This window comes from Sapajus apella, unplaced genomic scaffold (genome assembly GCF_009761245.1).
Source record: "Sapajus apella isolate SASKATOON/1434 unplaced genomic scaffold, GSC_monkey_1.0 scaffold98, whole genome shotgun sequence".
Classification (NCBI taxonomy): domain Eukaryota; kingdom Metazoa; phylum Chordata; class Mammalia; order Primates; family Cebidae; genus Sapajus; species Sapajus apella.
Window position 1 is genome coordinate 6,059,957 of NW_022437038.1, and position 72,089 is coordinate 6,132,045.

The following is a 72,089-nucleotide window of genomic DNA, read 5'->3' on the forward strand; positions in this document are numbered from 1 at the left end:
TCATTCCTTTTTATTCCTTTTTTTCCTCTATTCTTCTCTATCTTATTTTAGAAAGACAGCCATGGAAGTGGGGCCCACAGACCAAAGCTGCTCATACCCTTGAATTCAGCCTTCTCCTAGAGGTATGTATGAACCTCTCACCTTCCTGGGTATCCTGGGTCTGGAATATGTAAAGCTCCTAGGTTTCTGTGCATGTCTGAGCAGATGCTCTGCTGAGACTCCACACAGCTCTAGGTGTTAAACCCAAGGCTGTGGTTGCGTGGGCTCACAAGGGGATCTCCTGGTCCAAGGGTTGCAAAGATCTATAGAAGTGTGGCTTCCCAGGGTCATACATTCACTTACTGCTTCCTTTGGCTCCATGTCACTCCCAGGTGGGCCATTGCCACACCCTGCTTTTCCTTATTCTCCATGGGTCAAGTTGTTTTCCTGATCAGTCCCAATGGGAACAACTGGATATTTCAGTGAAGGTACTATATTCACTCTCCCTTATAGTACTCCATGAGTGCCATGCACCACAGCTGCTTCTACTTGGTTATTTTAACCAACCAGCGCTAGTAATTTTTTTATGTTAATTTTGTATCCTGCAATTTTACTAAATTTGCTTATCACTTGTAAGTTTTCTTGTGGCATCTTTAGGTTTCTCCAAGTATAACATTATGTTATCTGGAAATAAGAATAATTTGACTTTTTGCTTTCCAATACGGATGCCTTTTATATCTTTCTCTTGTCTGATTGCTCTATCTAGGGCTTCTAGTATTATGCTGAATAACAGTGGGGACAGTGGGCATCCTTGTCCTGTTCTCAATCTTAGAGGAAAATTTTTCAGTTTTTCCCTATTCAGTATGCTACTAACTGTGGGTCTGTCATATATGACTTTTATTATGTTGAGGTATGTTCCTTCTATCCCTAGGTTATTTCATGTTTTTATCATGAAGGCATGTTGAATTTTATCAAATGCTTTTCCAGCATCAATCAAAATGATCATATGGTTTCTATCCTTCATTCTGTTGAATGATATGATCTATTACATTGATTGAGTATGTTGAACCAAACTTGCATCCCTAGGATAAATCCAGCTTGGTCATGATGAATGATCTTTCTAATGTATTCCTGAATTTGGTTTGCTAGGATTTTGTTAAGGATTTTTGCATGAATATTCATTAGAGATATTGGCCTATGGTTTTCTTTTTATCATGTATCTTTCTCAGGTTTTGTTATGAGGGTAATACTAACCTCATAGAAGGAGTTTGGAAGTGTCCCCTTTCTTTACTATTTTTTGGCATAGTTTGAGTAGGATTGGTATTAGTAGAATTCAGCAGCTAAACCATCAGGTCCCAGGATTTCCTTTGATGGAAGACTTTTTAATATGGCTTCAATCTCATTACTTGTTATCCGCCTGTTCAGGTCTTGGATTTCTTCCTGTTTCAATCTAAGCAGGTTGTATGTATCCCACAATTTGTCAATTTCTTCCTGATTCTCCCATTAATATGCATATATAGTTCCTCATAGCAGCCAGTAATGATCCTTAGAATTTCTTCAGTATCAGTTTAATGCCTCCTTTTTCATTTCTGATTTTATTTATTTGGATCTTCTCTCTTTGTTCCTTACTCTGGCTAAAGGTCTGTCATTTTTGTTTTACTTTTCAAGAAAGCAACTATTTGTTTCTTTTTTTTTTTTGTATTGTTTTCTTCATTTCAGTTTCACTTATTTATACTCTGATCTTTTTAATTATATTTTTTATTACACTTTAAGTTCTAGGATACATGTGCAGAATGTGTTGGTTTGTTACATATGTATACATATGCCATGGTGGTTTGCTGCACCCATCAACCTGTCATCTAGGTTTTAAACCCCACATACATTATTTGCCCTAATGTTCTCCCTTCCCTTGCCCCCAACCCCCTGACAGGCCCTGTGTGTGATGTTCTCCTCCTGGTGTCCATGTGTTCTCATTGTTTAGCTCTCACTTATGAGTGTATGAGTGAGTACATGAGGTGTTTGGTTTTCTGTTCCTCTGTTAGTTTCTTGAAAATGATCGTTTCCAGCTTTATCCATATCCCTACAAAGAACATGAACTCATTATTTTTATGGCTACATAGTATACCAAGGTGTATATATGCCACGTTTTTTTAATCCAGTCTATCAATGATAGGCATTTGGGCTGGTTCCAAGTCTTTGCTATTGTGAATAGTACTGTAATAAGAAAATGAGTACATGTGTCTTTATAGTAGAATGATTTATAATCCTTTAGATATATATCCAGTAATGGGATTCCTGGGTCAAATGGTATTTTAGTTCTAGGTCCTTGAGGCATTGCCACACTGTCTTCCACAATGGTTAAACTACTTTACTCTCCCACCAACACTGTAAAAGTGATTCTATTTCTCCACATCCTCTCCAGCATCTGTTGTTTCCTGACATTTTAATAAGCACCATTCTAACTGGCATGAGATGGTATCTCATTGTGGTTTTGATTTGAATTTCTGTGATAACCAGTGAGGATGAGTTTGTTTTCTTATGTTTGTTGGTTGCATAAATGTCTTCTTTTGAGAAGTGTCTGTTCATATCCTTTACCCACTTTTTGATGGGGTTGCTTTTTTTTCTTGTATATTTGTTTCAGTTCCTTGTAGATTCTGGATATTAGCCCTTTGTCAGATGGATAGATTGCAAAAATTTTCTCCCATTCTGTAGGTTGCCGGTTCACTCTGATAATAGTTCCTTTTCCCATGCAGAAGCTCTTTAGTATAATTAGATCCCATTTGTCAATTTTGCCTTTTGTTGCAATTGCTTTTGGTATCTTAGTCATGAAGTCTTTGCCTATGCCTATGTCCTGAACGGTATTGCCTAGGTTTTCTTCTAGGGTTTTCATGATTTTAGGTTTAGATTTAAGTCTTCAATCCATCTTGAGTTAATTTTTGCATAAGGTGTAAGGAAGGGGTCTAGTTTCTGTTTTCTGCATATGGCTAGCCAGTTTTGCCAGCAGCATGTATTAAATAGGGAATCCTTCCCCCATTGCTTTTTTCAGATTTGTCAAACATCAAAGGGTTGTAGATGTGTGGTGTTATTTCTGAGGCCTCAGTTCTGTTCCATTTGTCTACATATATGATTTGGTACCAGTACCACGCTCTTTTGTACTGTAGCCTTGTAGTACAGTTTGAAGTCAGGTAACATAATGCCTCCAGCTTTGTTCTTTTTGCTTAAGATTGTCTTGGCTATACGGTCTCTTTTTTAGTTCCATATGAAATTTAGTTTCTTCTGGTTCCATGAAGAAAGTCAATGGTAGCTTGATAGGAATAGCATTGAATCTATAAATTACTTTGGGTAGTATGGCCATTTTCACAATATTGATTCTTTCTATCCATGAGCATGGAATGTTTTTCCCATTTGTTTTGTGTCCTCTCCTATTTTCTTGAGCAGTGGTTTGTAGTACTCCTTGAAGAGGTACTTCATACCCCTTTCAAGTTGTATTCCTAGGTAATTTATTCTCTTTGTAGCAATTGTGAATGAGAGTTCACTCATGATTTGGCTGTGTGTCTATTATTGGTGTATAGGAATGCTTGTGATTTTTTCACATTGATTTTGCATCCTGAGGCTTTGCTGAAGTTGCTTATCAGCTTATGGAGTTTTGGGGCTAAGACTATGGGGTTTTCTAAACATACAGTCATGTCATCTGCAAACAGGGACAATTTGACTTCCTTTCTTCCTATTTGAATACACTTTATTTCTTTCCCTTGCCTTATTGCCCTGGCCAAAACTTCTAATACTGTGTTGAATAGGAGTGGTGAGAGAGGGCATCCTTGTCTTGTGCTGGTTTTCAAAGGGAATGCTTCCAGCTTTTGCCCATTCAGTATGATATTGGCTGCATATTTGTCATAAATAGCTCTTATTATTTTGAGATATGTTCCATCAATTCCTAGTTTATTGAGAGGTTTTAGCATGAAGCAATGTTGAATTTTATCAAAGGCCTTTTCTGCATCTATTGAGATAATCATGTGATTTTGGTCACTGGTTCTCTTTATGTGATAGATTATGTTTATTGATTTGCATATGTTGAACCAGCCTGGCATCCCAGGGACGATGCTGACTTCATCATGGTGGATAAGCTTTTTGATGTGCTGCTGGATTCAGTTTCCCAGTATTTTATCAAGGATTTTTGCATCAATGTTCATCAGGGATATTGGCCTGAAATTTTGTTGTTGTTGTTGTGTCTATGCCAGGTTTTGGTATCAGGATGATGCTGGCCTCATAAAATGAATTAGCAAGGAATCCCTCTTTTTCTATTGTTTGGAATAATTTCAGAAGGAATGGTACCAGCTCCTTTTTGTACCTCTGGTAGAATTCAGCTGCGAATCTGTCTGGTCCTGGATTTTTTTGGTTGGTAGGCTATTAATTACTTCCTGAATTTTGAAACTTGTTATTGGTCTATTCAGGGTTTTGATTTCTTCCTGGATTAGTCTTGAGAGGGCGTATGTGTCCAGGAATTGATCCATTTCTTCTAGATGTTCTAGTTTATTTTAGTAGAGCTATTTATAGTATTCTCCAATGGTAGTTTGTATTTCTGTGGGATCAGTGGTAATTATACCCCCTTCATCATTTTTTATTGTGTCTATTTGATTCTTGTCTCTTTTCTTCTTTATTAGTCTAGCTAGTGGTCTATCTACTTTATTAATCTTTTCAAAACCCATCTCCTGGATGTGTTAATTTTTTGAAGGTGTCTCTATCACCTTTAGTTCTGCTCTGATCTTAGTTATTTATTGACTTCTGCTGGCTTTTAAATTTGTTTGCTCTTGCTTCTCTAGTTCTTTTAACTATGATGTTAGGGTGTTGATTTTAGATATTTTCTGCCTCCTGATGTGGGCATTAAGTGCTATAAATTTCCCTCTAAACACTGCTTTAGCTGTGTCCCAGAGATTCTGGTACATCGTCTCCTTGTTCTCATTGGTTTTAAAGAACTTGTTTATTTCTGCTTTAATTTTGTTATTTACCCAGTAGTCATTAAAAATTAGGTTGTTCAGTTTCCATGTAGTTGTGTGGTGATGAGTGAGCTTCTCTGTATTTCTGATTTGATTGCACTGTGATCAAAGAGACTATTTGTTATTTCCATCCTTTTGCATTTTCTTGAGGAGTGTTTTATTTCCAATTATGTGGTCAATTTTAGAATAATTGCTATGTGGCACTGAGAATAATGTATATTCTGTTGATTTGGTGTGGATAGTTATGTAGATGTCTATTAGGTCTACTTGGTCAAGAGCTGAGTTCAAGTCTTGAATATCCTTATTAATTTTCTGTCTTGTTGATCTGCCTAATATTGAAGTGGGTCATTAAAGTCTCCCAGTATTCTGTGGGAGTATAAGTTTCTTTGTAGGTCTGTAAGAACTTGCTTTATGAATCTGGGTGCTCCTGTATTAGATGCATATATATTTAGGATAGTCATCTCTTCTTGTTGCATTGATCCCTTTACCATTATGTAATGCCCTTCTTTGTCTCTTTTGATCTTTGTTGGTTTAAAGTCTATTTTACCAGAGACTAGGATTGTAACCCCTGCTTTTTTTTCTTTCCATTTGCTTGAAAAATATTCCTCTATCCCTTTATTTTGAGCCTGTGTGTATTTTTGCATGTGACATGGATCTGCTGAATACAGCGCACCAGTGGGTCTTGACTCTTTATCCAATTTGCCAGTCTGTGTCTTTTAATTGGAATATTTAGCCCTTTTACATTTAATGTTAATATTGTTACGTGTGACTTTGATTCTGTCATAATGGTGTTAGCTGGTTATTTTGCACATTCGTTGATGCAGTTTCTTCATAATGTTATTGGTCTTTATAGTTTGGTATGTTTTTGCAGTGGCTGGTACCAGTTTTTCCTTTCCATATTTAGGACTTCCTTCAGGAGTTCTTGTAAGGCAGGCCTGGTGGTGACAAAACCCATCAGCATTTGCTAGTCTGGAAAGGATTTTATTTCTCCTTTGCTTATGAAGCTTAGTTTGCCTGGATATGAAATTCTGGTTTAAAATTCTTTAAGAATGTTGAATATTGGCCCCCACTCTCATCTGGTTTGTAGGGTTTCTGCAGAGAGATCCATTGTTAGTCTTAGGGGCTTTGCTTTGTAAGTAACCTGGCCTTTCTCTCTGGCTGCCCTTAAAATCATTTTCTTTGTTTCAACCCTGGAGAATCTGATGATTATATGTCTTGGGGTTGCTCTTCTCAAGGAGTAACTTAGTGGTATTCTCTGTATTTCCTGAATTTGAATATTGGCCTGCCTTGCTAGGTTGGGGGAGTTCTCCTGGATAATATACTGAAGTGTGTTTTCCAACTTGGTTCCATTCTCCCCATCACTTTCAGGTACACTAATCAATCATAGGTTTGGTCTTTCCACATAGTCCCATATTTCTTGGAGGTTTCTTTCATTCCTTTTCATTCTTTTTTCTCTTATCTCGTCTTCATCCTTTATTTGATTAAGTTGATCCTCAATCTCTGATATCCATTCTTCCACTTGATTGATTTGGCTGTTGATACATGTGCATGCTTCACAAAGTTTTTGTGCTGTACTTTTCAGCTCCATCAGATCATTTATGTTCTTCTCTAGACTGGTTATTCTAGTTACCAGTTCCTGTAACCTTTTATCAAGGTTCTTAGCTACCTTGTATTGGGTTAGACATGCTCCTTTAGCTCAGAGGAGTTTGTTATTACCCACATTCTGAAGCCTACTTCTGTCATTTAATCAACCTCATTCTCCATTCAGTTTTGTGCCCTTGTTGGAGAGAAGTTGCAATCATTTGGAGAAGAAGAGGCATTCTGGTTTTTTTTTTGAATTTTCAGCATTCTTGCACAGGTTTTGGATAAAATTCTCCCCAAAATTATCTCTTGCTAAAATTCTCCCCAATATCTGGGAGAATTTTCTGTATTACCTGGCAGAAATTCTTGTTCTCTTGTTGAGAACTTTCTCCCAGAACATACTTTCTCCCAAACATACAGAGTCTCTCTCTCTATTCTGAGCCACCTAACACTGGAGGTGGAGTAACACAAACATCCCTGTGGTCACCACCATATGATTGTGCTGGATCAGACTTGAAGCCAGCACAATGCTTGGTCTTGCCCACGGCCTGCTGTAACCACTCCCTGGCTAGTGCTTATGTTTTCTCAAGACCCTGAGGCCCTCAAACCAGCATATGACAAAGCCAGACAGTCCTGTGTCCTTCCATTCAGGGCAGCAAGTTCTCCAGGGCCCTGGTTGGGCCCAGAAGTGGCATATGCAAGTCAGGGACTAGAGTAAAAAAAACCTTAGAAGTCTACTTGTTATTCTATTGTATTGCAGCTTTGCTGGCACTCAATTCACAATGCAGTCCTTCCTGATTTTTCCTCCCCTTTCTTTTTTTTTTTTTTTTTTTATTATACTTTACATTCTGGTACATGTGCAGATCTTGCAGGATTGTTACATAGGTATACACATCCCATGGTGGTTTGCTGCCTCCATCCCCCCTTCACCTACATTTGGTATTTCTCCTGTCATCCCTCCTCAACCTCCTCACCCCCTGCTATCGCTCCCCTAGCCCCCCACTCCCCAACAGACCCCAGTGTGTGATGTTCCCGTCCCTGTGTCCATGTGTTCTTGTTCAACACCCGCCTATGAGTGAGAACGTGTGGTGTTTGGTTTTCTGTTCTTGAATCCGTTTGCTGAGAATGATGGTTTCCAGATTCATCCATGTCCCTGCAAAGGACATGAACACATCCTTTTTTATGGCTGCATAGTATTCCATGATGTATATGTGCCACATTTTCTTTATCCAGTCTATCCTTGATGAGCATTTCGATTGGTTCCAAGTCTTTGTTATTGTAAACAGTGCCACAATGAACATACATGTGCATGTGTCTTTATAATAGAATGATTTATAATCCTTTGGGTATATACCCAGTAATGGGATTGCTGGGTCAAATGGTATTTCTATTTCTAGACCCTTGAGGAATCATCAAACTGTCTTCCATAATGGTTGAACTAATTTACACTCCCACCAACAGTGTAAAAGCGTTCCTATTTCTCCACATCCTCTCCAGCATCTGTTGTCTCCAGATTTTTTAATAATCACTATTCTAACTAGTGTGAGATGGTATCTCAATGTGGTTTTTATTTGCATTTCTCTAATGACCAGTGATGATGAGCATTTTTTCCTATGTTTGCTGGCCACATAAATGCCTTTTTTTGAAAACTGCCTGTCCATATCCTTCACCCACTAAAAAATGATTTGACTCTAGGATAGCATTTCTGGACCTGGTCTGGACCAGAGGGGAGCCAAATTCTCTGAAGGATGAGTCCCAGGCCAGACAGCATTCACCACAAACTGACTTAAAAAATCTTGGGCCTTAAGGTAACAGCAGTGTTAGTTTGGCAGTACTCCTTATGGCCCGCGGTGATGGCTACAGAATGAGAATATCCCATCATCTCAGCCCAAAATCTCCTTAAGATGATAAGCAACTTCAGCAAAGCCTCAGGATATAAAATCAATGTGAAAAAATTACAAGCATTCCTATACACCAATAACAGAGAGCCAAATCATGAGTGAACTCCCATTCACAATTGCTACAAAGAGAATAAAATACCCAGGAATACAACTAACAAAGGACTTGAAGGACCTCTTCAAGGAGAACTACAAACCACTGCTCAAGGAAAAAAGAGAGGATACAAACAGATGGAGAAACATTCCATGCTCATGGTTAGGAAGAATTGATATCGTGAAAATGGCCATACTGCCCAAAGTAATTTGTAGAATCAGTGCTATCCCCATCAAGCCACCATTGACCTTCTTTACAGAATTGGAAAAAAACACCTTAAACTTCATATGGAACCAAAAAGAACCCTCATAGCTAAGACAATTCTAAGCAAAAAGAACAAATCTGGAGGTATCATGCTACCTGACTTCAAAATATACTATATGGCTACAGTAATCTAAACATCATGGTCCTAGTACCAAAACAGAGATATAGACCAATGGAACAGAACAGAGGCCTTGGAAGTAATGCCACATACCTACAACCATCTGATCTTTGACAAACCTGACAAAAACAAGCAATGGGGAAATGATTCCCTGTTTAATAAATGGCATTGGGAAACTGGATAGCCATGTGCAGGAAGCTGAAACTGGACTTCTTTCTTACACCTTATACAAAAATTAACTCCAGATGGATTAAAGATTTAAACATAAGACCTAACACCATAAGAACTATAGAAGAAAACTTAGGCAATACCATTCAGGACATAGGTATAGGCAAGGACTTCATGACTAAAACACCAAAAGCAATGGCAAAAAAAGCCAAAATAGACAAATGGGATCTAATTAACCTTAAGAGCTTCTGCACAGCAAAAGAAACTATCATTAGAGTGAACCAGCAACCAACAAAATGGGAAAAAAACTTTTGCAATCTACCCATCTGACAAAGGGCTAATATCCAAAATCTACAAAGAACTAAAACAAATTTACAAGAAAAAACAACCCCATCTTTGTGCAAGACAAAGTCCCCTTTACTTTACCTTCTGCTTTTCTCAAATAGGAGTTTTGTTTTGTCCCACAGCCACCACAGCTAGCAATGTGCTGAGTCTCATCTGAAGCCAGTAAGTCTCTCAGATGCTCTCAGTATAGTACCTGAGTATCACTGCTGATTATTCAGGGCCCAAGGGCCTCCTTAGTTAGCAGGTGATGAATATTGCCAGGACTGAGTGTTTTCCTTCAAGGCAGCAGGTTCCCTTCTTTTTCCAAGAAACATCTGGGAGCTATGGTCTGAAATGGGGGCATCTTGACTCTGACTGGTGCCCTATCTTGCTGTGGCTGAGCTGGTATCCAGGATTCATGACAAAGTCTTCCCCACTGAGACTGTTTGGTTGTATCCCCACCCAAATCTCAACTTGAATTGTTTCTCCCAGAATTCCCACCTGTTGTGATTAGGACCCAGGGGGAGGTAATTGAATTATGGGGGCTGATCTTTCCCATGCTATTTTCGTGATAGTGTATAAGTCTCATGAGATTGGATGGGTTTATTAGGGGTTTCTGCTTTCACTTCTTCCTCATTTTTCTCTTGCCACTGCCTTGTAAGACTTGCCTTTCACCTCCTACCATAATTCTGAGGCTTCCCCAGACATGTGGAACTGTAAGTCCAGTTAAACCTCTTTTTCTTCCCAGTCACAAGTATGTCTTTATCAGCAGCATGAAAACGGACTAATATACCCACTCTTCCTTCTCTTCCTTCTCCTCTCCTCACATGGAGGAAAGAGATCTCTTTTGGGGCTTTGAGCTGTGTAGCCTGTGGTTAGGAGAGAAGTGATTTCAGCACCCCCTAGGTTACCCCACCTTGTGTCTCAGTATTTCACATGCCCCCCCCCCACCATCCACTATCTCTGGGCCTAGTTCAGCCCTAGGACTGGCCTACCAGTTGCAGTCCTTATGGCCTAGGCTGCCTTTCAAATTTGCTTGGAAACTGGGAGCACTTTGGCCCTTGGTGACAAGGTTTGCGGGCACTCAAGTTTGGAATGCTGTGATCAGTGACTCGCCTCTTGGTAGGGCTGGTTAAAGGTTCCCTCTATGGGTGGGTGTCTGCTGAGTTTGGTCTTGTTTTCCTTTCTGGTTTAAGAGGACAACACTGAGTTTAATGTCTGAGAGTTGCTGTGTTTTCACTCTCCCAGTGCCCAGAGGGGCTCCCTGAACCACGCAGCTATTCCTAGAGTTAGGGTGGGGTGGCATCAATAATTCATGACTCTTTTTTCTGTATCTTCAGTACATCTTTCAGTGATAGGGAGTTAAAACCAGTTACTCTAAGTGCTCAACTAGTTTTTGGTTCTTATAAAGGTGTTTGCATAGATAGTTGTTAACTTGGTGTCCTTATGGGGTGGTAGGCACCATCAGTGGAGCTTTCTATTCTGCCACCTTGCTTCACCTCCCTCTTGCATCATGTATTTATATGTAAAGCCTAAGAGTATGCAACTTCCTAAACAAACCATAGGAGAGAATTTTAGAGACTTTAAATTTGGCAAAGATTTCTTGAATGTAATATAAAAAGCACAAATTATAAAAGAAGAATGATAAATTGGACTTCACCTATATTAAAAGTATCTACTTTTCAACAGTCACTATCAAGAAAATGAAAAGGCATGCCACAGACTGTAGGAAAATATTTGCAAAACATATATGTTTTAAAGGACTTGTATGCCAAGTTTATAAGTAACTCTTACAATTTGATAAGAAAAAGACAACCCAATAAGAAAATGGACAAAAGATTTGAAAAAACGTGTCACAAAAAATATAAAATTGGCAAAAGAAGCACATGAAATTATGCTCAACATCATTAGTTATTAAAGATGTCCAAATTAAAATCACTGTAACATACCACTACACACCCACTAAAACAGCTAAACTATACCAAGTGTTGGTTTGGGGGTAGAGCAACTGGAAGTCTCAAATTGCTGTGCCATAAAATCATACAACTTTAGGAAATACACTGGTGATTTCTTATACTGTTAAGCATACACCTATCCTTTGATCCAGCCATTCTACTTCCAGCTACATAACCAAGAGCAATGAAAATGTATATACACACCAAAAATTGTGGACAAATGTTTGTAGCAAGATTAGTCACAGTAGCCAAAAAGTGGAAAGCCCACAAGTGCCCATTAACTGGTAAATAGATAAAGCATTATATTCCTACAATGGGATACTAATCAGCAATAAAAGGAATGGAGAGACAATCCAAGATGGCCATTTAGGAACAGCTCAGGATTGCAGCTCCCAGTGAAAGCGCAGAGGGTGAGTGGACGCCGCATTTTTATTGCCCACAGACTAGGCAATTCCCAGGGGGAGGAGCTCCATGGGTTGCCAGCATGGCTGTTTTGGCCAGCACGGCTGTGCCGGCCGGCGCCGCTGCTTTGCCCCACGCTGCTGCTTTGCCAGCGCCCCAGAGCAATGGTTCTCCGTACAAAATACACCAGTCTGGCTGCCCTTTTGGCTGGCGATTGGAGCCACAGGAAGTCACCCATTCGTCTGTTTAAAAAGGGGACCGTGCAGGGAACCAGGACAGTAGATTCCAGGGCAAAAACAGCGCCACAAATCTCAGTGCCGCTGTTTAAGCCAGCATGGTGAGTTGCTGGGAAAAACACAGACCCAGGCACCTCTTCAACTGGCAACTGGAACACCAACTTAAAAAAAAAAAAAAAAAGCTCCGAGGCAGGGAGCCAGGCGATCAGGCTCGGCTGGTCCCACCCCCACAAAAGAACAGCAATCAGAAACTATCTGGATTGAGAGTTTCACAGCAAGCGCAGCTGAACCCGGAAAGGTCCAGCTCTGTGGGGGAGGGTCGTCTGCCATTACTTAGGCAGCCCACCGCTACAGAGGTAGTCAGCCAATGCTGAGGCAGCCCGCCGTTGCCAAGGCAACCCGCCATTGCTGAGGCAGCTTGCCGTTGCCAAGGCAACCCGCAATTGCCGAGGCAGACCGCCGTAGCCAAGGCAACCCACCACTGCAGAGAGGCTCTGCCTTAACAGAGGCGGGCCACCATTGCCAAGGCAATTCTAACTACACCCATATAAACAGGACTGCAGGGAAGTTCACTCGGCAGCTGGGAGGAGCCCACAGCAGCTCAGCAAAGCCTCTACAGGCAGACAGTGACTAGGCTGCCTCCTTGCTGGGCAGGGCAGCTCTGAAGGAAAAAAAAAGAAGGCAGCAGCATAACGGAAACTCATAAAGCCCTAAATCCCTGGGACAGAGCACCTGGGAACAAAAAGCAGTTTATGAGTTCTGCTGCAGCAGACCTAAACGTACCTGCCCAGCAGCTCTGAATGAAAAATGGAGCTCACAGCTCAGCATTTGAGCTCCTATAAAGAAGAGACAGTCTCCTCAAGCAGCTACCTGACCCCTGTATATCCAAGGAGCCACCTCATAAAGGAGAGATCAGATTGACACTTGGCGGGTATCCTTCTGGGACAAAAATAGCAGAAGAAGAAAACTGGCAACAACCCTTATTGTTCAGCAGCTGCTGCAGGTGATCCCCAGGTAAGCAGGGCCTGGAGTGGACCTCAGCAGACCTACAGCAAAGGGACCAGACTGTCAGAAGGAAAACCAAGAAACAGAAATAACCTCATCATCAACAAACAGAATGTCCACTCAGAGACCCAATCTGAAAGCCAACAACTACAAAGACGACAGGTGGATAAATCCATAAAGATGGGAAGAAACCAGTGCAAAAAGGATGAAAACACCCGAAACCAGAACACCTCCCCTCCTACAAGGGATCACAACTCCTCACCAGCAAGGGAAGAAGGTTGGATGGAGAACGAGTGTGATGAAATGACAGAATCAGACTTCAGAAGGTGGGTAGTAAGAAACTTCTGTGAACTAAAAGAACATGTTCTAACCCAATGCAAAGAAACTAAGAACCTTGAAAAAAGATTTGACGAAATGCTAACTAGAATGGACAAAACAGAAAGGAATATAAATGAATTGATGGAGCTGAAAAACACAACACGAGAACTTTGTGAAGCATGCACAAGTATCAACAGCCGAATTGACCAAGCAGAAGAAAGGATATCAGAGGTTGAAGATCAACTCAATGAAATAAAACAGGCAGGCAAGAATAGAGAAAAAAAGGTAAAAAGGAATGAACAAAGTCTCCAAGAAATGTGGGACTATGTGAAAAGACCTAATCTACGTTTGATAGGTGTACCTGAATGCAACGAAGAGAATGAATCCAAGCTGGAAAATACTCTTCAGGATATTATCCAGGAAAACTTCCCCAACCTAGCAAGGCAGGCAAATATTCAAGTCCAGGAAATACAGAGAACACCACAAAGATATTCATCAAGAAGAGCAACCTCAAGGCACATAATCATCAGATTCACCAGGGATGAAGTGAAGGAGAAAATACTAAGGGCAGCCAGAGAGAAAGGTTGGGTTACCCACAAAGGGAAGCCCATCAGACTCACAGCAGATCTCTCAGCAGAAACCCTACAAGCCAGAAGAGAGGGGGGGCCAATATTCAACAACCTTAAAGAAAAGAACTTTCAACCCAGAATCTCTTATCCAGCCAAACTAAGCTTCATAAGTGAAGGAAAAATAAAATCCTTTGTGAACATGCAAGTATTCAGAGATTTCATCACCACCAGGCCAGGTTTACAAGAGCTACTGAAAGAGGCTCTACACATATAAAGGAACAAACAGTACCAGCCACTACAAAAACATGCCAAATGGTAAAGAGAATGAACACAATGAAGAATCTACATCAACTAATGGGCAAAACACCCAGCTAGCACCAAAATGGCAGTATCAAATTCACACATAACAATATTAACCCTAAATGTAAATGGACTAAATGCCCCAATCAAAAGACACAGACTGGCAAATTGGATAAAAAGAAAAAACCCATTGGTGTGCTGTATCCAGGAAACCCATCTCACATGCAAGGATACACAAAGGCTCAAAATAAAGGGATGGAGGAAGATTTACCAAGCAAATGGAGAGCAAAAAAAGCAGGATTTGCAATTCTCATCTCTGATAAATTAGACTTTAAAGCAACAAAGATCAAAAGAGAGAAAGAAGGACATTACATAATGGTAAAAGGATCAATGCAACAAGAAGAGCTAACGATCCTAAATAAATATGCACCCAATACAGGAGCACCCAGATACATAAGGCAAGTTCTTAATGACTTACAAAGAGACTTAGACTCCCACACAATAATAGTGGGAGACTTTAACACCCCATTGTCAATATTAGACAGATCAACCAGACAGAAAATTAACAAGGATATCCAGGACTTGAACTCAGACCTGACCCAAGCAAACCTAATACACATTTATAGAACCCTCCACCCCAAATCCACAGAATATACATTCTTCTCAGCACCACATCACACCTACTCTAAAACTGACCACATAATTGGGAGTAAATCAGTCCTCAGCAAATGCAAAAGAACGGAAATCATAACAAACAGTCTCTCAGATCACAGTGCAATCAAGTTAGAACTCAGAATTCAAAAACTAACCCAGAACCGCACAGCTTCATAAAAACTGAACAACTTGCTCTTGAATGTTGACTGGATAAACAACGAAATGAAGACAGAAATAAAGATGTTCTTTGAAACCAACGAGAATGAAAACACAACTTAACAGAATCTCTGGGACACATTTAAAGCAGTCTCTAGAGGAAAATATATAGCAATAAGTGCCCACATGAGAAGCATGGAGAGATCAAAAATTGACACCCTATCATCAAAACTGAAAGAGCTAGAGGAGCAAGATCAAAAAAACTCAAAGTCTAGCAGAAGACAAGAAATAGCTAAGATCAGAGCAGAACTGAAGGAGATAGAGATACAAAAAAACCTTCAAAAAATCCATAAATCCAGGAGCTGGTTTTTTGAAAAGATCAACAAAATAGACAGACCACTAGCCAGATTAATAAAAAAGAAAAGAGAGAATAACCAAATTCATGCAATAAAAAACGATAAAGGGGATATCACCATGGATTCCACAGAAATTCAAATCATCATCAGAGATTATTACAAACAACTCTATGCACATAAACTAGTAAACCTGGAAGAAACAGATAAATTCCTGGACACTTGCCTCCTCCAAGCCTAAACCAGGAAGAAGCCAAAACCCTGAACAGACCCATAACAAGGTCTGAAGTTGCGGCAGCAATTAAGAGCTTACCACCCAAAAAAAGCCCAGGTCCAGACGGGTTCACAGCCGAATTCTACCAGACATACAAAGAGGAGCTGGTACCATTCCTTCTGAAACTATTCCAAACAATACAAAAAGAGGGAATCCTTCCCAAATCATTTTATGAGACCAACATCATCCTGATTCCAAAACCCGGCAGAGACTCAACAAGAAAAGAAAACTTCAGGCCAATATCCATGATGAACATAGATGCAAAAATCTTCAGTAAAATACTGACAAGCCGATTGCAACAGCACATCAAAAAGCTTATCCACCATGATCAAGTAGGCTTCATCCCGGGGATGCAAGGCTGGTTCAATATACGCAAGTCTATAAACGTAATTCACCATATAAACAGAACCAAAGACAAAAACCACATGATTATCTCAACTGATGCAGAGGAGGCCTTTGACAAAATTCAACAGCCCTTTATGCTAAAAACCCTCAATAAGCTAGGTATGGATGGAACGTATCTCAAAATAATAAAAGCTATTTATGACAAACCAACAGCCAATATCATACTGAATGGGCAAAAACTGGAAGCATTCCCCTTGAAATCTGGCACTAGACAAGGATACCCTCTCTCACCACTCCTATTCAATATAGTACTAGAAGTTCTAGCCAGAGCAATCAGGCAAGAAAAAGAAATAAAGGGCATTCAAATAGGAAAGGAGGAAGTCAAATTGTCTCTATTTGCAGACGACATGATTGTATATCTAGAAGACCCCATCATCTCAGCCCCAAATCTCCTGAAACTGATAAGCAACTTCAGCAAAGTCTCAGGATACAAAATCAATGTGCAAAAATCACATGCATTCCTGTACATCAATAACAGACTTAAAGAGAGCCAAATCAAGAGCAAACTTCCATTCACAATTGCCACAAAGAGAATAAAATACCTAGGAATACAACTAACAAGGAACGTAAAGGACCTCTTCAAAGAGAACTACAAGCCACTGCTCAACGAAATAAGAGAGGACACAAACAGATGGAGAAACATTCCATGTTCATGGTTAGGAGGAATCAATATCGTGAAAACGGCCATACTGCCCAAAGTAATTTACAAATTCAATGCTATCCCCATAAAGCTACCAATGACCTTCTTCACAGAATTGGAAAAAACCACCTTAAACTTCATATGGAACCAAAAGAGAGCCCTCATAGCCAAGTCAATTCTAAGCAAAAAGAACAAAGGGGGAGGTATCACACTACCAGACTTCAAACTATACTACAAGGCTACAGTAATCAAAACAGTATGGTACTGGTACCAAAACAGAGATATAGACCGATGGAACAGAACAGAGGTCTCGGATGCAACGCAACATATCTACAACCATCTGATCTTTGACAAACCTGACAAAAACAAGCAATGGGAAAAGGATTCCCTGTTTAATAAATGGTGTTGGGAAAACTGGCTAGCCATGTGCAGAAAGCAGAAACTGGACCCCTTCCTGACACCTTACACTAAAATTAACTCCAGATGGATTAAAGACTTAAACATAAGACCTAACACCATAAAAACCCTAGAAGAAAATCTAGGCAAAACCATTCAGGACATAGGCGTAGGCAAGGACTTCATGACCAAAACACCAAAAGCATTGACAACAAAAGCCAAAATTGACGAATGGGACCTAATCAAACTCCACAGCTTCTGCACAGCAAAAGAAACAGTCATTAAAGTGAATCAGCAACCAACAGAATGGGAAAAAATTTTTGCAGTTTACCCATCTGACAAAGGGCTGATATCCAGAATTTACAAAGAACTAAAACAGATTTACAAGAAAAAAACTAACAAGCCCATTCAAAAGTGGGCAAAGGATATGAACAGATACTTTACAAAAGACGACATACATGAGGCCAACAAACATATGAAAAAATGCTCATCATCACTGGTCATCAGAGAAATGCAAATAAAAACTACATTGAGATACCATCTCACGCCAGTTAGAATGGCGATCATTAAAAAATCTGGAGACAACAGATGCTGGAGAGGATGTGGAGAAATAGGAACACTTTTACACTGTTGGTGGGAGTGTAAATTAGTTCAACCATTGTGGAAGACAGTGTGGTGATTCCTCAAGGACCTAGAAATAGAAATTCCATTTGACCCAGCAATCCCACTACTGGATATATATCCAAAGGATTATAAATCGTTCTACTATAAGGACACGTGCACACGAATGTTCATTGCAGTACTGTTTACAATAGCAAAGACCTGGAACCAACCCAAATGCCCATCAATGATAGACTGGATAGGGAAAATGTGGCATATATACACCATGGAATATTATGCAGCCATCAAAAATGATGAGTTTGTGTCCTCTTTAGGGACATGGATGAACCTGGAAACCATCATTCTCAGCAAACTGACAGAAGAGCAGAAGATCAAACACCACACGTTTTCACTCATAGGTGGGTGTTGAACAATGAGGACACATGGACACAGAGAGGGGAGCACTACACTCTGGGGTCAGTTAGGGAGAAATAGGGGAGGGATGGTGGGGGGTGGGGAGCTGGGGAGAGATAGCAAGGGGAGAGAAGCCAGAGGTAGGTGATGGGGAGGAAGGCAGCAAATCACACTGCCACATGTGTACCTATGCAACAATCTTGCATGTTCTTCACATGTACCCCAAAACCTAAAATGCAATAAAATAAATGGGAAAAAATTAAAAAAATAAAAAATAAATAAAAGGAATGAACTACTGATACATATATCAATAGATATGAGTGAATGATTGATATCTGATATGATTCTATTTATGTGCAATTCTAGAAAAGGATTGTCATGAATTTATAGTGACAAAAAGCAGTGGCCCATGGTGAGAGTTAGGAATTCACTGTAAAGTGGATTGATAGAAATTTTTGAGTTGATAGAAATGTCTACATTTTGATCGTGGTTGGAGTTACATGACTGTATACATTTATCAAAACTCACCAAAGTATACACTTAAGATTGATAAATTTTACTACTGTAAGGTATTACTCAATAAAGCTAATTAATGCAATTTAACCTAACTAATTCTTTATTCTTTCTAGCCATGGGAGGGGCACCACCTATTAGGACGTTATGGTATTTTAAGGACATATCTAGGTAAAAAGTGAGTATGATTATTTCAGCTTCTTGGAGCTTCTACCAGGGGTTTGAAGTATGTGTTATATTACCTAATTGGTTTTTCTTCACTATATACTTCAGTATCTACATCATCCCTGAATATTTAGAGGTAAATTCAATCAACTGTCCACCTCTTCTTACTTTGAAATTAAACTATGTGCCTTCCTTGTCACAATTTCTTAAAACACACACACACACACACACACACATACACACACACACACACACACACAGAAATTTGATATTTAAAATAACATTTGAAGTTAATGTTGCTGTACAAACTTCATAAAAATGTTCATACTGGGAAGACTATCAATTAATAAATGCAGAAGGAAAATTTTGGTTTCATGGTCTTTAGCTTTTTTCTGTAACTTATTCTGAAAGACTAATGGTATTTTACTTTTCGAATAGAGATGTAGGGACCCACAGTCTGTATTTTAGGGAAAGTTAGAAGACTTTTCTTATAGTAAGGATCCTGAGAGAGCTGAACCATAAATCTTCACTACCTTGTAATTATGCTTGTTATATGGAATCTCAGGCGTATCTTTGCAGTATGGAATCCAAATTTGATATTAAATTTTGACTGCAGAAGATAACATATCCTAGGAAATTGTCCAAAAATACAGAATTCCTGGAGCAATTCCCATATTCCTGGAAGTATTTTCAGTTTCCCTGAAGCCAACCATATAAGGCATATGAGGAAAATACGTTGATAACTGAAGGACAAAGTGACCTTTTGAATCCTCTCACTAAATCACATGAAAGATGGTCATGTATAGTGAAAATATCATAGGCTTGGAGAGCAACAATTCAACAACTTACTAACTATGCAACTTTGGCCTAGTAACGTAACCTTGTTAAGCCTCAGTCTCCTCATCTGTAAAAGAGAGATTATATATACATTATATATATATACACACACATATTCTAATATTAAACATATTCTAATATGTATATTACATATTATAGATATTAGATATAGTGTTAGAATATATGTATATTCTAATTTTAATAGTCACAATAGCTCTGCAAGATACATATATATAAATATACATAAAATATAAATGTCAAGATATATATATATATCTTGCTAAGCTATTGTGACTATTAAAGTTAGAATATGTATATATGTGTATGTATATCTAATGTCTACCATATCACAGATGCCTAAAATATACTAGTTATAATCATTATTATGGCTGCCATACTTGAGAATGTCATTTGCAAGACACTGTGGGGATAAAGGACTCACCCTTCTTTTTTTTCCAAGACAAAACTCATGTTGTTAATAAAAACTTACTTTGGACTCAAAAGTCCAATCAGAGCTTCAATTCTTTATTCCTTTTCTAGTTTCAATCTTCAGGCCTTCCTACCTTGTTTGATGTTCAAAATTAAATATCATGAAAAAGGCCCCAGTATACCTTTTGGTCATCACCTTAAAAACAAATATACAGCCATGAGATGTGGAATTCATCTTTGCAAGATTAAATAAAATTCAAATAAAACTACACTCTTCTTAGAGCTGAATATTTGGAAATTAGTCTGCTTAGCTATCCCTAGTGCTTCTCTGATGTCTCTTATAAATGTCTGCCAACAAGCTCCCACTCAAAAGTATAAATGGAAGACCAGAGTTCTAAAAAACAAAAATAAGTTGAACATAGGAAAAACAGCAACAACAAAATTCTTCATTTGAAAGAATTCACAGCAAAGACTCAGGGAAGTAGTGAGGGACAAGGCAGTGAGCAATAGAGGGAGTGGTTGTAGCCATCAATAGGATTTTGAAAATATAACTTTTTCTTTAAAATATAATCCTCCAAACCTGCTGCTATATTCTCAGAAGCAGATAATAAAACAGAATGAAAAGCAGGCTCTTATCTTAATACTGAATCCATATGCAAAGCAGTTAGTGGATGCACTGCAGCAGAATGAATTCTTCATTTTATCATTATTGTAGGCTTATTCTGCGATTTCTCTCTCAATGGGTGACTGCAATAAGCCTGAAGGTACAGTTCACTCTTCTGAAAGAGCTATTAGAGTCACTCCTAAATGCCTGCCTCAAAGCTACCATTTTTTAAAACTTGGTTTTCCTTCGTCTCCCAAGCAGCTGCAACCTATGCTTTTTACTGCTTAGAGAAAGAAGAAGAAAGCAAAAGACCAATAACTCAATAAAATCTCAAAGGAAGCTAGGTCGGTGATCTCAGCTGGGATCTGGAGTGGTGAATTAAATTTTCATTTTCCTTGAGGAACTTGGGATCCACTTATGAGGAATTCAGAATATGGCCAGATCTGACTGGGCAGGGCTTGATTCATATATTCCATAGAGGATTGAAGCAGGCCAGAGAGATGACAGAGTCATGGCTTTGTCACAGGCTGAAGGAAAAAGTAATAGCAAGGGAAAAGGCTAAGCCATACCATTATCCTTATTCTGACTCCTTCTCTGAAAAGTGGGTTTGACCAGTGCTGCAGGCTGTCAACAGAGAAGTTTATTCTTTGCTCTTATCTCTGTCAGGCTCACCCCAGAGGTAGAGTGCAGAGACTGAAGAGGAAGAGAGAAAGTTGAAATATAATTTTTAAACTTACTGACTCTGCTAATGCAGAAAGCAGAGATGTGCATAGCTAGCTACCTTCCAGGTTGGGCTGCTACCAACTCAAAATCTGTCACAAAGTGACCTGGAGGAAAAGACAAGATAGATGAGCTGAGAGAGTCCCTCAGCCCCCTCCTCCCATAAGCAGGCACTGATTACTAAGGACATTTCCATGAGCAGTGCAGAATTTTTTTTTCCTTGCACATGACCTTTAAAACTACCTGATAAGCTATTTGCACTGCCTACCCTAGAAGTTTCAATAGACAGAGAGAAGACGAACATTAACCTTAATGGCTAAATAACCCAATGTCACTCCAAAGGCCTTTCCCCTTGAGAGAAGCCTGTGCAGCAGCCAAACACTCACTCCTTTAAAAGTTCACAGAGAGGCTCCATTAAAATCAAAACTGCAGAGTTTCCAAACTTGGGTACTTTAAAAGACAACATGTTACCTCTGGTGATGGACCTTCTTTTAAAAAAAATTATAATTTGGCCAAATAATTGAAAGAAATTTTATTAAACCTTTCTAAAAATAAACTGGATACTCAAATGCTACAGTGGAAACTGAAGAAAGTTTTCAGCTTAATGCTGAGAACACTGATGGACATATAGTTCTCTATTCCAGAAAAGGGGAAAAAAGACCTGTATTAATAAGGGAAGCCATCGTAGTTCTTCCAGCCATTCCTCCATTCATTTATGGAGTGCTTACTCTCTACCAGGTACTATGCTATATCCTGGGAATGTGATGGTAAGCAAAATCAGATGTATGTACTCTCCATCACTGGACTCACTGTCTACAGGAGGATGCAGACTTTAATCCAGGAATCACACAAATGCAGAAAATATTGTGATGGTTCAAGTAAGTGAGAGGCTCTTGGTACTATGCTTACACCCTGATAGGTTTGGAGACAATGACTGCCCAGAAATTTCCATCTTCTTCAAAGAAAGAGAACACATACCTCCTTGTCCTGTAGAACAAAACATGACTATCCAGTCCCAGACACATTCACTTAGCCTCTAATAAGTCAAGTGTTATGAAACAGGTAGCAGTCTTATGAGTGATGTAGTCATGGTCTCTGTTTGGCCTCAGAGCCTAGATTAACGCTTTTCTCATTCATTTCTTTACTCAGTCCACAAGCATTTATTGAGTTTTTACTATGTGCTAGAAACTGAGTTAGACCATGTGTACAAAGATAAACAAGGCAAAGACCCTGCCATCAAGATACTCAGTGTACTGGGAAAGGCAGACACAGATAATTACAATCCAGCACAATAATTGCTCTACTATAGAGAAGTACAAAGTGTTATAAGAATTTCAAAGGAAAAAAAAAAGCTGCTTTTCTAATACTTTCTGGGGCCTAATCCATCAGCAAAATCCTCACTGCACAGAGCTAACAGGAAAACACTGGCAGATCATTTGTCGTGTCACTTGGCATTCCAGGAGCAGTCAGAAGCTCCTGCCCAACAAAGGTGGGCAGGCAGTTGAAAAGAAAGCAGTAGCATTAGCAAACATAGCACGCCATTCTAAACTCAATGCACAACTGAGTTTACTGCCTGGCAGCTTGTCCCTAATACCTCACTGCAGTGAGAGAAACAAGCCCCTCAACCCCACACTACTGCTAGGCAATTGTTAGGGATGGATTTGTGTATTAGAAGGAACTTCTCTAACACATCTCCCTCAAGTGCACTTACCTGCCACCCAGGGCCCTTCACAGCCTTTCCCATTTTTCCCCCTTTTGAAATAGTTGGAGACATAATTTATGTCAAGCAGCTGATGAGAGCTACTGCTTTACTTCAGTCTATCCTTCATCAAAACACTTTATCTGGGGATCTGAAAGTATGAAGGGGCAAGTGTTTTTAGAAAATAAAATAAAACAAATACCATATAAAGTATACACACCTTAAGTCTCTTTAAATCATCAGTTGCAGTGGAAGAAAGAAAATTCAAATAGCAATTAGCTGTTGAATTGACCATATTCCGTTTTGCAGTAAGTTAGCAGATCTTACAGCATGGCAGTCAGTCCCTTAACTCTTTCAGTTCATACCTGCAGCAATATGTTAAAGTTCCAAACTGCCTCAGAATCCTGAAGGAATAAAAGAAACGTACAGGTTCTTTTCAGGGAATCTCAAGCCTAAAGCCTGTCTTGCTGAAAGTCAAAGAACCAAGAGTTTCTAATGCTAAAACTACTTCCAATAGAAATCTAATCATTTGAGAAAAGTAACATTAATGTTTTCAGGCAATTCCTAAAGAGAATATACACTGGGAGAATCTAGCAACATAATGCATATTTTTTCCATCAGCACATGGTGTACATTCACATTTATATAGATGAGTTCATCACACATGACCATTATATGCCACACCTCTGTAATTCACATAAACAGTTCAGTATTCTGCATCTATATTTATTTTAAACATACAGTGACTCCTCACTGTGAGCCACATCCAATACTGATTGAGTTCCACTTAATTGTCACACATTTTTTTCCTCTACTCCATTTGCAGGATTAAATAGACCTATTTCAGCATGGTAAAAAGAACCAAAATATCCCCTTACTGCTTTTGCAAAGGTCACTCTCCTGCTTTGAGCATGGGTTATTTTTAATCAGAGGTTATATATCTTAAAGGCAAGGCATTTATTGAAACCTCCAGTTCATTTTTAAAAGTCTCTGGACATATTGAATAAATCACAGCTCAAAGATAAAATGTAGTGATACACTCTCTACCACCTTACATGCAAGGTCCCAGGGAGCCAGTTTCCAACTGTCCCTACCTCCAATGCAGATTATCTCTTCACTCGGCCAAGATCAAGATGATAGTGCTCACCTCAACATTCAGACTAGGAAACCTCAACACTTTGGGGGCCATGGTACTGGTTTTCAGTAAGGCATAGAACAAAAGGAGCTGAGCTTTATGGGTCATTTAAGATCTCCTAGAAGAAAACTTAGGCAACACCATCCAGGACATAGGCACAGGCAAGGATTTCATGACTAAAACACCAAAAGCAATGGCAACAAAAGCCAAAATAGACACATGGAATCTAATTAAACTTAAGAGTTTCTGCACAGCAAAAGAAACAAATCATTAGAGTGAACTAACAATGAACAGAATGGGAAAATATTTTTGCAATCTACCCATCTGACAAAGGGCTAATATCCAGAATCTACAAAGAACTAAAGCAGATTTACAAGCAAAAAAAAAGAAAAAAAAAAAAAAAACAAAGTAACCCATTCAAAAGTGGGTGAAGGATATGAACAGACACTTTTCAAAAGAAGACATATATGAGGCCAACAAACATGAAAAAATGTTCATCATCACTGGTCATTAGAGAAATGCAAATCAAAACCACATTGAGATATCATCTCACACCAGTTAGAATGATGATCATTAAAAAATCTAGAGACAACAGATGCTGGAGAGGATGTGGAGAGATAGGAACACTTTTACACTGTTGGCAGGAGTATAAATTAGTTCAACCATTATGGAAGACAGTGTGGCGATTCCTCAAGGATCTAGAAATAGAAATTCCATTTGACCCAGCAATCCCATCACTGGGTATATACCCAAAGGATTATAAATTGCTCTATCATAAAGACACATGCACACGTATGTTCATAGTGGCACTGTTTACAATAGCAAAGACCTGGAACCAACCCAAATGCCCATCGATGATAGACTGGACAAAGAAAATGTGGCACATATACACCATGGAATACTATGCAGCCATAAAAAATGACAAGTTCATATCCTTTATAGAGACATGGATGAATCTAGAAACCATCATTCTCAGCAATCTGACACAAAAACAGAAAACCAAACACCACATGTTTTCACTCATAGGTGGGTGATGAACAATGAGAACACTTGGGCACAGGGAAGAGAACAACACTCACTCAACTAGGTGGTGGGGGTGGAGAGGAGGGGAGGGATGATGGAGGGATGGGGAGGATTGGGAGGAATAACACTGGGAGAATGGCCTGATGTAGGAGACGGGGTGGAGGGGATGAAGGCAGTAAACCACCATGGCATATATGTACCTATGCAACAATTCTGCAGGATGCAAGATATGCACATGTACACCAGAACCCAAAATACAATTAAAAAAAAGAAAAAAGAAAAACATCTCCTGGAAGCTTTTCAGGAAGAGGAGCAAAGGGATAATATCCTGGCTTAAGTTCCAGGCTGAAGAATAAGGCAGAAGCTGGACTCTATGTTTCTTTAACTGCATAACTTCTATTGACTTGAGATGCCTCACTCTAAAATTGTCTTAGCTCCTGTTGCAATGGCTCTGTAACAATTATAGCTGGATTTCTTTGGTGGCTGAAATTAAGGAAGTCTTATGGATAAAATTCATATTTGCTGAGACTAACAAAAGGTAATGTATAAATAGCCACTTATGGATTTTATTCTTCTCAGGCCCTTTTTGATTTACAACATTGTTTATACTACTGTTTAAGGTTAAAGTTATGCCTTATACCTGGAAATTGTCTATAAATAGGCCAAATTTTGAATCAGATTGAATATTCAGAAAGTAAAATGACTGCCAGAATTTCCTTTTGTTTTAGTCTGAATGCCAAATAACAAATAGCTTTCTCCAGATCCTAAAAGCCAGCAAAATGAATCAACTTTTCCACATTCTGTCATACTTTGTATTTAATATGTTAATATGAGTTTGTTTCTTAGTTTTCAAAAAATTGCACTGGAAGGTTCGGTTTAAGAAGAAAGAGGCATAAGCTTGCATTCTCCCAAATGTAGTAGCCCCAATCATCACCTTTCCATCAGCAATGGACAGCATTCTGAGAAATAAAGTCTAATCATCACTTTATTAGACTTTATTAGGCAGTATTAAATATATTTGGCCTACCCACATAACATTCTACACAAATTTCAACACACTCTGCCATCTCATAATGACCGCTAATAAAGCCCTCTCATGAGATTGTCAACCTCTCTTAAGAATTAATGTTCTCCTCCTTCTTGAAGAAAGGGCAATAAAAATTAAATTGCAGCAAGCACAGTTTTGAACAGATGAGCTTAAGTTATGCACTATTATCATTATTAATGCAGTAACCACATCTGGCCTACTTTTTGGACATTCAAAACAGGGTGTTTTTTAAGATGACTTAAAAATGAAAATTGTAGTCTTAGCAAATTGTTTTTTTAAAATATTTAAGGATAGCTTTAAATTAAGGCATGTTTGACTCAAAATGCTCTTCTGGAATAGAGAGTGAAACTTCAAACTAGATGGCAATTTCAATAAGAAATTGATATAATTTTTTAGAGAAGCATTTTAAAGACCACCACAGAGGAGATGTCATCTCTAGATCATTTTCTTGACAACATTCTCAGTCTTCTTCACTAAGGCCAATCTTTGCTTGGTGAACAGGAATTTATGCTAGTATAACATTAAGCTATCATCACTGCTTAATATCATAATGTCTCAAAACCTTTCAGAAGTATTTTTGAGGCTTTTAAAATAGTCATCTAGTAACAGATGTTCCTCTTTGCCTAGAGTTATCAGAAACTACAAAAAGAGTCCAAGTCTTTGTTGTTAGTGTTTTATTTTTGCATTAAACAATGGTTGCCAGTACAGAAAGTATAGAAATAATGCCCCTCAGCTTAATTCATTCTTAATTGTTAAATCATTTACGAATTAAAAGAGAAGAAAACCTTATTGCTCTTTTTGGGTCTAAAAGTTAAGAAGAGGAAAAATTTTGGGTTAAATAACATAGTATATATATTTTATGTACCTGGCTGACATTATTGACTTTGTTTGTTAAAATTCATTTCACAGAATTAAAGCAATGCAAATTTTAAAGTGTTTGTGCTTATTTTTTTAAATAATGGTTTGTGTTTGTCACTAAAGAAAAATATTTATAACACTAAACCTTCTTATTTTAATTAAATAAAACAATGTGTATGTCCATTGTATTTGGTTTCAATTAGTTTGGTAAATAAAATAATTAGATAATCTTCAATTTACTTATGATGCTACAAATTTAGTCAGAGAAAGTATCACCTAAGTCCTTGCTTGAAAATGGATAGCATGAACCTTCTAAAAATAAAATGTTGTCAGGTATACATATTATTATTTTATGTTTATAAACATGCACAGTTCTCTCCAGAACTGTCATCTTTTGATCATGCCCAACTAAAATGTAAGTTTTTAGTTTAGTTTTGATTTCTCAATAAGGGACCAGGTCTTTGGTGATAACAATCCATGTCCCCAAATGCTTTCTCATTCCTCTTACTAAGAAATAGAGTCTGATGTTCCTCCCCTTGAACCTAAGTAGAACCTTGTGACTGCCTCAATAAATATAATGCCACAGAAGTGACTTCTAAAACTAGGCTTTTGCAGCTTTCTCACGGGACCTTATGCGGGGAGCCTTTAGCCACCCTGTAAGAAATCTAGCTATCCTTAAACCACCATGTGGAAAGACCACATGGAAAAGCTACACAGAAATAGAGGGACATGTCTGGGGTGCCCTGACTGCTCCTATGACCAGCTGTTTGAATCTTCCCAGAATAGCCCATGGCATAGAGTGAAGAAGTCTTTGAGATAACCCCAACTCCATTCACCATCTGTCTACAGTCACATCTCTGATAAAACCAGAGAACTGAGCAAAAACTCCCTAGCTGAATCCAAGCAATTTTTATATTTATGAACAAAATAAGTGACTGTTATTGTTGTAAACCACTATTTTGAGGATGGTTTGTTACACAGCTGGGACAATATTTGCACATTTTTCTATGCTTCCAGTGGTGATTAGTAAAATCTGAGTATTTGTAGGCAGCTAATTGGGTGATTATTAAACATTAAATAACTTCATCAACTATTCTTATATCAGACAAAACAAACTTTAAAACAACAGCAGTTAAAAGAGGCAAAGAGGGACATTATATAATAGTAAAAGACCTTGTCCAACAGGAAATATCGCAACCCAAAACATATATGCACCTACAACTGGAGCTCCCAAATTTTTAAAACAATTACTAATACACCTAAGAAATGAGATGGACAGCAACACAATAATAGTGGGAGACTTCAATACTCCGCTGACAGCACAAGACAGGTCATCAAGACAGAAAGTCAACAAAGAAGCAATAAAGTTAAATTATACTTTGGAACAAATGGACTTAACAGATGAAAATTGAAATTATATCAAGCATTCTTTCAGACCACAGTAAAATAAAACTGCAAATTAACTCCAGAATAAACCTTCAAAACCATGCAAATACATGGAAATTAAATAGCTTGCTCCTGAATGAGCATTGGGTCAAAAATGGAATCAAGATGGAAATTTAAAAATTGTTTGAACTGAATGACAATAATGACACCACCTAACAAAACCTCTGAAATACAGCAAAGGTGGTGCTAAGACGAAAATTCATAGACCCAAACGCCTACATCAAAAAGACTGGAGCACAAACTGACATCCTATGGTCACACCTCAAGGAATTAGAGAAACAAGAACAAACCAAACCCAAACACCACAGAAAAAAGGAAATAACCAAGATCAGAACAGAACTAAATGAAATTGATATAATAAAAAAAATACAAAAGACAAATGAAACAAAAAGTTGTTCCTTTGAAAAGATAAATAAAATTGATAGACCATTAGCAAGATTAACCAAGAAAAGAAGAGAGAAAATCTAAATAACCTCATTAAGAAACAAAACAGGAGATATTACAACTGACACTACTGAAATACAAAAGGTCATTCAAGACTACTATGAACACCTTTACACATATAAACTAGTAAACCTAGAAGAGATGGATCAATTCCTGGAAAAACATAACCCTCCTAGCTTAAATTAGCAAGAATTAGATACCCTGAACAGACCAATAACAAGCAGCGAGATTGAAATGGTAATTTTAAAATTACCAACACAAAAAAGTCCAGGACCAGATGGAATCACAGAAGAATTCTACCAGACATTCAAAGAAGAATTGGTACCAATCCCTTTGACACTTTTCCAGAAGATAGAGAAAGAAGGAACTTTCCCTAATTTATTCTATGAAGCCAGCACCACCCTAATACCAAAACCAGGAAAGGACATAACCAAAAAGGAAACTACAGACCAATATCCTTGATGAACATAGATGCTAAAATCCTTAAGGAAATGCTAGCTAATGAATCAAACAACATGTCAAAAAGATAATCCACCATGATCAAGTAGGTTTCATACCAAGAATGGAAGTATGGCTTAACATACACAAGTCAATAAATGTGATACACCACATAAACAGAATTAAAAACAAAAATCACATGATCATCTCAATAAATGCAGAAAAAACATTCGACAAAATCCACCATCCTTTAGGATTAAAACCCTCAGCAAAATCAACACAGAAGAGACATACCTCAAGGTAATAAAAGCTGACTATGATAAACCCATAGCCAATGTTATACTAAATGGGGAGAATTTGAAAGCATTCCCTCTGAGAACTGGAACAAGACAAGGACACCCACTCTCACTAGTCCTCTTCAACCTAGTACTGGAAGTCCTAGCCAGAACAATCAGACAAGAGAAAAAAATAAAGGGCATCCAAATTGGCAAACAGGAAGTCAAACTCTCACTGTTTGCTGATGATACGATCATTTACCTTGAAAACCTTAAAGGCTCCTCCAGGCAGCTCCTAGAACTGATAAAAGAATTCAGCAAAGTTTCCGGATACAAGATTAACGTACACAAATTGGTAGCTCTTCTATATACCAACAGTGACCAGAGAATCAAATCAAGAACTCAACCCCTTTTACAAAGCTGCAAAAAAATAAAAAAGTACTTAGGAATATACCTAACCAAGGAGGCAAAAGACCTGTACAAGGAAAACTACAAAACACTGCTAAAAACAAATCGTAGATGACACAAACAAATGGAAACACATTGTGATGGTTAATACTGAGTGTCAACTTGATTGGATTGAAGGATACAAAGTATTGATCCTGGGTGTGTCTGTGAGGGTGTTGCCAAAAGAGATTAACATTTGAGTCAGTGGACTGGGGAAGGTAGACCCAACCTTAATCTGGTGGGCACAATCTCATCAGCTACCAGCAAATATAAAGCAGGCAGAAAAAGGTGAAAAGAAGAGAGACTGGCCTAACCACCCAGGCTACATATTTCTCCCATACTGGATGCTTCCTGCCCTCCAACATCAGACTCCAGGTTGTTCAGTTTTGGGATTTAGACTGGCTCTCCTTGCTCCTCAGCTTGCAGACAACCTATTGTGGGACCTTGTGCTCATGTAAGTTAATAATTAATAAACTCTCTCTCTCTCTCTACACACACACACACACACACACACACACACACACACGTGTGTGTGTGTATACATTTTTCTGCCTGCCTTATATTTGCTGGTAGCTGATGAGTTTGTGCCCACCAGATTAAGGGTGGATCTGCCTTCCCCAGTCCACTGACTCAAATGCTAATCTCTTTTGGCAACACCCTCACAGACACACCCAGGATCAATACTTTGTATCCTTCAGTCCAATCAAGTTGACACTCAATATTAACCATCACAATGTATTTCCATTTGTTTGTGTCATCTATGATTTCTTTTAGCAATGTTTTGTAGTATTCCTTATACAGGTCTTTCGCCTCCTTGGTTAGATATATTTCTAAGTATTTTATTATATATAGAGAGAGATTATAATAATATATTTTATTATATATAGAAAGAGATAAATATATATATACATGTGTGTCTGTGTGTGTATATATATACATATATATGTACATACACACACATATATATGTGTGTGTGTGTGTGTATATATATGTGTGTGTGTATATATATATATATATATATATATATATATCTCCTATTAGTTCTATTCCTCTAGAAAACCCTGACTAATACACACATCCCATGCTCATGGATTGGTAGAATCAATATTGTGAAATTGACCATACTGCCAAAAGCAATCTAAAAATTGAATGAAATCCCCACAAAAACACCACCATCATTCTTCACATAATTGGAAAAAATAATTATAAAATTTATATGGAATCAAAAAAGAGCCCACATAGCCAAAGCAAGACTAAGCAAATGGAAAGTCTGGAGGCATCACACTACCTGATTTCAAACTATTCACTATAAGGCTGTAATCACCCAAAATAGCATGGTATTGGTAAAAAAATAGGCACATAGACCAATGGAACAGAATAGAGGACCCAGAAATAAACCCAAATACTTATAGCCAACTTACCTTCAACAAAACAAACAAAAACACAAAGTAGGGAAAGGACACCCTTTTCAATAAATGGCTAGCCACATGTAGGATAATGAAGCTGGATCCTCATCTCTCTCCTTATACAAAAATCAACCCAAGATGGATTAAAGACTTAAAGCAAAGACCTAAAACTATAAAAGTTCTAGAAGATAACATTGGAAAACCCCTTCTAGAAATTAGCTTAGGCAAGGATTTCATGATCAAGAACCCAAAAGCAAATGCTATGAAAACAAAGATAAGGCTGGGCACAGTGGCGCATGCCTGTAATCCCAGTATTTTGGAAGGCTGAGGCAGGTGGATCACAAGGTCAGGAGTTCAAGAGCAGCCCAGCCAAGATGGTGAAACCCTGTCTCTACTAAAACTACAAAAATTAGCCAGGTGCAGTGGCAGGTGCCTGTAATCCCTGCTACTTGAACCCGGGCAACAGAGGTTGCAGTGAGCCGAGATCACACCACTGCACTCCAGTTGAGTAACAGAGTGAGACGCCATCTCAAAAAAAAAAAAAAAAAAAAAAAATAGTTGGGATTTAATTAAACTAAAGAGCTTTTGCACGGCAAAAGGAACAATCAGCAGAGTAAACAGACAACCCACAAAGTGGGAGAAAATCTTCACAATCTACACATCTGACAAAGGACTAACATTCAGAATCTACAACAAACTCAAACAAATCAGTAGGAAAAAAAAACAAACAATCCCATCAGAAAGTGAGCTAAGGACATAGACAATTCTCAAAGGAAGATATAAAAATGGCCAACAAACATATGAAAAAATGCTCAACATCACTAATGATTAGGAAATGTAAATCAAAACCACAATGTGATACACCTTACTCCTGCAAGAATGGCCATGATGAAAAAATCAAAAAAACAGTAGATATTGTGCAGATGCAGTGAAAGGGAACACATCTACACTGCTGGTGGGAATGTAAACTAGTACAACCACTATGGAAAACAGTGTGGAGATTCCTCAAAGAACTAAAAGTAGAACTACCATTTGATCCAGCAATCCCACTACTGGATATCTACCTAGAGGAAAAGAAGTCATTATTCAAAAAAAGATACTTGCACATGCATGTTTACAGCACAGTTCCCAATTGTAAAATTGTGGAAGCAACACAAATGTCCCTCAATCAAGGAGTAGATAAAGAAACTGTGGTATATTTATACAATGGAATACTACTCAGCCATAAAAAGGAATGAATGAATGAATGGCCTTTGCAGCTATCTGGATGAGATTGGAGACTATTTATTATTTTAAGTGAAGGTAACTCAGAATGAAAAACCAAACATTGTATGTTCTCACTCATAAGTGGGTGCTAAGCTATGAGGACGCAAAAGCATAAGAATGACACAATGGACGTTGGGGACTTGGGAGGAAGGGTGAAAAGGGGTGAGGGATAAAAGACTATAAATAGGGTGCAATGTATACTGCTGGGGTGATGGGTGAACCCAAATCTCACAAATCACCACTGAAGAACTTATGCAAACGAATACCATCTGTACCCCAATAACTTATGAAAAAATAAAAATAAAAAATTTTCAAAAATTACTTAATCAGGAGACCTTTAAAAGAAATCCATCCAAGTTGAAAGTAATTCTTATTACCAATATTTACCATTATCCACTAAATAGATTCAAAATCCTCCTACATCAGTGGATTCTCAGAAGATACACAAGTGCATATCAGTACACCCACCCAGCAAATCAAAGCAAACAGAGTTGAGTGTCCAAGTCTCACTCAACTTTGCTGCAGTTCTTAGTATATAGGAACTGTATAGTGTGCTAAGAAATTATATATCAAACTAATCTGTCCTCAAACGTTCTCTGTCTGAGCTTCCCATATAAGTGAGAATAGAGTGTATAATTTTCTCACAAAGATATTGTAACTGCCTCTCTCAAACTGACCACTCCTTCCCTGCCACCATTCTAGTTCAAGTCTCCCTTATCTTACAGTACTCTTAAATTACCTGTTGTCTCTTTTCTTTCCTTAAATCTTTGTACAACAAATAGACTGATGCTTTTAAAACATAAATCATGTCATGCTTCTGCTTAAAATACTTCAATGGTTTCTCTTTGCATTTAGGGCAAAATGCACATTTTTATGTTAATCAGAGCCTATGTGATCTGGCCCTTCCCTATTTGATTAGCCCTTCTACAAAACCTCACTCACTTGGTCCAGTCACAGTGCCCTTCCTCCAGGTCTAGACTATGACCATCTGTTCCCACCTCAGAGTCTCCACATATGCTGTTTTCTCTGCCGGAAGTACTCCTAACCCAATTACTCTTTCTTTATACCAATTTCCTTTGTAGCAGGTCTCAACTGAAATATCACTTCCCCAGCTGACCTTTCCTAATAAACCTGTCTAAAGTGGCACCACAATCCCCATCATTACTCTCCTTCAAAACAAAACTTTCCTTCATAGAAATTATCACAATTTGTAATCATGCATTTATTTGTGAATTGATTTTTAAAATGTATCTATCAGTTATTCGAATGTAAGCTCCTTCAGACCAGGAATAATACCTGTTCTATTCACTTTATATGCAGTTCCGAGCACATTGCCTAGCATACATTAGACATGGATAAATATAAGTTGAAGAGTAAACAAATGATCAGCCACTGATACATTTTGAAATTCTACAATAGAAATTATTAAATGACTGAGAGTAAAAAAGGATTACGAATTAGACAATATTTCAAATCCAATACATTTTTATTGGGCAACCATAGTGAAAAAATAACTGGGAAAGGCAAGGACACAAAAGAGAATACCACTGCAGATATTCTGAGGTGGCAGGGGAAAGTGGATTATCCATAGATCCACACTGGACTGTTCTACACTGTGTATTTATCCCTAAAAGCCTAAGACCTTCCCTAAAATGTGACTCTCAGGGGCACATTTACCTATGTCTTACTTTTCTCACATCCATCCTCGGAAGCTGACTTGGTATGTTTTCCATATCCAGAAAATCCAAATCAAAATGACTTCAAAAGAGAAGTATAATGATGTTGAAAGTGAAGAAGGAAAGGTCTTTAACCTACCCATGGAAGCCTAGATTAAAGACCCAAGATCGGGCATATCGCTATATATACTTAAGCTTACAATATAGAAGAACAATTCTCATTTGGTATTCTGCATATGATTTTTATATTATTTATTAATTTTTTTATTTTTTTATTCAGCTATATTGCAAGGCCTTTCTTGCAGGCTGGGTTCCATTCACCTCTGCCTTGCTCACTAGGCCTTGCCCAGTGCCTTATGCATAACAGCACACACACAAAAAAAATCGTCATCATCATCATTATCATCATCATTATCATCTTCATCATCTTTATCACAAAACTTTGACATTTTCTCCAGGCTTTACCTTCCTTATTTTTTTACCCCTGTACTTTGAACATTACTTAAAGTTGACTCTTCTATCAATGTAGCAAGATAGACATCTCATTGATACTCAATACATGGTAACCAATCGCCTTTGTGTAAAGATCCATCTCATGGGATAGAAGGACTTTCTCTTGGCTCTGTGAACAAAGTTCCTTTGCCTTGCAATGTTGTAATTAACCTTCGGAAGAACTTAAAGACCCAAATTGGAATGGTCAGTGTAAAATTGAAGCTAATAGATGAAAACTCTGTACCAAAGGTTTTATGTATTTCATTGCCATCTTCATTTTAGAACAGCTGTTGCAGGGTGCAAATTACAAGTTAAATGCACCTCCCTCACCCGGCCTTGTTTCACTTGAAGTCTCCAAACCACAAAAATACAACAGAAACCAGCTTTAGCAAGTAAAGACTTATTATGTAGGTCTAGAGCCTTCATCTATTTTTAAGGAAACAGGTTTTTATTAAAGCATCTCAGTACTCATCATGCTAGCTATATTGAGGGTAACAATTTTTGGAAACATAAAATTTTAATTTGCTTGCTACCACAGAAAGCAAGAGGACAGAGGATTTCTAAATGACCCTATTGTAGAGAAGAACATTAATCAAGATATAAACAGTGAGGTAAAGTTAACTGAACTTTGTCTCCGCACTTGGACTGTAAGCTTTTTAAGGGCCAGTTCTGCATTACACATCTCTGCATTAACCAATCTATAAAAATGTTTATAATATTTTGCCTCACATAAACTAAGCACTTAATCAAAATTCATTACCTTATTTCTACATCTATCCTTTGGCAACCACTTAATCGTGGTGCAAAACTGGACTTCCCGGAAGGAAATCAGAAGGGCTGCAATCAAGTAGAACTGATAAGAAAGGGTCCACCCTACCTTTCTAATGCACTAATGAAACACCCCCTGGCGTTCATGTACCCTGTCTGTATAAAAGAAAAAGATGACACATCTTGTGAACTGCACAATTCCTCCAAGTGGGAATTCAAATCTGTCTATAAAAAACCCATAACACAGATGCAAATATAACATCCGTAATTAAGATGAAATAACAACTTCATAGCCCAATTCAGGATGTTTATTCTTATTACATTCTTGGTTAATTTTACTTCTAACCAAACACTCATTCAGGTAATATTTACCAGGCGTTTCTTATGTGCAAGGGAAATGCCTGTATTGGTGGCAGGGGATGTATGGAGTACAAGATTTATAAAATGTGACTCTCATTCTCAGGAAACACACAAATAAATATAACAAGAAGCCATCAGAACCATAAAAATCTCTTAGGAAAATGCTAGCCAAGTTGAGAAATGGTAACTATATGTAGGATAACAAAGACTTCCCAAAGGAGGTGGTATTTGAATTAGAACTGGAATGATGAGTAGGTAGTGCATATCTAGAGATAAGGAAAAAGAGCATTTCTATCCCATACCATGTTTCACAGTGCTGGATACATAATGAGGACAACCATACACAATTTGTTACCTATTACTGCTGTAACAATTTATCACGAACTTAATGGTTTAAAACAATGCAAATTTATTATCCTATAGTTCTGGAAGTCATAAGTCTGAGTTTCACTGGGCTAAAATCAAGGTACGGACAGAACTGGATTCCTTCTGGAGGACCTAGAAGAGAATCAGTTTCCTTGTCTTTTCTAGTTTCTAGAGGCCATCTGCATTCCAGCCTCTTACTTCTATAATCACTTTTACTCCTACTCACTCTCATATGCCTCCCTCTCATAATCACCCTTGTGATTACCTTGTACCCACTCAAATAATCTAGGAAAAAAAAATCCAGGATAATTTCTCCATTCCAAGATCCTTAATCATTTCTGCAAAGTCTCTTTTGTCCTGTAAGGTAATATGGTCACAGGTTCTGGGGATTAAGACATGAACGTTTGTGGGGTGGTATTATTCAGCGTATCACAAGTACTTAATTTAATATCTGCATATTTATTTGCATATCTTTAAATACTTCACATTTACAGCTACAAATTTAGGTTTTCAAGACATATTTTCTTTTTAAAAAGTAAATAAAGGGGCTTTCTATCTTGGTGCTATACTTTTCAATTAATTTCTATTCTTTGAATTCCTAAAATTGCTTGCCCATATGGGATGAGTGGTGGAGTGATTGTAGCAAAACCATAGTAATGCACCTGCCCACAACAATCTCCCTAGCCACCTGCCACATCCCCTCCTGTCAAACTTGCCTTGAAATCCCCCAAAATGGAGGAAAGTGCTTGTATTAGAGGATAAACCTAGGTTCTTTCTGCAGATATTATTTTCAAATTTAAAAAGATTACTTGTTGGGGCAGGAGAGGAGGTATGATGCAGGAAGGTGATCTCAATGGAGCTGATCTTCAGACATGTCAAAGTGCAAGTATGATGGAGAAACTAGTGAATGTGTAGAGTGTATCATCACAGTTCTCCATTTGCATTGGGTTCTTTTCAGTGAGTGAAAAGGAACCTGGGATCAGAAAAAAATAAGAGGAAGGGTGAGATATATGGCATATTAGTTCTATTTCTGGCAGTGTGGACTCATATCTCTAAAATCTACATGTGAGAAGGGAGGGAAAGTGGCTGCAGGCAGAAACTGAGAAGCTACTTTCATAAAGCCTTCCTTGAAAAATAGTGCTACTTTGGTGTTTTAGAGACAATATAGAGTTCACAATGAGGAAAAGAATAAATTTCCCATTTTTTTCTAAAAAACAGAGAATGGCTTCAGCTCACTGAAGACTATGGGACATTATAATGCTTTGCTTTTAGAAATAAATGACTGACAACCTAATTGCCCATGAACTAATGTGTGGATAAAGAAAATATGTGTATTTACAGATATGTGGTTTTTTGTGTGTGTGCGTGTGTGTGTGTGTGTGTGTGTGTGTATTCCTATATATATATAGAAATACTATTCAGCCATAGAAAAAGAACAAGATGTCTTTTGCAGCAACTTGGATGGAACCAAAGGCCATTATTCAAAGTGAAATATTTCAGGAATCAAAAACCAAATATCACATGTTCTCACTTATAAGGGGAAACTAAGCTATGGTTATGCGAAGGCATACAGAGTGGTATATTAGACATTAGAGACTTAGGCAGAGGAAGGATGGGAGGGGTGAGGGCTGGAAAACTATGTATTGAGTACAAATGCTACTCAGATTATGGGTGCACTAAAATCTCAGACTTCACCACTATACAATGCATCCATATCACTTGTATCTCTAATGCTATTGAAATAAATTAATTAAAATAAAAAACACTTATAAATATAATAAAAACATGTTGTGAAAGCAAAGGAAAAATTATTCATAATCCCATCACACTATTAGAATACTGATATATTGCTTTGCAGTATTTCTAATGCATATTTAACATAGTTGTAATTAAAGTATTTATTTTTTAAAAAGGAGAAATAAATGATTGATATTTGGAAGACAGAAAGCGTCAGAGTAGGGGAGAACAAAGAAGAGGTGGTTAGATGTCTAGCATTAATTCAGTGGAAAAAGCCAATGGAATTTTAGGGTTATGATCTATGACATGCCACACCCCTCCCCATTTTTGTCCTCAAGCTGGTGGGACTGAAGAAACAGGTAACTTCTGTAATACCTTCCTTCCAGGACCCTACCAACAATAGGGATTACTTGATCAAATTGGGTAATCATTAGCTGGAGACCCAGAGGAAGCTAGACTCTGAGGGGGACAATGAACAGGTGAGGGATGATAGCCACAAATCTAATGTGGCATGAATGGCATAAAAACATAGGATGACAAAAGATTTAGGTACAGGACTAAATGTATCTGGGACCCAGATAAAACCAAAAGGCTACCCTGGATTTTTCTACCTATCCTTACCTGCTCTTTACCTAGACGGCGTATCTTCTGATAATATGGCCCTAGCACCACTCTTACCAGAATCTTCTAAAGTGCATGTTAAATATGCAGCTAATCAATCCCCACCCCAGAATTACTATTTGGAATATTAGTTGGGGAGAAAAAAAGTAAGAACTGGAAGTGTGCACTTTAAGTCTTCAGATATTTGATGCACACATTCAGAAACCATTAAATTAAGGCCTCTCTTTGTCTTCAGCTCCCATTTCTCCACCCCATTCTAAGATAAAAGACTGCAAGAAAGTATATATCCACTTTGGATGAATTTGCATAAAAGCATCCTTTCTAAGATGACTATTCCAGTTATTGAAGCTATAAAGAAGTTCATTGAAAATGGTTTTCTTCTTTTGTTTTGGGATTGCAAAAGTTGCAAAGCCCCAGTGATAGGGTCACAATGGTCACAAAGATATACACAGAATAGAGAATGTAGGTCTTCTCTATCCTTGTTTTTGAATGACAGTTTTGCTGAATACACAATTCTACCGGAGAAATAAGAGCACAAATACTTGAATTATTATCATTTAAGGCTTCTTTAAATGAATGTGGCCATTAAATGGATAACTATGCAGTGGATATATCAAATACTGAAACCTTTTAGGGATTACTGGACACTGACTTTTAGTTAATGGTAATCCCTGAGGATCCATCAGTTGGAATAAGGTCTTGTAGGCTTTAAGTGATAAATGGACTATTGGCCTGAGTCTACATCATGGCCTATTTAGTGGAAATCTTAATGCTATCTTAAGTTTATTTCTCCAGTTCCTAAGCTAAATAAATATTCTTAACAACTGGCAGGATTTCCACTTATACTTTATGAACAGTGCAATTAAGAAGTATGTTTTATAAGAAAGTAAAATTTAGGTTTCATTGTTTTGTTTTATTTTTGATGGTCATGGCAGAAAAACTTCAGTGGTCAGGCAAGAATGGTCACAAAAGGTACATGGAGTAAAGAGTACTGGTCTTCTCTATCCAAAGAAGATGGCAGTACACATACATGGAAAAAAATACAATATGGAAAAGGCACTTCACCAAAAGCTTTAATTTCCCAATTCTGTCATATTTTGATTTTTTTCTTTTTTACTTTTTTTTTTTTTTTTGACTGTCGGGGAATCAATACAGGATATAGTACTCATTCAATACTCGGTATTCTTTGATTGAACAGACGTAATGCTAGACACTGTGTTCAGCTCTGGGGTTGTAGAGATGCATAATGCTCAATTTCTACTCCCAAGAAATTCACCATATACCCATGATGATAGACATGAAGACAGATAATCATTATAATAGGTGTTTTGTTACAAGTTGTATCACAGTGATCAACTCTACCTGACTTACATGGAACACAGGTACCAGAGAAACTTTCCAGTTAAATCGTTAATGTAGTTAGAGAAGTCTACATGGACTAGCAAAAGGATGAACATTCCAGACAAAAGGATCAGAATGTGCAGAAGTACAGAAACACATTCCAACCGTCTAGAAACTGTGGTAGTTTGGCATTATGGGAGTAGAAGGTACAAGAATAGTAGTGGCTAGAGAAGACAGGTAGACAAGGAATGGATTAAAGGGGGCATCATATGCTGTATCAGTTAGAGTCCAGGAAAGAAACCAATGACACATTTATGTCTGGTAAGTTGAAGAGAGTCAAAAAAAAAAAAAAAATGAATCACTTACACAGGTATTGTGCAGGGTGTAGGACAAGCAACAAGGGGTACTACCCTTAAGCATTGAAGAACAGGGCCTATAGGAGTCGCAACATTCATAAAAGGATACAGCCAACTTACAGCAACCTGTCAGAGAGAAATCTGAAAAACAAATATCCCAACTACATTTTCAGCACCCTCTCCAGTCTCCTGCTGACACCTCCCACTGGCCAAACCATGCTAGAAGCCAGAGGGCAAGAGAGTCTATTCATGCAATCCATATGGGGTCAGCCTCCCTGGGCACAGAACAGAAGAGAAAGTAAATCTGCAGAAACAAATGGAAACTTTCTAGCACATATGCCATGCAAAGAATTTGAAGCTTTATTTTGTAGATGGTGGAAAGCCAAAATGATGGCTTTTTTAAGAAAAGTGGTGATCTGATTTCTGTTTTAAACAGTTTACTCTGTCTAAAACTGTCAAGAGGACACGGGAAAATTATTTTTAAAATACACAGAAAATAACACTGATAGATAATTAATTAATTAATTGAACAAATAACTTAGTAATCTCACTGATAGAAAACTTTTGTCCTATAAGGACAGTCACAAGTACTCAGAACCATGCCTTGTGAATCACATGCGTGATTAAGCTGCAGAACATAGCTAAGGCTGAAGTCATGGTGGGGACCTGAATAAATAATATTCCCTTTGCTATTTGATTCATTGAAGGCAATGTTCAAAAGGAGATTCTCAAGTCATATGATTGTTGTTTAGAGATATGTAGTCTGTTCTGTACATTCAACAAATAGGCATACTAATCCATCATATAGAACTCACCCCAATGTGATAGGGGCTGAAATAACCAGGAACTAAACTGTAAATGAGCTATAATTGAGATGTTTTAGGTAAATATGGATTTGAGCATAGACTCTTGTCCAAAGATGTTTAGGCAGGCAGCTCCTTAGAGAACGTTTGCTATAAAGCAGTTCATTAATTTTTTATTATATAAATGTTTAATGAATACCTACTATGTGCTAAACACTGTTGGTTAAAAAAAAAAAAAAAACAACAACAACAATGGAACACAAAACCTACAGTGTCCCTTACCCTCATGGGACTTAAAAACAAAAGAATAAGAAAGATAATAAATCAATAAATGAATATACAGTATTAGATAATTTTAAATGTTATAAGAAAACAGATTTATCTGATAGGCAATCATGGATGAAACCTACATTAGATTGGAATGTTACCATTTTGCTCCTGACAAACGACCATCTACATATGCCTTAAAATACTTCCCTCCCCCTGCATAAAGCACCAGCATCCTGGGTATACAAGATACTAAGAAAATAATAATTTGTCCAGGATAGACTATATTCAGGCTAATTATTAAAAGCATTTGGTTTCTGGGATTAATGCAATTACGAAATCAGGTGATTCTTGAATCAGCCAGCATTGCAAAAGGACCAGACAGGCCCAACAATGTACCTAATGCCTCTGACCTCTAGTTACACCGACATGGGTGGAGTATTAGTCCCAAAATTTGAATCATGGGCACATAGCAACCTTATCTTCCAAAACTGGTATAGGAATGGGGCTTTGAGCAATCTGAGAGTGGGTTTTTGTGGTTATTTCAGATGCTATTTAACCACCCACACAAATTGCTTCACAAGCCTTCTAAATATTTTAGAAAAATAAAGCATATTGGGTTTAAAAGATATCAAAATATCAACATTTTATTGAGGAAACAAATCAGGAATGTAATTTTTTAAACTGTTCATTGGGAGCCTCTGTTAAAGAATGCAAAATCAATAAGGTAAGTATGGTTCCTGATATTATGCTTAAAAAAAAAAAGCTGATGGAGCTTTTTTAATAAAGCACAACATAGCTACATAAAAGTCTTGCTTTTCTTTGTTCTAATACAACCTGGCTAGTTTGTTGCTGATAGCTATTCAGTATCCAGTTAATAATAACTTGGGAATCTGTGGATTAATTCCATTTTTAATGAACTAGGATGCAGACAGGAGCATTTGAATCTTTGATCTCAACCAAAAGGCCTGTCCATATCTGCAACTCTTCCCAAACCCTGGACTACAGAAGCCTCCAAACTAATCTAACATGTTAGCTTTGAATACAAGTAAAGCAACATGCATCTATCAGGCAAAGTCAGCTCTGGAACTACAAGCTTTAAATGTCAGTATCTCTATCTATAAAATCTAACAATTGGCCAGGCATGGTGGCTCATGCCTGTAATCCCAGCACTTTGGGAGGCTGAGGCAGGTGGATTGCTCGAGTTCAGGAGCTCGAGACCAGCCTGGGCAACATGGCGAAACCCTGTCTCTGCTAAAAATACAAAAATCAGCCAGGAGTGGTGGCACCCGCCTGTAATCCCAGCTACAAGGGAGGCAGAGTCATGAAGAACCCCTTGCACCTGGGAGATGGAGGTTGCAATGAGCCGAGATTGTACCACTGCACTTTAGCCTGGGTGACAGAGCAAGACTCCATTTCCAAAAAACATAAATAAAAAATAAAATCAAACAGTTAACACTGAGCTCTCATTCAACTACTTCAAACAACTCTAGACACTACTTGCCATACATTTTTATCATTACAATTGCTAGATATCAGGTATATCAGGTCCCTAGGCTGACTTATTAGCATCATATCAGACCAGTATTTTATTTCCATTTTCTGGATTGGACTTCCACTCTAGAGGAAATTATTTGTTTTCAGGACTAACATCTGGAATGAACAGTAAACTTACTATAAGAAATTTGGTTAGCACAGAGCATGGAATTAAGCAGTTAAAATGAATGCAGTTAGCTACATGACAGATTGAGTTTTATTTTTCAACCATCCAAAAAGCCATCAAACAGTGAGATAAATTGGAGCTTTCCTCTAGTGCTGAAGTCATCAATGCCATCCTGGCTCCCTGCCAACATCCAATATTGTAGGCTTAACTTGGCCTCCTGCTCTGTTTCCCTGTTGCAACTTCCCAAATCCCTCTCAATGTTTGTAGATGTATAAAGAAAATACATGCTGGAATGAGGTGGGGGGATCAGAGTGTGGAGGGAAGAAGGGAAGTAGAGATTTTTTTTTTAGGTACTTAAAAAAGTAAACAACCACAAAAGAACCCCAGGGTTTTCAGGCCTAAAAATCTCTATGTTAATAATCAAACTTTTTTTTGAAGCTCAGTCAACTCTGTCCTCACCCTCTTGGCAAATAAAACCCATTCACCAAAGCTCAAAGAAAGTTCATGAAAAGTACGTTTTACAATAATAGGCAAGTCATCCAGGCCCAGCCCTCAAGGAATTCTCATCAAAACACATTACTAAGGCTGACAATGATACAAACACATGGAGAGCATCATGCCAAACACATAAAATAGAAATGGCTAGCCCTTATTAAGCTCTTATTGTGTGCTAGACTTTGCTGTGATTAATATGCATCACTACTTTTAATTCTTATAACAGCCCTACAAGATAGATACTATTGATGTTAACATGTTACAGATCAGGAAAATGTAGTATAGAAGTATAAAGTAATTTGCCCAAGGTCACACAACTATGACAGAACTAGGATATGATCTGAGGCATTCTGCTTCCAGATCCCACATTCTTTCCCACTTCCACCCAGACATTCTTAGTCACTATGGCATAGTGCCTCTCTATTCACCTACAGATGTTACAGTAGGCAGATAGCCAGTCATGAGCAGGAGATGAGAGCCACTATGGGGAGGAAGGCCTAGAACATTTCACACCCCAGAGATCACCCAAAACATGCATGCTAGTTATAAGCAGAGCAGAAGGGATATACCTATCCAGGAAGGAATGTCCATTAAGATGCCCAGTAATCATTCACTCTTCAGTTAACTTGTCAGAATGTAGCTAGATGCATGATGATAAAAGAAGGAGGGCAAAGGAGGAAATTCCTAAGAAATACGTAGGTGCAATTCATAGCCAACACCAGGCCCATGCATGCACACCAACTAACAGTAAAAGAGGGTCCCACAACCCTGGGGTGGGAACTAGGCCAGGAAAAGGCAGGAGCCTTAAAACTAGGCAGGAGCCAGAAAACTAGACAAATCAAAAAGGCAGAGACTTAAGACAGAGGCAGGAACTCCAAGACAAACCCAACATCATAAAAACCCAAGGCAGAATTCTCAGGGTGCTGCTGGCTCACTCCCTTTCAGGGGTCCTCTCTGCTTCATCTTTTCAGAGTGTACTGTCTCTCTAAATAAGCTCTCTGCTCTCTATTTTCCTTCAATAAATTCTCTTTTTTTGCCTAAATCAACCACTTGGCAGAATTCTTTCTCCAAAACTAAGAACTGAGGATTCCTTCACTTCCTGGTAACACAGAGATGTCAAGAACAATATAGCACACATAAGTGAACTTATAGCATTTTTCTCACTTAAATTGAGGAAAACTAATCTAATACTTCACTCCTACCTTTTCTACTTTTCTCCTCCCAAAGAACACTAAAAATACTATGCCCTTTTCAGTTTCCTTCTGTCATTGGGACTTCTCATCTTCTGAGAAAAACAAAAAACAAAAAACAAAGACTTTCTTGAACTTGAACCCTTGTAGTGACACTTCTTGATGATTTAATGCTCTGATTGTATCAATGTGTTTTCTAAAAATTGAGCAATGCTTCTTATGTGCTTTTTAAAGTTAGCTTCCATCATTGCCTTGCATGCCTTTTTTTTGCTACCTGGCACCATACAACTTTTATTACAGATAAACCCATGAACATATTATTCATAATCTTTTCCAATTTTAGGCATGCAGATCCAATGACAGTCTCTTACAGGGCTCTGAAATAGGCATTTGTGCATTCAACCACCTGTTTTAGCTATCTAAAGGTAAACATTAGCACTCCACATTATGTACTACATCTTAGTTTATATAGAATACTTAATCAATAAAAGCATATTGTGCCTGATTCTTCCCTTGATGGTTGGTGAATACACTATTATAATGCTATGGAGGGAGTTTCTGGGCTGAATTACTTAAGGGTGTCAAGTCAAAAGTTAAACCCATATGTTTATATAGCTGAATAACCTCCTTCTGGGAAGTCAGCTAGAGGTGATGATGAAAGGACCTTCTGTTAAAATCTATATTTGTAAGGTCCACTTATGGAACTGCTACTAAGATGTACTTCTAGATATTACTTCCTGACACATATAAAAGCCATATTTGCAGTAAATGATAGTGGTTAGGGGCACAAGCTTCAGCTATAAGTTTGAATTCTAATCCTGGCTCCACCATTTGTTGACTGTGATCTTGTTCAACTCATTTTACCTTCCGACATCTCAGTTTCCTCATCTATAAATACAGATAGTAATAGTATCTACCTCATAAATCACCCGAGCTTTAAATCAGATGTTTTATGCAAACTAATCATCCAATGTTTGGCTGTTTGGCACATAGTAGGCAACTAACAGTGGTTATCAGTTATAGAGTCTCCCAATTCTGTAGAACTGTTCTACTTTGTACATTCATTAAAAGGGGCATAGATAGGGCAGAGAACCAGTTGTATCCCATCAGCAGCTTCAGAGAAAATCTTAAGCCTCCCCTAAGGTAGAAAAAAACTGGGGCTGCTGTGTTTCTGTATGTAATCCAGTCCAGTCCTATTCTAGTTGATGTCAGAATAGATAGGCACACATTTTTGGCATTTGAAATAAAAAGCAGGAGGAGGAAATTACAAGAGAGTGAGCATGCACAACAAAATGCTCTTAATTTTCCTTGTAATGATTCAGAATCAAAGTGGATCATTAAAACCATTCATTGAGGCTGGGCATAGTGGCTCACGCCTGTAATCCCAAAGCTTTGGGAGGCCGAGGCAGGTGGATCACCTGAGGTCAAGAGTTCAAGACCAGCCTGGCCAGTATAGTGAAACCACGTCTCTACTAAAAATACAAAACATAGCCAGGCATGGTGGCCGGCACCTGTAATCTCAGCTACTCGGGAAGCTGAGGCAAGAGAATCACTTGAACCTGGGAGGGGAGGTTACAGTGAGCCAAGATCACACCATTGTACTCCATCCTGGGCAACAAGAGTGAGACTCCATCTCAAAAAAAAAAAAAAAAGACAAAAGAAAACAAAGTTCATTGAGAAATTAAGTAGCTCTCATATTAATACATGTCAGACAATGATAACTTTGCATGATTTTAGAATGAGTATGTGAGTGTCAAAATGTAAATGCCAAGAAGAAACCCAGTTGCCTCATTTTTTTCAATATTAATGTTTTTCTTTTGTCTACTGAATTCTAGAGCTATTTTATTTAAATTCAATGTTTGTATGTAATCTTGCCTGTGGTTGGCATTCTTCAATAAAAAATGGTTCAGCAGAACAAAAACAAAATCTAGTAATTACGGCTGTAGCTACAATGTTTGTTAAAACTCGAAAGCAGACAATGGAAATGGTTGTTTAATCACTGAAATTCAAAGAACAAAAAAAAAAAAAAAAAACCTCCCAGTTACCCTTTTGTTGAACCTGGTCCAGTGAAAGAGAATTATAGCTGAATGAACTAATGCAGATGTGTGTCTCTTTTAAAAATATTTTAAAGGTGCAAAATAGATATCCCAAAGCTAATTTGGTGCTGATGAGTTTTCTTCATTGGTAAATACTGCCTACCACCCTCCAGTTGCCAACACACAAGACAGGTGAAAATATGATTGTAAGAGGTGTGATAACAGCTCCCTCACCATACTTTATTAATTCCAACATGTGCTTATGTAGGTGTTAAGTACTTTTTTTTCTGCCTGTTACTAAAAGATTTCAGGATATTTTGAGCAGATGTGTCTAAGAGGTGATAAAGACACTAGCTATATTTTACTGCAACATAATCCAATGACAGTCTTGTGCCACCATTTGTAGTGGTCACTGAGTCATTCATTCAAGCTTTCAATGAATACTTATGGAGAGCCTACTATGTGTTGAGGAATCAAGAGTGAATTCCAGTGACGTGATCTACAATTTCATAGCACTTACAGTCTAGGAGACAAGGACCATATGCGAGTAAACAAAAACATATAATAATTTCGAGCTGTGAATAATGCAATGTAGGGAATATAGCAGGCAGCCCATTGTTAAAGTGCCTAACAGGAAAGAAATGTTTCTAGAAAGCACAGCATTCACTGGGGAAATTTTCCAGTTTGACCACTTCAAGGATGAATTGACCATCTTGAAGCATGAAGATTAATGATCCTGGTAAGTTTAGCCCACTTACTCTACCTGCTCATAGTATTTAATTTACCTAAGGAAAACTTACCAAAAGAAAATAAAATGTGTTGACATGCCTGGTAACATAAATGCCCTCACTTATTTTATGTGACTTATGGAAAAGGATCAGGTTTGAGCTTTTTTTCAGGATGGTTGCTGTTTAATTTTACAAAACATTCTTATATTCCCACATCACAGGAAAAAGCATAAAGGTACCACTCTCCCATCCCTCAATTTTTATTCATATTTGCTGATGACTCCCCCATTCCCTCCTCTTCTTTCAAAACAGAAACAGTCTAGAGTGTTTAAATCTTTCTTCCTCCAGGTATTTCTCAAGTATTTTGATTGCTGGGGGGTTTTTTAATTTATTCCTTTTTTTTCTTTTTGAAGGAACACTGAACATGAAATAACGCATCCCAAGCTGTTACCTCACTTTCTGTAGCAGAGGAGTCTTTATTACATTGCTGACAGGATTCCACTAAAATGTTAGAGTGTAATCATTCATCTTATTAACCAGTCCCAGAACTGGCCAGAAGAGCACAAAGGAATAGAGGAGGTCTTGAGTAGGAAATGCATCTGTTTGGTTACTATAAGGAATGGAGCTACTGAAAGACTTTGCCCTTCTTGCACCTGTTTATACTGTCAACAACATCTTTTTGCTTTCAAAAGGGCTGTTTGTTGTGGTGGTGGTTTGTTTGATTCTTGGAGTGGTAAATGATCAAATTCTGACAAACCCATGATGTTATATAAAACCATGGTAATTCATCAACTTGGAGCACATTTCCTGGCGCTCACACAAGGTCACTGCCCTTGATCAAGCCCTGCTCTGATCTCCTTTGAACTCTGTCAAAAACAAGGACTATATTGTTTATTACCATCATTCCAGGAAGGTACAGTTTTCCTTCAGTCTCCCCTTCCTAATCCTATTTTTTCAAACTAGTTTGTTGTTTTTATCCTTTAAACCATATCTAATCAATAGCTTATTAGAGGAAGTTGCAGTCACCTATAGGGAGGGTCAAAGGAATCATGATACTACATAAGAAAAAGCAAACAAATGGCTCATCCACTGATTCTTAGGGTACAGAAAATAATATATCTTTCCTGAGGGAAACCAAAAAATGTGGTTGACACTGCACACTTTTCTCTTCCTCTTTTCAAAATGATTTGGAAAGTGTAGCCAAAATAATGCATAGTTTCCACATAGATGACATTCTAAGCTGATAACTCATGTGGTTTTTCTTTCAGTTGTTGTGGGGATTTACAAAGTAATTTTAAACATAGAGATATTCTTCAAAATGTGTCTGGCAACAGACCTGGATCTCTAAATGATAAGACAGGTATGAAAGAAAACTATTTATTCAATGAGATTTCTAAACTACAGGAAATGTTCTGGCATTTCGGCAAGGAGTATTAAGCTCTAGCTGTGTGATAAATAAGTTGGTCTTTTAATAATGTGTTCTTCCTTATTCTTTGTTCCTTCATCTACATAAGAGAGGAGGGGGGGAATCCCTTGCATCATTGTCTAAATTTCTATATTGTTGGTTGGTACTGAAGGCAAGTTGAAATCAAAATTCTCCCATAACCATTCATTGGGATTTATGTATATCATAAAGGTATGTAGAGTGAAGATTCCATCACTCTTCTTTAAGAGTATTACTGGCTATAGCCCTCTCTGCAATATACTGGTAAATTGTTTTCTCTTTATTAGTATTCCAAATAACTATAAGCATCTGCCCTAGGTAACAGGCCAATTAATTAAGTGTCCACTCTCCTTATGTAATCAGACCCTGTTGAATGTGTCCTAAGAATCAATGAAAGAAACACACATCTCTCATTTCAATTCACACAATATTCATCAAATTCTGTAGTTGGTGGTATAAGGAATACCTACCTGCACATGGACCTGGAAGAGGCTCCTTTGTGAGCTTTCTGAAAAAGTGTGTTCTTTTATGAAAAGCATAACAGTAGGTCAGCCTAAGAACACAAGAAATAGGGAGGCTCAGAATAATCTTTTGAAAGCTGCACCTTTTAACCAGAAAGTAAAAATGAAATTGATGAAAAAGGGGAATGGAGACTTGCATACCTGGTAGGGTGTTAACACAATTACTCAACAAACAGTAGCATCAAACTTCACAGGAAGCCGAAATCAAGAAATTAACAACCTTGTCCATCCATACATGGATCTATAATGCAAAACAGCTTCTAGCAACTAATTAAGGCTTGAGGTTGATCATAATGTCGCCATAGAAGTGGCTTAGACAAGCCCTTCCTCAAGACATTTCAAATAAAAATAGATAACAGTAACAAGAACAGTTTATATTATTTGTGTAAAATGCCTTTGGGATACTTAGGAAAATTTTAATTGAGGTACCATACAACTTAAGTAAAAAAGTATACTGTTATTCATGCTTTCAAGGCAAATTTTCTAGAAACATACCAAATATATAATTGCTTTTCATTTCCTGTGAAGAAATTCTGGAGCCACCACAGTGATTGAGGGTTGGAGGGTAGGGTGGGGTTAGGAATGGGCTCTCATCAAAGTTACTAGGGTTTTTTTCAACCAGGTTTGCATAAAATTAGATGAATGACAGCCAAAAGAGAAGCCTAAGCCAAAGTTTAAGCATGATCCTTGACTTTGTCCCTGATGCCTCATTAATGTTCCTATCTCAAGACTTTCAACTTACTGCTGCAGTATAGGGAGAAGGGACTGTTTCAAAGTAACTATTCTTTCTGCTATGATCTGAATTTTTGTGTCTCCCCAGAATTCACATGTTGAAATCATAACACCCAAAGTAATGATATTAGGAAGTATGGTTTTTAGACAAATGATTAGGTGATAAAGGAGGAGCCCTCATGAATGAGATAAGTCCCCTTATAAAAGAAGCCTTAGAGAGTTAGAGAGACCTCCCCACCACCACCACCCCTGCCCCCACCTGCCACCTTATTCCTTCCACCATGTAAAAACACAGAAGGTGCTACCTATGAGGAGGCAGGTACTAACCTACACTAAATCTGCTGGCATCTTCATCTTGGACTTCTTAACCTCTGAAACTGTGAGAAATAAATGTTTGTTGTTTATAAGCCATCCAATTTATAGTGTTTTGTTAAAGTAGCTTAAAGGACTAAGACAGAAAATTGGTAACAGGAAGTAACAGTGATAGTATATGTAACAAACACCTAAAAATGTGGAAGAGGATTTGAATCCAGGTAATGGGTAGGAGCTAGAAGAATTTTGAGGTTCATGCTAGAAAAAGCCTACACTGTTGTTATGAGTAATTCTGGTGAGGGCTCAGAAGGAAAAGAGGAGAGCTATAGAGAAAGCCTCAACCTCTTAGAGAATGTATAAGTAGTTGTGAACAAAATTACTGGAAGAAATGTGGACAATAAAGGCCATTCTGATGAGGTCTCAGACAGAGAAAAAGGAACATGTTATTGGACTATGGAGGAAAGGCCACCCTTGTAATTAAGTAGAAAAGTACTTGGCTGAATTGAGTTAGTGTCCTAGTGTTTTGTGGAAGACAGCATTTGTGAATGATGAAAGCACATATTTGGCTGAAGAAATTTTTAAGCAAAGTGTTCAAAGTGTAGCTTGGGTCTCCTTGACTGCTTGTAGTAAAATTAGAGAAGAGAAATGACTTAAAGATGGAATTGTTTATCAAAAGGAGACAAAAACTTAAAAATTTGAAGATTTTGCAGCTGATCCATATTGGAAAAAATGAGAAAACCTGTTCAGGAAAAAACAAAGGTGCACCCAAGAGACTATTTGATAAGGAGATTCAGATGAATTGAACATCTCAATGAAAGTTAAGTACTACTTATCAAGACAATGGGAATATCTAATTAGCCATCTAAACAAAAGCCAGGACCTAATGTCTAAGACAATAGAAGAATGACCCGAAAGACATATCAGAGATCATCAGGCCTTCCTCTCCACCACAGGCCCAGAGTGCCAGGATCTAGGGAGCAAAATGATATTAAAGGAATGGTTTAAGCTGCTTCAAATTGTAAGTTCCACTCTTCTTACTCAGTTGCCTTATTCCCTGGCTGCCCCAGATGTGACTCTAGTAAGGCCTGGGTCAGTGTGTACTTGTACCCAGCAAAACCGTACAGGCAGGACTGCCTCCAGAGAGCCACAGAACCCAGGCAGAGAACAAACACAAGGGCAAAGGCACCACAGAGAGCCCTCACTAGGGCAATGCCCAGTTGATCCATGGACGCAGAGTCACACCTGAAATTCTAGACTACTAGAGTAACAAGCATGCAACTCCAACATGTGAGAGCTATAGCATGGGCTTTGCCAGGCAATACCATAAGGTCAAGGTTGTGTAGAGCCTTGGGAACCCAATCTCTGTCTTGTAATGTTGCAGAGGTAGGATGGCTGACTCAATGGGTCTGGAAGGCAGGACCTCCACTGCAATGGGCCTGGAGAACAGAGTACTGACCCAAAGGTTATTTATGAGCCTTAAGGTTTTGGATTTGTTTGGGATCTGTTACTACTTTCTTCCCTATTTCTTTCTTTTGGAATAAGAATTTCTACCCTGTGTTTATCCCATTATTGCCCTTTGGAAGCCATAATACATTTGATTTCACAGGTTCACAGCTGGAGAATAATTTGCCTTGGGGTAAATCATACCTTGACTCTCACCCATATCTGATTTAAATTTTATTTAGAAGAGACTTTGAACTTTAGACTTTTGAGTTGATGTCAGAATGAGTTAAGACTTTGGGGCTATTGGAATGAAATGAATTTATTTTGCTTGTGAGAAAGGTATGAATTTTGGAGGCCTAGGGGTAAAATGCTACGATCTGAATGTTTGTGCCCTCCCAAAATTCATTTGTTGACATCCTGATCCCCGAGGTGATGACATTAAGAGGTTGGGCCTTTGGAAGGTGATTTGTTCATAAAGGCAGAACCCTCATGAATAGGATTAGTGCACATATGAAAGAGGCCCAAGAGAAATACTCTCACCACTTCCACCATATGAGTACACAGTAAAAAGACACTGTCTACAAGCCAGAAAGCAGGCCTTCACCAGATACTGAATCTGCTGGAATCTTGATCTTGTACTTCACAACCGCTAGAACTGAGAGGATAAATTTCTGTTGTTAATAAGCTACCCAGTCTAAGATATTTTGTAATAGCTGCCCAGAATAAGACAAATCTATTTTGTTAACTTCAAAATAGAACGAATTTTTAAATGAATACATAAAATACAAAGGCATTTTACATCAGATGATATAAAAGAATGAATGCACTTTGAAAAAAATGAGAAAGTGTTACACAAAGCCAGAGGCTTCTCATGTCAACTTTAGCTGTAGTTTTGCCATAAACAGTGTTTTAAGGGGTCCACACAATTTCACTACATGTTAGCATTGATGGTCAAAACTGAGCATGTACCTCTTTAGGTAACCCTTGGTAAAATAAGTCTGGTTGTGCATCCAAAGCTTGGTCATCTACCACCTTCAACTCCCACTGCTGTAAAAAATCTCAGAATACTTCAAATATGGGCAAAGTGGGAGACTGCCTCTGCAAAATGTTAATGTTTAATTATCAAACTCCCATTAGACTAAAGAAGCAGTTTGGGGAAGATGCTATGCAGTTGCACTGTTAGTGACTTTAGTGACAATTGAGCACTAAATTGGAACTCAAATGGGATTTTTTAGTATAAAAGTCACCTTTGTGAGTGACAGTCCAGCTGGCCAAGGGTTACCCTTAAAGACTCATTTAGGATTTTATTTTTCCAATGTGTGCAATTTACTCAATTCATGAGTATCCTTGTTGACATGAAACATGCTGAGTTTGTGTACATAAAATTAATAATTCCTCTACATTTAAATATTCTTTCCAAACAATTCTTCCTTAGCTGATATCATGAATCTGATGGAACTTGCACCAAATACTAAAAGCCAATATTAGTATGTTTCTACGGAATTTCTAGAACTAGTGAATGCCAACTCAGAGATTTTTTTATAATGTTTCTTAATACGAAGGCTTCTCTTCAGACATTTGAAAGTCAAACCTATGAACCATCAATTAACATAATTTGACTTAGCAAGCTAAATACAGTAGTGTTTGAGGTAAGCAGTGTATCTCTCAAGTAAACAGGCTAACAAAATAAGAAAAATATATTTAGCAAAGCTCTTGGGTTGGGTTCCTTCAAGAACAGATCCTCAGATAAAACTCAAAAGAAATACGTTTTTTGGGAGCTGATCCCCATAAACACCCACAGAAAAGTGAGGAAGTGAGGCAAGGAAGGGAAAAAAGCAACACAAAAAGACAACAAGTGCTCAATCTTGGTGTGGGACTCTGGAAAATTTATTCCAACTGAGGAGCAAGGAACTGCAATATTTACCCACAAAATTACCCTCAGATATTGGTTGAAGGATGCTTCTAGGGTCATTAATTCTCTGGCACTTCAAGCTTCCTTTGCATCTAGGGCAAGTGTTCCCACAGATGAAAAAACAAAAGAAAAAAGAAAAAGAAAAAAAAAATCATGAGGCAGGTAGTCAAGGATATAAGCAGTCTCCAGTATGTATTGAGATGAGTGTCAAGAAATATGGATGGGGCATGACAGTTGTCTGTTACACTCAAGCTGCAACATCAGAATATTCTGGGATCTTGTTAGGAATGCAAAGTCTCCAGCACCACTTCATCTTCATGCACACTAAAATTTGAGAGGTGCTATGGTACAACAAGATACATAGATTACATAGATGATAGATAGATGATAGATAGATAGATGATAGATAGATAGATAGATAGATAGATAGATAGATAGATAGATAGATAGATTAGATAGATAGACAGATAGATAGATAGAAACAACCCCCCTCAAACAGAACCAAGTACATCTAGATGCTATTTTGAGCCAAAAGAAGCAAAACAACAATCTGGAATTCTAACAAAGGAATCCCTATTTGGTTGCCCACTAACATGCTTTGTCAGAGCCAATTAATCTAAAGTCCCATAGACAAACATCAGAAGAATAATAAAGTACCCCTGCAGATGCAGAAATTTCTATAGTTTCAATACCTGAAGGGTGTAGGGCTATTGCCAATAGGCTGCTTAGGATCTTAGCACCTTATCTCCAAGCTGAAAACTAGTCAAGACCATCATAGTATTTTTTAATAAACCATTTCCATAATGATGGTTATTCTGATCCAAATATGATTCATTTTCTTATGAAGTGTATTAGAAATGCATCATAATGAGAAAATGTTGACTTGAGTACAAACTTAAAAGCAGCAATTGTCATTGTTAGGCTCTTCTAGCTCCCTAAATAATCCCTCAAAGCAAGAAGACTGCTGCAGATCACCTAGAAATAATTGTCAATGCTAAGTCTTCCTCATATATCCAAGGAAGCTGGGGATGAGAGAGAAGGCTCTGCTCAGTCATAGAAAGTGAATAAAGTCTAAGAGGGATTACAGTCTGGGAATTAGCATCTGGAAAGCATACTGAGTTAACAAGTTAACAAGATCATGGGGTAAGAAGCTTCAGATGGAAGCTATCTGTTACATAGGCAACCAGCCACCCACAAGGAGGACACATCATACTGAAATCTGAATTGTAACTTCAGTTACAAATTTCAGCACATTTTTCAGCATATTTTAATTGCATTATAACCCACTATTACCTCTATGAGGAAACTACAAAATTATCAAACATGACATATAACATGTATTGAGTATTTATATGCCACACATATGCACTTGCTTGCTTCCACTCACATGTAATTCTCAACCTGATGAGGTGAGGTGCTATAATTACTTCCTATGTTATAGATGAGGACACTGAGACTAAGAGAAGTTAGGCAACTCACTTTCCCATGGTCATACAACTATCAAATTACCCAGTTAGGATTTGAACACCAAACCTATGGTGACTCTGAAACCCACACACTTATGCCCAAGACTCTTCTATAAGATACTCTATCCTTTATTAGTGAACTAGTCATATTTTAAAAACCAGCCCATCACAAGTCAAAACAGATTTAAAAATAATTGGACTACCATTTAAATTAGAACTAGAGGAGTTTCTGTTCTGCTGAGTTTGTTTCAATGTCGAAAGCAGACGATTTTTCTTCAATGCACCTTCACCTTTGGACACACAAAACATTATCTGTAGCAACATTACTCATATAAAATGTGGGAGATTGGTTGGTTCTACCACCTTTTAGGGGCTGCTCACTCCCTACAACTTTCAACAAGTCATTTGAAATCTGGCCCTGCTTTTAGTTGAAAAGGGGCTACACTTTCATGGTCAAGCAAGGGGAAAGATTGAAGGCATGAAGAGAGCAAAAAGCTCTCTGAATTCTTAGGTTTGGTGTCCTGTTCAAGTTTCCTATTAAACTGCAGGAAAAAAAAGAAAGAAAGAAATGCAGAAGGGCAACATAAGGGCTCTGAGGAGAGACCAATAGTTCAATGAAAATCCCACCATGGAAAAGGTATGAAAATACGATGATATCCTTAAAAGTACCAATGTAAACATAATAGACATTTAGAAAGAGTTTTAAAGATTTCTAAATAGGGGAACATTAGTAAAAGAATTCAGGTAAAAGAGATGAATTTATCTTTTGCTTTATAAGCTTACTGACTCAGAACTTGGTCAAGAAAGTTTGATTTTTTGCAACAAAGAGAACCAAAAAAAGTATGGAAAAGAGTTAGCTAAAGACTATAAGAAAGGGAAGGGGCCAGAGGATCAGGTAGAGAAAGAGCAATGGGGGAAAGAGGAATAAATAATTGGAATAGTGGGGCAGGAGGAAGAACACACTCAATTTAGTAGCTTTTAATGAAGTTGTCCAACATTTAAGTCCAGCAATGTATGGTTAAGCAATACATCAGCTTATCAAAGTAAATACTTGTTTAAGAATTATTATTATATATAAGCTATTCTGTATTTTTTTAGTCAAGAAGAGTACATTAAGGAGAAAGTGTTTGAGGGTGTATCAGGAGAAAAGTTAAACTCCCAGGAAACCTGATGAAATGAGGCCATTTGTGGGGATGGGGACAGAGCTTAGAACAGAGTCAAGACAGAGAATACAAGTCAATAGCTGTCTCTGAAGAGTCAAAAGGCACAGAAACAATACTATAGAAACTTGACTTAGAAGTGCAGGTGGATTAATGGACACATTGAGCGTACTGCATATGGCATTGCCTGTATTTATTTTCATGCTGGTAAAGGGTCCAAGTTACAAATCCTAAAACCTCACAATATATCAAGCCTCATGATCACAACAGGACTGAATGCAAGAAGCACACACTGGCTCAGTCCATTTGCCTCCAAGGCCTCAATCACACCTAGACATCCCAGGATGCCTTGGCCCTCCCTGAGGGGAACTTGGTAAGAATGGCTCAGGCCCATCCAGTATGCCCCCAAAGTAATCCAGCAGGCACCTCTCTGAGCACAAACAGCATAAGATCATCCAGTGCTGTTACCCATTCTTCACATTTATCACCCTCTTGGAAGGCTAGTATAATTGAGAGTGTATTATCATAACTGAATGCATCTCTGAGATCAAAGTCCAGAGAAACCAATATCTGCATTATTTTCTCCAGTGCTCACCCAATCTACCTGAGAAAGGGAACTTGTAACTTTCAGCAACTTTTAAGTAACTTTCCAATAAAAAATTCAGGGGAAACGTGCTATTAATAATGATATCTTGTTTTATGGGACTGATGTAAGAACAGATGGGGCGCGGGTGTTCAAGGAAGCATCCGTGTGCAAGTGTGAAACTGCAGAGAGGTGTGAAGAGGCACCTCGTCTTCCCCTATGTAAGGGCTTCTGTGGGCATCTGTCACAGTCTCATCTGAGAATTCACTGAGGAAACTTGGGAGTAGAACCCTCAGAGGGCACCTGAGGGAGTCCTGCTGCTTACCGAAAAAAAAATAGAGCATTGAATTGGGGACAATCCCACAAACTCCCTGAGAGGAGTGGAAACAGAAACCAAACAAGAGATGATTTAATGAAATTTGTTGATTCTCTTAAACTCCAATGCTCTCTGAAATGTTGAAGACTTCAGATGCAGCTGCCAAATGGAACTACATAGTGCCTGAGTTCAAGCCAAACCTGAACTCTAAGCAATTTATGTTAGTAGGAAACACTACAGTGAAGAGCAGCCATGTTCTCATTTGGCCAGATACTATGAAGATCACCGAAACAAAACAGCATTTGCTCTATGAAGAGTCTTTACCAAAACCAATATTCTCCATCTTAAACCAAGCTTATGGTCTTTTAAAAAATGTATATTCACCCATGACAGCTTTGAGTCAGAGTAATTTGCCCACAGGTAAGATTGTTAAATGTTTTATTTGGATACTTTGTTTTTCTGATTTAAAGGATATCAGAAGAAAGAAAACAAAAAAGAGAAAGAAGGGAATTATGAGAAAGGTACCAAAACAATGTCCCCTCTTAGAGAAGAAGAAGAAAAAAAAAAAAAAACCTTTAGCTATAGCTGGCTAAAGAGTAGCCTCTAGAGTAGACACTTCATCTCAGTACCCTCTACACACATATCAGTATCACAACTACACTTTCTAGCTGTCCAGGGAACTATGGATCCAAACTAGTTTGATTCTACAATGCCCAAATCCATGATTGGCTGTAAAATCCATATTGAACTCTGGAAATGAAAAAATTTACTTTTGCCTCGACAGCATAGGGCAATTTTGAAAAATTCAACAAATCATGGAACATAATATTTTTGAAGATGATAAAATACAGAGGGATAACACTATTTTATAAACACCAAGTATAAATACATATCATCGAAGCATCTAAATTCACACTAACCTTGGCTATAAATAAGTAAAAACCTAAATATGAATAATATGTCAATTGTGTTCTAATGATCAAAATCACTGATGGTACAAATATCTCAAAATCCATAACTGGAATTAATGGGAAAATGCTCACTTAACAGTCCTATAGAGTTGACCAATGGCTGCTCTTAGCAAAGAAACAAGGTTACTCAAGTTATCATTTATCACTTCTGTACAGCCTGGATTACTAGGAATTCTCTTGGGAGTTTCAAGGGACCTGTACATCATCAGCCAATTAAAAAGTGATAGCCAATTAAAGAGAGTTCAATCAATAACCTTGCTTTAAATCTGACCACAGAACCATTGTCTATTCCTTTCTTTGGAAATAGGAATGATTGAACTCCCTTTTCCCACAGGACAAGCATGAGGAACCATTGCAAATCACTCTGCTCTTACATTCTACATCGATAGCTGCAATATAACGATTGTGTTGGTTTACAGCATGAATATTGAACCTAGTGTTTTTCCAAGGAGGCTCTCACAAACCACTAAATTATTTCCCTATCTCGTACTCGCTTAATTTATAAGTTTTTGTTCTGGGCATTTGAGTGGCTAGAACATTCTAACAATTAATTACCGTAACCTCACAGTGCCACCTCCCATTCTTACGGAAGACTCTCCTCTCTCAGGAATCAGGATATGTGATTTTCTGCTTTTCTTTATGACTATCTTCTCTTTGCCCCTAGACCACGTATCCACATTCTTCAAGGTTTTTGGTGCCACACTCTTTGTAAGTCACTGTACCTTAACTCCAATCATTGGCCTGTATGACTCCAGTCATGGGCCTATATGTCATGCTATAAGCTCAACCATATTGCCCACAGTTCCTTGAGCTCTTTACTCCAAGTGCTTTCTCCTTCATTTCATTTTAGAAACCTACTCCCAGGGTCACACTCTGGACTTTATCTCTGACCAGAACTGCTCCACTTCAGAAATCTTAGTCAATTGACCTTTCCTTGAGAAGTACCTCTTGTTTATTAGTCTCACTCCATGACTCTTACTTCACCTGTTACTCATCTTCTTTGAGTTCCACAATCCTATAACCCTTCTGTTTTGGTCAATATATTGGTCCATTTTTGGCTTCAGTTTCTTCCTTCCCCAGCCTCAAGTTTACAATCCAACCTGTAAGCATTGTTTCGCCAACACCCTCAAATATACTTCCTTCTTAGGCGATTCCACCAAGACTTCCTTGTAAATGTCTAGCCTTTATTCAATCTAACTACCTACTTTCTCTATTCCTACATCTGATCATGACTAAATTTAAAAATCATACAAATGTGTTGGTGCTCTGAAAAATTATTGTCTACAAACTAAGGCGTTAGTTAATTACTCCATAGATTCCCAATCCTTCTAAATATCTTTGGTCCATAATTCCACTTATTAAAAAGAAGACAATGGTATTGTCTCTACTTTTTCACCTCCTATTTCACCCTTCAGTCTGATATACCTTACTTCTGCCCTCAGAAACAGCTTTAGCTTATTTTAGTCATTATTATTATTATTTGTCTTTGAGATGGAGTATTGCTCTGTTGTCCAGGCTGAGGTGCAGTGGTGGCATCTCAGCTCACTGCAACCTCTGTCTCCCTGGTTCAAGTGATTCTTCCACCTCAGCGTCCCAAGTAGCCGGGACTACAGGTATGTGCCACCATACTCAGCTAATTTTTTATTTTTAGTACAGACAGGGGTTTGCCATGTTGGCCAGGCTGGTCTCAAACTCTTAACCTCAAGTGATCTGCTCTCCTCAGACTCCCAAACTGCTGGGATTATAGGCATGAGCCACTGCGCCAGGCCTACTCATCAATAAGGGAAAGAATGAACGTTTCTTTGTCTCTCAGAGATAAAGCATAATAATATCAAAAATAGCCTAATGCCAGTATGTATCACTGGCATATTACTTACTGAATAAGGAATGGAAACCAAAAGAAGACAGGTGACTTTACCAGTGTGTGAACATTCCATATCCTAAGCATACATGTCAATGCTTGACAACAGATTAATGTAAAGATGGCAAAATAAGGACAATGAAACATTAAAAAGAGCCTTATACTTCATAGTTTGTGCTCTTGACACCTGGTGAGCATGACACTTTGTAATGAACACACCATTCATTTAAGAGTCAACGGGCACAGGTACACTTTTCTTTCGGCAAGGTAAATTAGGTCTATTTATAAGCTCTTGAACCAATGAATTTTTACAGTACGTTGCTCTAGAGTCATTTAGCTCAAGATTCTGTGTAATTGTGATACATTGAGACAATTCTCTACTGAACACTGTGGTTCATTACAAAGTACACGTAGTTGCAGGTGCTCATGTGAGATTTGAAGGACTGGACTGAGTCTGAGTGAAATTTCTCCCCAGGAACGTGATTCTCTAACACTCTGAGTCATCCAAAGTTGGGAGAGTTTCAAAGGAAGCTCAGAGGGTGAAGGGTAAAAAAATAACAGAATTAATTAGGAGAACTATTACCACAGGAAGCTTCGGGCAGGCAGAAACCCCAGTTAAACAGACTCCCAGACATAAATCACCAGTGCGTACCAGCTACATAGGCAAATTGGCAGGCTTTACAAAAGACATGGTTGGGTTCCCAAGCCACATCACTCAAGACTCAGGAATGGTATAAAATGAGGAAGCATGGCAGCAGCTGAGATAGCCAAACTGCTAAAGCAATGGTCCCCTGGAGACTCAGCTATGCAGAGCAAGAGGCAAGCAGCAGTTAAATCATTCTCCAGTGGGGGTTTGTGCCTCACGATTTAGCAGATTTAGAATTGTACATATTTTTATAAATTTTCAGTAAAGCCATTGGATTATTTTCTTCCGAATTTGGTACTTTAAATGTTAGTTTCTCCTCTGGAAATTCCTCTGCCCTGTGACTGTCTGTGGGGGCAGGGGGTGGGGCGGGAGGGCATGACCAGAGGAGCCACCTGGAGGCAGATAGAACAGCTGTAAACTCAGGTTTAGGATTCCGGGCACAGCCCTCTAGGAGATTACTTTCTGATTCATTTACAGCTTTCCCCAGACGAATTCCTCTTGGGAAACTGAGGGCTGCCTCCTGCCCTTGAGGACTGTGTCGAAACTCCTAAAAGGCAACTCCTTTGAGCAGGTCTGCTCTTGCCTTTGTGTCACTGAAGGAGAATGGGATTTCCTCATACCCTCAGAGTCTTTTGGGAAGAGAGATGTTTGGGCCTCCCTCCTGCTCCCTTGAGAGTCCTTCCTTCTTTATCCAGACTTCCTACACAGATTGTTTTTCTCAGTATCCTTTTCTAATATCCTCAATGAAACCTTCTCCAACTACCTCAGCTCACATGGACTTCTTCCTCTCCTAAACAGCTATGGCACCTAGGGAAGCAATGTGGCACAGTGAGAATAAAAGCAAAGTTTGGAGTCAAACAAGCCTGAACTTGAATGCCAGCTCCAGCATTTCCTACTCATGTAACTTTAGAAAAGTTGTTTCATCTCACTAAGGCTCAGCTCCCTTATCTGTAAAGTGAACATAACCATAGTCCCTACTTCATAAGGATTTATGAAAATTAAATTGGAATCACAGCAGCCATCACTCATATCAACAGTGTATTAAACTCTTTTGTAATTATATTGCATATTAATTCATTTATTTCTGAGGCACAGATTGGTTAGTAACTTTCCCCGGGTCACACAGCTGGTGGGTAGAGAGAGGAGTTGAATTTAGAGAGTCTAGTAACCACAGCTCATGACGTTTAACCTCTGTATTATAACGATATGCTGTATATGCAAAGGATTTAACAATAAGCCCCATAAATAATGGATGATCAAGAGGAATAAAGAAGCCCCCTACCTGTTTGTACATAGGAAAGCATGGTATATACTATAGAAAGAATACAGACTTTGGAACAGAAGGCAAAATTCCAGATCTGTTACTTACTACCTATGTTACTAAAATAAAGTCACTCTTTATGCCTGAACCACAGCTTACTCTGCAAAATGGGGCTATTCATAGCACCAACTTCATATGATTGCTGTGTGGAACTAATGGCACGTGTAGATGCTCAGCAAATGCCTATTTACATCCTCATTGTTTTCACCCATCATTTGACACCTATGCTGCCTCATATTGCTGCTTCTCTCTTGGTTTGTGGGTCCTGTCTTTCTGAGTCTACGATAAGCCCTTAAGGACTAAGACGATACTCTAAGCCTTTTGATAACCCTTTAGCATGATGCTATACCCATTAAAAGTCCTCATTAATGGGATTCTTAACCTTCACTGAGCATTTACGTAGGCAGGCACTATGCTATGTTCTCAAATGCATTATTTCCTTCAAGTTTCACAACTATTATATGTGCTTGTTGATGAATTTTATGTTTTCGAGCATAAAATCCCCACTGAGAAAAGAGACATGTCCTTTTCTTTCAGACTAATTTCAATGGGTGGGGATAATTTCAGTCTTACAAAGCTCTTTGTCAACTGGTAGAAATAAAACTTATTTTGCCCTCCTCTCTAGATACCCTTGACTTACTGACATTTTCCAAATAATTGTCAGTGTTTGTGCAGGTGGGAGCCTGGTTCTTTTTCTGGGACTCAGCTGAATGAATCACCTTGAGATTCTTTTCACTGGACCTTTACCCTCAGCTCTTTTTCTCCCCCTTTTGTTGGATGCATCACAGTCAAACCTCAGAGGACACGCAAGGCAGGGCTGTGTGATAGCATATGTAGGGCCAAAAAGAAAAAAAGTACAAATTGCGTGTAAAGAAATTAACCCTGGAGCATTATTTGAATGGAGTGAAGAGTCATCATGCAGACATGTTGAACCATGTATCTGTGCTCATTATTTTCATGATTGTGTCTTCATAATTGTTTCTGATGAAAAGCGAGGAGATGAAAATTCAACATTGAAACATAAATAACCAACAAACCCTGACTGTGAGGAAAATGCTCTGTACTAAAGGATTTACTTTCCCAGACAAAGGGGTGAAAATAAGTGGGTTTGCTTCTATTGAATTCAAAGAAATTGAACTCAGCTTCTCTCTGTAGTTCAAGTTTTCAGCAAATAATTTACAGTGTAAATGTAACAGGGGTTTTTGCTGAACAAATGGTTGTGTATTGTGGATAGGATATAAATTAAGGATGCTATTTTTCTTCTAAACCTACAAGTAAGTAACTTCCCATCATGTTTCCCTCTGTACCACTGTTCTCTTTCCATGTGAGGAATGTGTTGCTTTGAAACAAAATCGTGGAAACCAGCATCTATTTGAGTGGTATGCAATCACAGTGGGCGGAGGAGTACAATAATGCAATGTGGTGCTTTAATTGGGTTCAGGTTAATATCACAACTTAGGAATATAAATTTCTATTACCTTCATTAAGGCTAAGTTATTGAATGTCACAGTTATAGGTAGGAGGCATTGGAAGCCACACACTGAGCAAGATCTGCTTAAAGAGTCACCTGCAGTTGCCATTCTTATCCCCTTGGCTCTGGATCAAGATGTTAAGTGCCCATCACCGGAACATGTCAACTCGATAATCTAATTGGACTACTTCTAATTACTGAAACAGCCACCATTATTAGGTACCTGTGATCCACCAAGCTCTCCATTAAAAACGTTGCTTATCTTGCTGCATTTAATCCTTACAACAAGCATGCAAAGTAGACATTATGACCTTAATTTTATAGATTTGGCAACTGACAGTCAGAAACATTAAATAATTTACCCAAGCTCACACAGCTTCTAAGTTATACAGCAAAGATTGGACCAGGTCTGTTTGAATGCAAAGCCAGTGCCCTTTTCAGTGTGACATGCTGCCTTGGCTCTACTGGGGCAGAGAAAGGGAATACTGTAATCACTGTCAGCAGTACCCTTGACTTACTGACTGAAAGAAGGTTCCACACCATCTCAGGAACTCCTTCTGCTGGGATTTGGTGGCAAAAAGACAGTATTATGGTTGCAATATGGGTTTTAGCATCAGATAAACCTGGAAATTTCCCAGCTCTACCATTTGCTGGTTGTGGGATTTTAGATAACATACTTATCTCCGGGACTTGGTTTACTCACCTGAAAAATGAAGATAATGCTATGGCATATCCCACAAAAAAAAAAAAAAAAAAACTGCAGTAAAGATTAAGTGACATCATGCATGTAAAGTATCTGACATAGTACCTGTCATATACTAAGTGCTCAGTAAATCTTAGCTATCATTACTAGTGTATTATATAATATCTTCATGTATAAAATAGAGTATTTCTCTTTCCTCCACTTGAAGCTATGCCTCTCTTAGCACTCTGGCACAAATGCAACTGTGACTGGTATTTACCCCCAGCACCCTTGGAAGCTATGTTTCAGCTATAAAGCATGGCAGTTATAATATGGCCTCAGAACCTCAAAGATCTTTGAAAGTGCCACATTAGGGGAAAATCCTTAGAAAAACAAGGGTCTCAGATTTTTAAACTGAACATAAGATTTTTCTCCCAAAATAACCAAAGTCACTGGATCAGCCCTTCAATTCACCTACCTTAGGGATCCACCCAAATTTCAGGATTTTTTATTGTAGTTTTGCTCCCTGAGAACTTCTTCATTGGGTCATAATCCAAATAGATTTTTAAGTCTCCTTCACAATATCCTTTTAGGTTGCTATTACAAAGAGCTGCTCCTTTTCAAACACATTGCCAAGAATCAAATTCTTAGGTTAACTTACTTCATTCTGTATAAAAACCTGAGTTCCTAGCCCTCACACTGAAATATTTAGTGTGCATGTACAGCACAGTCATACTTATCATTTATTTTTAATTACCATAGGATTATTTTTGCTATAAAGCAATTGTACAGTTTTTATTTCAACAAAGTAAGCAGAAGCAGTGCTTATAATGAATGAGCTTCATCCCCAGGATCAAACAGCTTAGCAAGGTTGAGTCAAACAGCCAATTTATAAAACTACATTTAAAAAATGTTCGGGGAAATATTAGAAGGAAAGTAAAGTGCTGGGAAATTGAGAGACCACTCTAATTTAATTACAGCTGCAACCATATACATTAAGCCTTTAGGACAAAGAAAGTCATTTAATAATGCCACCCCCAAAAGCTGTAGCACAGTATATAACTAGCAATCTGTCTTCTATAGCCGCTCCCTAGGAAAAAGGAGGGTGTGTCAAATGACACATTAGTACCCCAAACTCAGTGGGAAGACCAAATGGACTCAACAGGCAGTCCTCAACCCCTCACTCTGCTTGAGCCTAAGGAACATTCTCCAGTTCTTTCAATGTATCATGCTTTCTCTCTCCTCCAGCCTTCACATGAACTGTTCCCTTTGCCTAAAATATTCTTGCTCTGCACCATCACCTGTTTTACCCTTACTCACCTTTCTGATCTCATTTGAAATGTCACTTGCACCAAAAGCTTTCCCTGACCCACCCCCATCCCCACAACTCTGGGTTTGTTAATACTGCTTTATGTAACCAGAATGCTATATATTATCCCTGTCAGAGCACATTTTATATCACATTGTATTATCATTGCTAATTTGCTTGCCTAATCATCCATTTTAAGATGTCAGTTCAATAAAGCAGAGACAATGTGTTTCTTTTTCATGATTATATCTCAGTGCCTAGCACAGTGCCTAGGAAATAAATATTTGTTCCATTGAAAGTAACTGTACTTGAACTTACATAGATAAGAAAGCTGCCAAAAAAGTAATCTTATGATTGGGAAATTTAACTTTCTCTGGCAATACAGTATAAAAGTTATGAAATAGATTTTAGAGTCAGCCAACAAGACTATATGCTTCACAAGGGCAGTTACCATAATTGTCATATTCTCTACTACATCCCTAGCACATTGAACAGTGTTGATGATTTGATGGGAGTTCAGTAAATATTCACTGAATGAATTAATAAATAAATGGATAGCTTTCATGTTATATAGTTTCTCCCAATCAGGAAAAGTTCATTGCCTTGGAGCATAAGGGGATCTCCAGCAGACCCTAACACAAAATCTACTTCCTCCATGAAGCTATCTCTTATCTCCACTATGCCTGACCTAACAGGAATCTTTATATCACCCTGAAGTCAGAAGGCAAACCTATAAAATGTGAACATTACACAAAGCTTAGAAGAAATAGTCAATAGGACGGATGACCAAATCAAGATTCAGAATGATCTCAATAAACCAGAATAAAATGCCTAAACCAAAAAGATTCAATTTAACTGAAATATGTGCTAAGTCCAGCATTCAGGTTCAAAATATCAATTTCACAAATACAGCATAGGGACAGACCAGTCTTGACAGCAGTTTGTGTGAAATAGACCTAGGGATTTTAGTTGGCCTCAAGATCAATACGAGTCAGCAGTGAGATTTGACTGCTAAAGATGTTCGTACAATCTAAAGCTACACTAGTAGAAGTATTTTGTCTGCTTCACAAAAAAGCAATTGTCTCACTGTACCCGGCTGCAGTTCAACCATATGTGTAATATTGTTTTTAACATTTTAAGAAAAACATTTACAAACTGATTAAGTTCAGAATAGATCAACTAGAATGATGAGAGAATGTAGAAAATATATGACAGATAGCTAAAGGACCTGGGGACACATACACTGAGAACAGAAAATCTGTGGTTGAGGAATGTAGCAGGATCTCTGGGAAAGGGGAAAGAAACAGGTGGTAAGAAGTGGTAAGGGGCATGCGTAATTTGAGAAAGTCCCATCAATGCATCAAATTCACACACAATCCACCATACCCATGCTACATACATGGTTGAGAACTACTGTCCCTGAGGAAATAAATTAAACCAGCCAGCTGAATATTATAGGAGGGCAGTTCTAAAAATAATGTTATTATAGCTGAAGCAATCTAACAATGCAATAGCTTCTTATGAGTCAAAGACCCAGTATCATTGGAAATATTCAAACAGAACTGAATGCTGACTCTCAAGGATATTAAAAAGCAAATTGTTTTGGAGTCAGATGTTGGAGAAGATGACTCGAATAACCCTCCATATTGCAAAAATATTATGATTCTATGTCTTCCCACTTCTCTGAATCCCAAAATCAGGGGTGTCCAAACTTTTGGCCCCTCTGGGCCACATTGGAAGAAAAAGAATTGTCTTGGGCCACCCACAAAATACATTAACACTAACAATGGCTGATGAGCTAAAAATATCACAAAAAAACTCATAGTGTTTTAATCAAGTTTACGAATTTCTGTTGGGCTGCACTCAAAGCGGTCCTGAGTGGACAAGTTTGCCTTATATCATCCAATTAATCCTATTCCTCTGGCAATTCACATCCATGTCTTTGGATTGTATTACATAAGACCTTAATGAGGGTGAAATCTATGCTAGTCTAGAAGGTAGATTCTATGGCCATTTGCAGAGTAGACCTCCAAATATATAGTGAATAAATGAATCCTTGTATTTATCTTCTGTGCAGCAAAGGAAACAATCAACAGAGTGAAGAGACAACCTCTTGAATGGGAGAATGTATTTGCACTACTCATCTAACAGGGGATTCCTATTTAAAATATACAAGTAGCTCAAACAACTCAAAAGCAAATGTATAAATAAATAATAATTTCATCAAAAATGGGAAAAAAAATCTGAACAGACATTTCTCAAACATGTATAAACGGCCAAGTATATTTAAAAATGCTCAATGTCACTAATCATAAGGAAAATGCAAATCAAAACCACAATGAGATATCATCTCAACCAAATTAGAATGGCTATTACCAAAAAGACAAAAAATAACAAATACTGCCAAGGATATGGAGAAGATGGAGCTCTTATACACTGTTGGGGGAAATGTAAATTAGTGCAGCCATTATGGAAAACAGCATGGCAGTTCCTCAAAAAACTAAAAAAATCTAAAGCTAGAATTACCATATAATCCAGCAATCTCACTATGGGGTATTTATCCAAAAAAAAAAAAAAAAAGGAAAGAAATCAATATATCAAGATATCTGCACTTCTATGTTTAATGCAGCATTATCTGCAACAACCAAGATATGAAATCAACCTAAGTGTCCATCAACGGGTGAATGAACAACGAAAATTTGGTATATTTACACAATGGAATACTACTCAGCCATAAAAACAGAATGAAATTCTGTCATTCTTGGCAACATGGATGAGCCTGGAAGACATTATGTTAAGTGAAATAAGCCTGGCACAGAAAGACAAATACCACATGTTCTCACATATATGTGGGAGCTAAAAGAAGTTGAGTTCATAGATAGTAAAATTTTAGTTATAAGAAGCTAGAAATTGGGGGAGGGAAGGATAGGAAGGAGTTAGCTAATGAATACAATGTTATAGCTAGATAGGAGGAATAAGTTCTAGTATTCTTTAGCCCTACAGGGTGACTACAGTTAACACTAATTTATTGTATTTTTTCAAAGACCTAGAAGAGAGGATTTTGAATGTTCCCAACACAAATGATAAGTGTTTGATGTTATGGATATCCCAATTACCCAGATTTGATCATTACACACAGTTTACATGAATCAAACTATCACTCTGTATCCCTAAATATGTACAATTATTACTTGTCAATTAAAAATATAAATAAATAAATAAATAAATAAGAGGGCTAGGCACAGTGGTTCATGCCTATAATCCCAGCACTTTGGAAGGCCGAGGCAGGCAAATCACCTGAGATCGGGAGTTCAAGACCATCCCAGGCAACATGGCACATCTCTATTAAAAATACAAAACTTAGCCAGGTGTGGTGGTGAGCACCTGTAAACCCAGCTACTAGGGAGGCTGAGGAAGGAGAATTGCTTGAGCCCAGCGGGTGGAGGTTGCAGTGAGCCAAGATTGTGCCACTACACTCCAGTCTGGGTGACAGAGCAAGACTCTGTCTCAAAAAAAAAAAAAAGGAGGTTTCGGAAAACTGAGTGTTAATACTTCATTGGCCATCACATGGAGTAATAACTAACTGAGATAGTGTATCATAAATTTTAAGATTTGAAAGTGTTTCATAACCTGTAAAGCACCAGGTATATGAATATTCAACCCACTGGTATATGAACAAATGGCTAAGTACTTCTCTGGCAAATTTATATGGCTACAAATGTCAATATTACTCCTCACCCCACCCACCTCCAACCTCATTCCAAGAACATGTAATCTTTCCAGTGGCTCAAGCCATTTGATACTTTCTATGAGGCTCTATTCCTCTCCCTCCTTCTAAATATAAGTACAAATACATTTTTTGTGTTATTAAATCTAAAGGTTTTTTTTTTTTAACTTTTATTTTAGGTTCAGGGGTACAAGTGAAGGTTTGTTATATAGGTAAACTCATGTCACAAGGGTTTGTTGTACAGATTATTTTATCACCCAGGTATTAAGCCCAGTACCCAAATAGTTATTTTTCTCACACTCTCCCTCCTCCTATCCTCCACCCTCGAGTAGACCCCAGAATCTGTTGCTCCATTATTTGTGTTCATGAGTTCTTATCACTCAGCTCCTGAGCTATAAGTGAGAACATGCAATATTCAGTTTACCATTCCTCCATTAGTTTGCTATGGATAGTAGCCTCCAGCTCCATCCATATGTTCCCACAAAAGACATGATCTCATTCTTTTTATGGCTGCATAGTATTCCATGGTGTATATGTACCATATTTTCTTTATTCATCCTGTCACTAATGAGCATTTAGGTTGATTCCATGTCTTTGCTATTGTAAACAGTGCTGAAATGAATATTCATATGCATGTGTTTTTATGGTAGAATGATTTATATTCTTCTTGGTATATACCCAGTAATGGAATTGCTGGGTCAAATGGTAATTCTGCTCCTATTAAGTTGGTGCAAAAGCAATGGCAGTTTTTGTCATAAAAGTATGAATAACTTTTTGATGAATCGTCATACTGCTTTCCACAATGGTTGAACTAATTTACACTCCCACAAATGGTGTATAAGTATTCCTTTTCTTCAAAACCTAGCCAGCATCTGATATATTTTGACTTTTTAGTAATAGGTATTCTGACTGGTTTAAGATGGTATCTCATTGTGGTTTGGATTTGCATTTCTCTAGTGCTCAGTGATATTGAGCTTTTTTTTCCATCTACTTCTTGGCCCCATGTATGTCTTTAAAGGTCTAATATCCAACAACTATAAGAAACTTAAATTTACAAAAGAAAAACAACTGCAATAAAAAGTGGGCAAAGAATAGGAACTTCTTAACAATGTGTTGAAAGAAAAAAAATTGGTAATGGAAAATGCATGGTCCCCCGACAGCCTTTGCAGCCCGTCTTTTAAGAACAATGAGAAGACATGAGCACAGGGAGGGGAGCATCACACACCTGGGCATGTTGCAGGGGGGTGGGGGGATTGGGGAGGGATTAAGAGAAATGCCTAATGTAGATGATGGGGGCAGAAGGGAATGGATGTAGCAAACCACCATAGCATGTATATACCTATGTAACAATTCTACATGATCTGCACCTGTACCCCAGAACTTAAAATAAAATGAAAGGAACCTTCTTCTCCACCATCAAAACCATGAATCAGGCTCCCAATTTCCTCTTCCTATTCCTATGCTAATTAGGATAGCCATTACAGCATCCCCCAGTCTTCCCCTCCTCAGACAGCCCCTTGGGCCTTTTTTCCTTTCCTCTTCACTTTAGTAACTAACTCTGGCTCTCTTCTGAAAAACTTCCTTGGAAATGCTGTGAAAAAAATCTTCCAGGCTGAAGTACTAAACACTGATAGCATGTCCTTTTTCTCCTTTTCTGGGAGCCGTCGATTGATAGAGATCAAACACCTTCTTATCCTAAAGGGATGAGCCACTAGGGGACAAGATTGCCATTATTTAATGACACAGCTTTTTCTGAAATTTTTTATATAGGTGAAACTGCCTTTGCAAAATTATGTCTGAGACAGTGAAAGAGATCTAACTTAACTCACTCCAGCTTGCTTCTAACCTCCAAGCTGTCCTTGTTCATTCCTGGGCGTAGGCTGAACTAACTTTGGGAGAAACTTAGTTTATAGTTTAAATAAAGATGGCAACAGTCCTTTACCAAAGCAGACCTGCTTCCTGCCTGGGAACTAGGTTGAGTTTGTAGGACTAGTATTAGCCACAAAATTAGAAATTATGGTTTAGAAGTAACGCAACTGGAGGCTACAAGCCTCCCTAAACTGCTCCTGAGATCAGTGCTTGAGGTATTTGCAGATCCTGCACTTGATGGATCAGCGGGCACCACCCAGATCAATGAACTGGCTCATTTGATTTTGTGGCCCCCACCCAGGAACTGACTCAGTGCAAGAAGACAGCTCCAACTCCCTATGATTTCGTCTCTGACCAATCAGCACTCCTGGCTCACTGGCTTTCCCCACCCACCAAGTTATCCTTAAAAACTCTGCTCCCTGAATGCTAGAAGAGACTATTGGAGTAATAATAAAGCTCCAGTCTCCTGCACAGCCGGCTCTGCATGAATTACTTCTTCTCTATTGCAGTTCCACTGTCTTGATGAATTGGCTCTGTCTACGAGGCCGGCAAGATGAACCCCTTGAATGGTTACGTAGGGATAAACTACTCTGA